Consider the following 72,089-nt stretch of genomic DNA (forward strand, 5'->3'; position numbering starts at 1 on the left):
TAGCACCATAACAATGCTTATTTAAACCAGTGGGTCTCTCTAGTTAGTTCCCTATGAAATTACCATTAACCACAATGAACCTTTACAGACCCCAGCACTCAGACAGAGCGAAAGTTCTGTCTGGCAGATGATGCTGGCTGCCGCATACTGTAACTGGAATTGAAAAGTTTGGCAGCGTTCACTCCCGAAGCAGTGATAAACATAGCAAACAATGACCTGCTCTGTAGAGTTAATAGAAACTGTCTGAGAGATGAGTGTGGTCAGTGAAGCAGTAAAGGATTAATTGAATATGATGAAATGTCAAATGAGAACAGGGACATATAAATAATGAGATAAGGGGGTACATTGCTTATGTTAAATTTGACCTACACTCAATTACCTACGTCTCAGTTCACAGCTGTTTATGGTTTACCGTAACTGTCAAAAATAATAAACGTGTCCCTTTTTTTAACCTTAATTTATTCAGGGAAGTTTTACTGAGAGTCCAGATCACACTCACATAGTTACCCCTATTCACATCTAGAAGGTGCCCGCCTACAACTTCACAGCAGTTGGAGGTTAAGTGCTTTGCTCAAGGGTAGAGTTGCAACTACTGATTATACCCATTAATTTGTTGATTAGTTTCTCAATTAATCATTTAGTGCATAAAATGTCAGGAAATACCCATCACAATTTCTTAAAACCCAAGGTGATGTTGTGAAACTGCTGGTTTTATCCAACAAACAGCCTAAAACCCAACAACCTCAGTTCCATCTTGCATAAAACAAAGAAAATCAGCAAATTTTCACAATAATGTTTCTGTACAAAAAATGAATGTTGGCAATTTTGGCTAAATCAAAGTAGTCTCAAAGTAAATTTTTTGTTTATCAACTACTCAATTGTTTCAGCTTTACTCAAGGGAATATCAGTGGTAAATGTCAGAAAAATGTAATGATAAGCCATCCAATAATTGGGTTAGGGTTAGGTGCTATTTCTTTCTGAATCACAAACATCAACCTCATGGTGGCGCTACAAGAACAGTCACGGGATCACGAATAATCCTTGTGATTCATCCTCTGGGGATCATGAATGTCTGTACCAAATTTCAGACCAATCCATTCAATAGTCACAGATATTTCAGTCTGGACCGAAGTGGTGGGAATCTAATGTGTTGAATAAAACATTGCCATAAACAGGAAAAACAGCTGATCCTTCTCCAACACCTATACCTCGATGTATAAAACTAGCAATAGGTCCCATTTCTTTCCCCCCTCCCATTACTTTTTCCATCTGAGTCATCACCTGAAGGCCACCTGTTCCCTCTCCAGGTTTTCCTGAGTGGGTCCTCTTCTGTCAGCATTTTAGCTGTGGTGACCTTCACAAGTCTCAGTCAAAGCGCCAGATAGTTTTTTTTAGATTGCAAACATCTGTGCAGTGGAGTGACAAACAGCTACTGTATGTCTGAGTGCACTTATATTATGGTACTTTCAGACTGAAAGATAAAAATCTAATATTTTAAAATTAATTTTTGCCTGAATTATATGGAATCATTTAGAAACTGTTAGTGTGTGGTACACTGATGTATGTACTGCCGGAAGGCTCAAAAAAGGCTGACAGTTCAGAGAGGATGATAACTAGACTGACAAATCTGGAAACAGCAGAAAGCTTGCAGGAGATAGAGTGTTTATTTTTCATGTATCCATTTTCCACATTACCTGGTGGTTTGAAGAATGAAAGCAATTTAAAACAAATGACCAATAAAGGTACACTTAATGACATATTAATTTATAAATCAAGATATCAGCTACAATTATTTCAATGTAATTTCTTGTAAATTTCAGAGTAAATTGCGTCAGTGCTTTGACATAAGAAAATTAGATTGCTAATCATTTTCTACAACTGGTGCAATTTACCAAAATTTTGTGTCATCTCGGGGGATACTATCTCTCCGTTTAGTCATCTTAAATTCTATTTTTAACAGACACATCCTTCTCCCACTGCTGTCTTTTCTTCACTTCCTCCTGTTATCTCATCTCATCTTAAAGCATAGAGCAGTGATCAACACGAAGAGATTGAAGAGAGTCTCCACTTCTGTCAAATTTACCTTTCTGCTGCCCACAACTCAAATCAAAAGTCAGATGTCAGCATCCTCTGCCTCCTCCTCTATAGAAGTACCATTTGTCCTGAGCTAAATGTGGCGGTTTCAGTGCAATTTGTTTGTACACGATCTTGGGAAATAGTGGTTGGAGAGGTGATGCTGGAACTAAATTGCCTCGTTGTAGTGATAAATGTGACACATGTAAGTCAGACTGTGGGAATGGAGGGTTGTATGATGGCTATAAGGTCACCCCCACGGTGCTCAATTTTGGTCATTTTTCATTCTGCCCTCACCTCTGGCTCTTTTTAGCAAGTTTCCGGACAATCCGCCACCCTTCATCGTTTTGTCCCTTTTTCGTCAATCCCTGTCGCTTTTTACCTGTTTTGGATAATCCTTCACGATTTTCACATAACACCCCCACGGTGCTTAATTTTGCTCGTTTTTCATTCAGCCTGCCTCCCTGGCTCCTTTTAGCAAGTTTTGGGACAATCCCCCACCCTTCGTTGTTTTGCCCCTTTTTCGTCAATGCCCGCCCTGTCGCTTTTTACCCATGGTGCTTAATTTAGCTAATTTAATAAACATTCATTTGAGTGTGCATCAGCTTCGAAAACATCCTAAGGATATATTATGGGTATCAAAGACAGTATAAAATAAATCAATTTAAAAAAGGCTTAAGAGTAAAAAAAAAAAAGAAACCAATGCCTGCTGTTCAGTTTTGCCTACAACTTGATAATAGCCAGATGGCTGGACCATTAGGAATTAATGTGAAGTTATTTCTGAAATGAATAATGATAAAGGAGAAGGATGGTTGGGAAAATAGTGTCTCATCCCTTCTGTCAGCGCCAATCTCAAAACACCAAGAGGGAGGCATGTTGAGAGGGCAGAAAGAACACACAATGAGAAAGTCCTTTACAAGAGCTCTTTAAGAAAAGGTCAGCTGCCCTGCTGCATGGGCTATTGTGAGTCATACCCAAGCAGTAACTACCACGGCTTGAAGCTGAAGTCAGTGCAGAAGTACCCTAAAGTGTAATGCCACTGACGCCAGATGCTGGCTCAAAAAAATCCCTGGCTCCAACTGACTCCGATTCAAAAAGCAAAAGTAATTGATCTAGAAATTTTTTCAACAAGTCATTAAGGTCTCGATTTCTAAGTTAAGGCTAGTGGTCTGCTTTGATATCAGCTGTGTGGGTGATGACAATTAGACAGTTCCCTCATCTGCTGCTCTCCCAAGCTCCAGGTATTACACTCTGTCTGACTATTATCACAACATTTTAATGAATTAAAGTAAGCCCAAGTGCAAACCAGCCACTGTTTCCAGTAAGCCACTGTTCACTTCAGGCGGAGGTTGCAGGGTTAATTTACAGAGCGTGAAAGGCAACATCCTGCACTCCTTATTTGAAAGGTCCTGGCTCCAAACAGAAAAGATGGCGCCAATCATAAGTTCAATCTCTGGGCTTTAAACTGGCTCCAATGTAAAAGATAGACGATCATACTTCTTATTGTCCATCCATCTTTATATACAGTCTATGGTTGTACATTACATACATTACCATTCACACATTAGTTTTAGTATTGCATTTGCAGTCAGTAAATGTGACTGAGGATCTTTTGTCACTAGCCCTACTAGGTGTCTCAAATTTATCATCATCCTTTCATAGAGCCTTGTGGCCATCAATCTAAAAAACCTTTAAAGATTAAAATGAGAAGGTAACGGACCAATCATTTCTGGTAACTCTGTCTTATTTTATTACCTGGGTCTCATGTTCCCAGGCTACAGATGTCCTGTGAGACTGAATGGGTTGGAATGTCAAACATGCGCAAATGTCAAATGCCTCTTCATTGTTTACTTTATGGGAGCAGAATTTAAAAAAAAAAAAAACAACATTTCGACATCAAGTTAACCCATGTCACTAAGTCAGGTGTCTCTAATCAAGGCAATCAATGGAATATAATATCTGTGACTTAATGCCACATTACAAACTAATTTCAAGCCAGTTTTGAGTGTGTCATGTTTTTAAGGTGGAAAATTGGCAGAATTGTTTGAGTGTGTAGAGATACTAACATCTTAAAAGCATTAAAAGTAATTGTGGATGGTGTTGAGACAGCTCAAGGAACATTTTGGAAGTCCAACGAAGAATGCATCACTGAAACTCACTGAAATTGTGCAGTTTAATAGCTTTCGGAGGAGAAAGCCATATGAAAAAAACAAATTAAAAAACGTAATCTTTCCAATCTTGTCTGAATTATACTGAAAGTGTACCTGCACTGGTACAGCTTTAAAACATATAAAGAGAAGTGAAGGAACACAGAAATCCCTTTCCAATTTGCATATCATCCATTCAAAAGTAATTAGCAGTTTTGTGAGCCACCAGCCCTTTGCTAATAACACTCTTAAGCCTCAGTGATGATAACAAGACCAAAACCCTACAAAACAATATGATTAAAAATGTCAATTTGTTAAGATGAAACAACTGCATGCACTGTGGTGTCTGAGCTAAAAACTATAGGGAAATATTCCATCCAACAGCCAAAACCAGCACATTTATTCTACTGGCATCACACCAAACCTGCGGCTCCATGTGAAGCAGATGCGCTATGAAACAGCTGACTTGACTTTAATTGCTGAACAAAACATTTAATATCTGCCCTGCAGAAAACCTCTTTCCATCAGTCGCTCACAACAAAAGAACCTTTGCATATCCAACTGTACCCATTTTGCTCTTGTTCCTCAACATCCATTACGATAAAGGAAAACATAGAGCTTGGATGCAGCATTGATATTCATAAAGTGTACAGTAAAAGACTGAGGTACTGAAAAGGTTAATAGAGTGCACATCATCTATTCTTCTCAAAAGATTGCAATTGAATTACCTTCCAAGCCTGGAGGAAAAGTTCAAAAGAACAAAAGGGAAAATTAAGGTGTACAGGTATTTGCACTGCTGTCACTCCGCACAAAAACTGCTGGAGCGAGTAAATACTTCACTTCCTCCTTTTAATTTCTACACCCCAAGCCTTTGCCATCAGTTAGGATTGACATTGCAATTTCAGCCCACCATCCGATGGCCTGCTACAGCACCCATGATACGTTTGCACTGTGGTTTCCCCTAATTCCATCGGCAAGCAAAAGAAAGAAGACAGCAACAAGCATAATCAGTCCCCCTGAGAAGCTTTTGCTGATAGGTTAAACAAGTGCCCTGGCTGCCAGCAGCCATTAGACACTGCAACTAGTGCCAGCTCTGACAGACCATGGAAATATTTAGGACTCAGAGATAATTTGAGAAAAGCCCTATAATTGGCTACAATCTGTCTGACAGCTTTGAGCGGAAGTCCTCGGGGCCTCTATATTGATGAATCTTCCTGATATGAGACTGAAACCTCACTGCTTTCTGCTGGCAGTATGCAGTGTATTTCAGAACTCTAATGGTCATTGCTGGGGGTTTCTTAATCCTCCAATCATTTAAACTCAGGAGATGCTGTATGTGAGGTGATCTGAAAAAGTTGAGGAGTGCAGTGGCGGTGCTTGTGGGCAATTCAACAGATACAGCTAGAGGAAATTATCAATAACTTACTGTGACACTGGACTGAGGCCAGGATAGAGACACAGTTCAACTACAGTACTAACACTTCTACTACAGTAATCACCATGACTGATCATGCCTGGAATCTGGATAAAAGCAGTTTGCAGTACATAGTTTGCCGTATCTCTTTGTTGCATGAAACCCAAATTAACCCTGGAATCTGGATCCAAACAACTTGTTGCAACCCCCCCCCCCCCCCCCCCCCCCCCCCTCCTCCTCATACTCAACTTGGAACGATCCCTGACCAACCAGCTTCTATAATGATACTCCTCCAAGTACTTGACAGTGGGTCTCAGCCTTGTACTGACACCCCTGCAAGCCAAGTTGTTCCCAGAATCCCACACCACCCGCCATTATTTCTTGGAATTATGTCCATATTTTACTCTAACCCTACAGTGCCGGATTTACATCCAATTTCAGGGTTAAGTATCATTGCAGGAAGGAGACTGCCCTTCCTGTAGAGACAAGGAAAGCAAGGGTGGGGAGGACAATGGTGGGGATGGGTTGCAATGGGTCTAACTTTTATCCTGGAGACTGGAGTTTGAATCTTGTCACCCATAAGTAATGTTAGCTTTTTTAAATGCTAAACAAGTGTTTTTGTTGCTCAAAGGGTTCACTATACTTCAAACAAACTAGCTCAGAGGAAATGTAATATAAGAGGCAACAGTATGTACAGTACCAGAAAAATGGTACAAATTAGGATAAAGGCACACTCTTTCATATTGTCTCTCCTCAAAGGTAATCATAGTGCTGGAAAGAAAAGTTGGAAAGCTACAAAAATTGTTCAACGCGGCACCCATCTGACACAACAACTATACCTCTACATACAAATACTACTTAGATCTCAGCAAGGAAGCCTTAAAGCTAGTGAGATACTCCAGCAGGACTCGCAAGACCAGAAACCAATGAGTGTCCCACAGAAGTAGGATCTTTCATGAGGTGAAATCTCCCGGGCAGAGCACAACAGATAAAAGCGTAACTGGATGTTCCATTACATGATAACAGAGACTCACCAGATGACGAAACACTCTTTCTAGACCATGCTTTACCCGGCCCTTTCCCTAAGACAGCTCCTGGCCAGCATAATAGGACCCCTGTGCAACTGACACCCTGAGTCACCACACAATAAAAATGTTACACTTCATTAACAGAATAACCATGATAAACAACACTCTGCTGGCCGTTTAATGACTTGATCAATGCTGTGACATACAGCCTGTCTTAGACTGCCAACAGGCAGCCTTTAATGCTACCTTTGGTCGTCTGCATTAAACGAATGAAAAAACGCACACACATACTATACTGCATGTAAGCACTGAAAAAGCCGCTCTTTTTCACCGCTGCAGCAGGATTTAAGGCATTAAAACTGAACCAAAGTATTAAGGAGTGTATCTGTAACTGAAGAACATTACTGTGCTTACTGTGCCTTAATGAGGCCGCACTCTTCCACTAAGGCCACACTAGTGCTTGATGATTGAAAGTTTTCTCTGTTGTGTGGTTGGATGTCTTTAAGAGCGCTCTCTCTCTCAGTCTCTTTTAATATCTACTTTCTTAAGCAACTGCTTTGTGCCTTTTTGTATTGTAAAGACCACAAACATCAGAAACTCCCATTAAAATGGAAGGTGGGGGACAGTGTGTGTATTTTAACTAAGCACAGTAGATAACAGACAGTATAGAAAGAGCCACAGCGAGTGTGTCCCTCTTATTTAGTCCTCTCTGGCTCCAACTAAGACAGAGGAGAGGACGGAGACATCAAATGGCAAGAAGAGAGATGATCACAATGCATGGCAGTGTGACATACACTGACATTAGTCAAAAGGTACAACACAAGTGGAGACATCAGCCCTGTCATAATGGACCTGGTCTTAGCCTCAAGTGCCACCTGTACTATTAGTCACTCAGTTCCCTCTATCACTCTGCCACAGACAGACAAACAGGGCCTTGAGAAAACAAATTAATCAATACAAAAAACAAAGAAGATCTTTCAAAGATTTCACAGCACCACAGGCTACAGAGCTACTCGCACTCCATCTGAGCACACAGAGGGTACGGTGTCCTCATTCATTTTGACTATGAGAAATGGCAGATAGAAGTCCTTCTTAAGTCTTTGTGAAAGGACATGGTACAGTGAGTTGGCCAGAAAAGTTCACAACAGTTATAAAATACTTTCCGTGGTCTTTAAAAAAAAAGTTGCATTAATTGATTGTCCTTCCAATAGAGGACAGAAGAAGTCTAAAACTAACAGACAGGACCTGACATATGGCTAACGCGCTAGCAAACAATTGCGTACCTCCACAACATTACCATCCCATTGGAATATTCAGTCCTGGTTGGTTCTCTTTTTTAGATCTCCACCAAGTATTGAGAACAAGATTTGGCTCCTTAGGTAAATGTTTGACAATCTTCACCAATGTGTTGCTTATGTTTGTCTGCTGCTTGGTGCTTAACAGGTAATATAGCCTATAGTGGGTTTATCTAAGCTAATCTACACTAACTGATAAACCTGCCCGCTTGTGCTGAAGGACTGGACAGCTTTGCTCTCAGTACATTAAAAAAAGTTCAACAACTGCCTTTGATTTTGTAGCAACGAATTCTAACATTCTGCATGATGGGCCATAAAGTTTACCATGGTACTCTACAGGTCTAATACACAAAACCCCAAAAACTTTACAAACTAAATTGTTGGCACCAGACACAGTAAATCCATTGATTTATGTTGTTTACACCAACTTCTCACACTGCCATTAAAACATCACAACAGAAACCAAAATTTGGACAAGGTGGCAATTTACTCAATTCTTCAAATATCCAATTGTGGTGACAGGACCATAACTGTGCCACTTTAGCTTCATATTCTTGTTTTTAGCTGACTCCCTTGTAACTCAGGACAGTATCATATAGCGTATCGCCCATCAATATTTGATTTTCTGAGATGCCTCTCTGTACATGATTGTCTCTTCAGCATGTCTTTCCTCAGTTATTATAGTCTTTAAAACATAAACCCTGCCCATTTATAACATTTAGTTGAACAGCGACTGAACATGTTGGCACTCTCTGCAGACTTATTAGAAGTAAAACAACTTTGAGCAGTAAGCTGTAAAATAAATGGAGCTCATAAAAATAAGAAATGTATAATGAGTGCTAAAACTTTGACCTCTACAAAATCAAACGAGTGAACAAACATATGCTAATTGCACTTTGCATGAAGCTATTGATTGCAATATTGACCTATGAAACAGGTTGTTATGTAGTTATGAATTGATTGCAGGTCCTAAGGAAGTAGCTCAAAGGCTTTAGAGGTTCAATAGATTACCTGCAGTGCATTCTGCACGACTGTGGAGGGTGACAGCTGAAATTGGCCTCCGAGCAAACGATTTAAGAATGTTGAGCAATAAGGTACATGGGTGATTTTTATTTATGTGTTTGTTTTCATTCTTCAACCATTTATTTTCCTTTTTGAATTCATCATATTTCTATTCAATTTCTGTCTTTATCTTTAGTGACCTGCACAGGCTTTGCCTGGGGCCAAAACAGGCCTCCATCTGCCTTAGCAAAAAACTTCAAAAGTGTATGAGTTATTTGGACAACAGGAACTTTTTAAAAATACCCTAATGCAGCACAGAAGCAGACAAATTACCAGACTGTCCCTGTGCTCAGCAACACACACTGCCATGGCTGGCAGCCACGCTGCATTCGACGTGCTCAGCCGTCATAACAGTACTAATAAATCCGCTTTTATTTCCAATTAAAATGTTCCTAATAGCATTGTGGTTGCATCGATTTCTCTGTAAATGGCTGTTCAGCTGAGAACATTTGCGCTGAGGCATCTTGTGGGATTTGGATCTGGCTCATCACACATTGGCTCGAAGTACAAACAAAGAGGGACTGATAAGTAAATAGCTAGTGAGAGATTTATGCTTATGCATGTGTATGTGTGCATGTCAGACCACAACTGTCTGGTTTTAAATGTTTGCCGCTGCCTTCTATTACTGCTCAATGGACTTTCATTATCAATGGATAATGATGTAAATCTCCAACCAAGTGTACTCTCCATCATCCTCATCTCTCTAATTAATGTTTTCCTGAGCTACAGAAATGAAGAACGAAGATGGATTGAGGAGGAAGAAGCCCATATCACTTCTTTAACTTGACAGCCTCAAAATGAAAGTGATTACTCTCGATTTGAAGACAACCCCTATTCTTTCCTTATCTAACAACCTCATTTTATTTCATTTATTCTTTGAGACATTATCTAGATACAAGAACCCAATGACACCTGCACTGCACTCCTTTCATCAACTTTACTTTACCATACAACTTTGCCAGTATTTTGATATTGACAAAATTCTCCAAAAACTGGGAAAAGAACGGTTTCACTGAGCTTTATCAGGCAGTTACAGCACACACGTGCATTATTCACAATAAAACCCTGCAATACAATATGATACCATGCATTCAGAAAAAGAACTGCTTGGCTCTCTCTTCTGCTGATCTATCATTTAAGGAGCCTTCACCATTGACCTGTATACCTAAGCCAGACTATTAAATATAAAAAAAGACAACTGGCTTATGTAGCCATGCAGGTTCACAGCCAATGTGTAGCTGCATACAGTGGGTGTCATACAGAGAATTTAGAGCAATTCTGAATACTTTTCTTGGCTTGCAGAGGGACCATACCAGGTATCTATAGAGTGTCTGTTTCTCCACTAAAAAAACATCCATAGAGTTTTGTATTGTTCTACAATGTTAGACTGCTGCTGTTTTTTTGGGGGAGGTTATCATAAACAACATATGGTAGCTTTGTAGTGCAATGAATAACTACCCTTAATGTAGTAAGTGAATAAAAGCAGATTTACTGTCTCATGATTTTTTTTAATTTGTTTTATTTATGCACAGACTAAAGCCCCGACATGTAATTTAGCTGATTTCCAATGTTATTATCTATAATTCTGGGGAAGCAGTGGACCACAGCTGGTTGCTAATTAATGAGGTAGTATTATCTGTTTTTTTCATTGAGAGCCAGTGTAAAAATGTTGTGAGGTACTTGCCACAGTTGTAGTTTTTTGTAAAGATTCATGCAGTTTTGAAAAAATACTGTCACATCTTTTTTCCAGCTGGTGATTGCATCAGACAATTTTGCAATAATATAAATTTTCCATTCATCAAAACTGATTTTGGCTTCAGCATGTAGTTCACCACAAAATGATCCAATGGTGATACTTCTGTGTAGAAATCATTTTCAGCAACAAGAAAAGCTGCTGATCAGAACAGATTAGACCCATGAAGAACACACATTGAACAGTAACATTTGTCATCACAGGAATTCTCTATTAAGGCTGTTGGATCCATCAAAAACAACTTAAAGTATGGGTGACAGATAACCCGATGAACCTTAAATGTCTGTTACAAAATGCCCCTACAGCTACACCAGTCTTTCTAAAACAGCACATAAAAATGACCCAATGCAAATGTTTTTAATCAAAATACACATTTGCCCAGTGATTTTCAATTTGTGGTACCCCTTTGATTTAATGGTTGATTTCATGGTTGACTTACCTTCAGGTCACATGACTGCTGAACTACAACTAGGGAAATAAGTTATAGATTCACTGAAAATCAGTCATAAGCTCAACTAATGCACAAGACAAGGAGTCAATAATAGATTACAGAAAGGGTGAGAGAGAGATACCCGAAGGCAATCATGAGTCCATATTAATTATGCTAATGATTTGGATTTGCTACTTCATTACACACCATTTTTGAGCTGCTTGATCACAATGGTAGCTCCGCATTAAAGTCTCTGTAGCAACTGTGTGGAAAAAAGGAAAAAATCCCAGATGAGACACACAGAGAGATTGTATGTGTTTGTATGCATGCATGCACATGCTCCATGTCTGTGGATACACATGCGCTAATTACTGCATCTGGTAATTACTGTAGAGATACTCAGCAATCAATTTGGTTGTTCTGAAATGTTCTGTGGGGGTATACTACTGTGTGCATTTTGACTGGCTCACAAATCATCATCAATAGCGTTTTTAATTATCTCTGGAGGTTTTTTGTGATTTAAATAAGAACAGTGGTTGCATAATTATTTGTGGGGGAAAATGCCTTTAGATTCAGGAGATAATTTCCCGCAGTTTTCTTTGGAAAACAGCAGGTGGGAGCAGAGTCCATTTGAAATTCCAGTATGTTTGACTTCCCATTACACTTAAGTCTGATGGAAGCCCTGTCAGATTGTGCGATTATATTTCTGAGAGTTATAGAATATTCCTCCGCATTTTGGTTATGTTAAAAGAAATACGAAAAAGGTTTGGGAACACAACCACTGTGCGACATACAACATGTTTGAGTACAAGACTGAAGTAATAACCTATAAGCAGAATCAGTGGTGTCATGAAAGTGCAGGAATTGCCCACGGAGCATGTTCAGTCAGAGAAAAAGCAATTCAAGGACTAAATGAAAATGTAGTGCTGATGATTCATTTCACATTTATCATCTGTCTGAATCACAGGCAGACATCAAGATTATTTGCTGGCTTGACAAAGTCAAAGAGAAAAATTGCGTCTTTTATATTCCACTGTCAGCCAAGAGCAGACCACAGGTTTACCCAGTCGCTCACTTTGAAAGTAATTTAAATGAGCAGAAATAAGATGGTACAGGGTTGAGATGTGGAGACAGGGGGACAAGGCTGTCAAAAGGTGAACAAGTAATTTTATCTTTACGTTTGCCCACTGCAATAACTGATTTGTCTCTCTTCTCAGGCGTAAGTATACAAACATGGCAACCCGGCCGAAAGAGGCATTTGTCTGTCTGATTAACAAAGCATTGCAGCACTCCCTGAGCACTTCCTTGACCTTGCTTGCTATGTCTCAGTCTGCAGCTTCCCTCTAGATGTGCTCATTTGACAGGACCTGATGCAACTCTTCACCACATACTACAGCTCAGTTACATGCTTCTATCGATTTTTTTTTTTTCTCCACCCGTTTCTACCCCATGGACTCTTTGGCAAGTCCATCATTATTTACATCATGTGGACAAGCCATGTTCAAATCGGTATAACTTCATTTTAAATTCTGGTCAATATCCCAAAGTTTCCAAAGATTCCCCAGGCTAAATTACAAGGAAATGTGCCTGAAGTGACTATCAAGAATAGTTATGTAGCTATAAAAATGTTATTGTGGATCTGAGTCCATGTAAGTGGGATAGCTTCAATAAAATGTGGATGTATGTGTGATAGTGCCAAACAGAGTTGAAAATTAAAACTTTGAAGTTAAAGGTTCATGTACAAAAACATATAGTAGTTGTAGAGGTGTGATTAATTGGCCTTTTGAGCATCTTTTGGGTATCATCTGGACTGTGGACTTGCTCAGCTAATACGAAAACAAAAACAAGCAAAATAATAAAATCTCCTGCGCTAATTTCCCACCAACCTGAGTAATGGCACATAAATACCAAGTGTTCTCATAGAGTGGGTAAAAACTAATTAACGAGCAGAGAAGTTAAAATGCATGGCTAATAACGGTGGTTAATGGTTGAAACATACAGCCTCTGCTACTCCAGGTGGTAGAATGAGCCCAGCCATTGTGTTCTGTGATGAATTATCATCAAACAATAACATTAAAGTCTTCCCTTGTGTCAACAGTAAAGGCGCACCTAAGCTCACACCCCTAAAGTCCTGATATGTGTTGAGGTCGGTGACAGACAAATAAGGTAGGGAAACACTTATCTACAGCACAAAAAAGATCTTTAGGATTTGAACCTAAACTTGTGGGAACTAATTGGAAGTAACAACCACATTTTTTCCTTTATCAATATCCAAAAGCCTTGAGTCAAAATATATTCTTGAGGTCTTTCGCTTCTCATCCGAAAGGCTTTATCTTGGTGGGGAGTCCCAGATATTTAACCTCTGTATGGTTGTTTACAGTTAATCAGCGACTCCCCAGCAGTACAGTAAATCAGAACTCAGGAGGCCTTTTGGGTGGCAGCTGAAAACTTTCAAGAAGCTACAAGTTCAGTTGCTCTTGACTCAGTGCGTTTGCATATACCATGAACTGGATGACTGAGATCTTAACAGATATATTTCTCCTTGATCAAAATGATTCGTGATTCACTATTATCATTGGCGAGTGATTGGTATGACTGTGAAGTTGCACAAAGATCATCAGGCAAGGTGATTGTTCTGCTACTGGATGGTCTATCTAGCAAATTGAATGTACAGGGAAGAACCACAGTATGGTTATGATTATTACAATAACAATAGTTCTTCTAGGTTTATTAAAGTTTGCAAAAGGATGTTGACCTGGTATGATCTTCACCAGTTTCAATTTTCAGGGTACATTGTGGGCTGAAAAATTCGGCAGACAACAGATACCAAATACACATTTGGAAATGAGCTCATGATAATTCAATTCCACTGGACCTTTTTTATGATTGTGAATATTTTGACAATGTAATTGTTCACAATGGTTCCACTTGTTATTATGAGACAGTTTAATTTGAGCAGTGGTCACACAAAATTAAATGACTAAAGTGACTGGGACAAAACTTTCTCTTTCTGCATAGGAACTGAATGTCCTATTATAATGTGAAACTTTAGAGTCCAGACATTCAGCAGAATCTAGTGGGAATCAAAGTGAGTCTGTGACTCATAATGGAGTAGCTCAAGGTGGTTGATTGGTATGACAACCAAGATTAGTCTTCAATTTTTCATGTTTGGGATAGAGTTGTTGGGCTTTTAAATACTGATTAGTGTGCTCAAGGCTATGAGAATACCATAGGTGCAATTTGTCAAACAGCATGATGTCCCTTGCATTAGAAAACTACCGTAGTTATTTGGTTATTCATCAGAGACCATGGTAGTTGGTAACCTGCCAGACTCAATTTCCATAAAACAGGTTCACTTTGTAACTTAAGACACTTTTGGCAAACTGACCCAAAGCAGCAGTTATATACTACGTTATCATGCCCCTAACCTGATCACAGCTGGCTGGAATGATCACAAAATGTTTTTGTCTTCATTTAAAGTCACATGACAAAGATCACATATAACAATGTTTTATTCAGTTAATTCAATAAATAACTGAATTCTCAATTTATCAGCAGACAACATTATGATGTGCAGTGTACATACCTCATGGCAGTGATACATCTGCAAACAATCAATTTAATTATAAGGGATCAAATTTTAAAGGTTTATTCAAATCTGTTTTCAATGAAAATAGTTTCAGATGACAGAAACATTTTATAGATATTTTTTATTTCTGTTTTTACAGACTTTTTGTCACAACAAAGTCAGCAAGAGCATTTTTTTTCCATTACAAGTAAGTCATTTGAAAGCAACCAAAAGAGGACAGCGACCATATCATAGCGTAAAAGCAGAGGCAGTTTTGACATGCAGCGAAACAGGCAGGGCTTCTAACCAAATCCAAGGCAAGGAGAACACCAACAGCCCCCACCCTCCGGTTTCAACTCAAACCCCCATTTACTCATCATTCAGAGAACCCGGAGTAAACCATTTGCAAAATAAACAGAGGCTGCAACAAAAAGGTCTGAAATTTTCAGTCTGAAATCTCACTCCTAGGGTGACAAAATGAACAAATTTCTAAAATTCCTTATTCTATTATGTGCTGTTATCATTGCTTCAAAAGGGTTTCAGTAACAGATTTCAAAATCACAACATTCAAGTCTTTCGAGTTAGCCAGCATGGAGATTGGTCAAAGAATACAGAAATCTTTTTATGCATCACTGACGTAAAATTTGTCCAAAACGCCATTTGATATGTAAGCGATACAGGGCCAAGTAGAAAAGGAAAATCTGACCTCTCCACCTTTCTCATTCAACATTAGTTTCAAAGTTTCAAAGATTGGATTGGAGGGACAGTTTAGTCTATTAAAAAAACTCAAGGTAGAGGAAGAGGCCACACATAATGAAAGGTTAATATAATGAAACTTTACAACCGTTCTTTTCACTCTATCTAGTATAGTACAGTGCAATTACTGTTCATTATGAGATTAAAGCCCTGGCCTTACAATACTTATATTGAAATCGTAAAAAATATTAACACGCTATTGATTTATCATCATTTCATTTCAGGTTTAAGAGACGACTGCAAAATGAGAGATGTGTATTTAAGTGCTAAGCTTCGCGTTTACGTTACAGAGTCTGAGTTTCTAGTCTGAGCAGTGTTTTAGGGTCCAGGTGCGAGAGCGCTCCCTCAGTGTTTGGTCCCTAAGGGAGAAAATAATTACCAAGTCCTTACATCAAGTGGCTACAAAGAGAGGCCAAAAAAAAAAAAAAAAGAATCCTATCCCAAAACCCTGGGGGTGGGGGAAAAACAAAACAAAACAAACAAAAAACAAACAGGGTAAAGGAAAATCACTAGACAGATAAAATGACCCTCCACAACAAACAGACAAAAGCAATGTTAAGACGGAGGTTGATCAGGGTAAAGGGGCGAGTCCATCTTCTGTCAGGGGACCACTGCATCCGTCTGTCTGTCCGTTCACCCACCTGTCCAGCCACCTCCCACACTGTGGTGGTTCACTTCAGCAGAGCCTTTATGGCATCGCTCTCGGCAGCTTCAAAGGCACTGATGTCGTCTGGTCCTTTTCTGTTTTTGTCAGCTCCCTGCGGGGGAGAGGGGACATGAATATTAAATATGCTTAGTAGGTGTATCAAGACTTCATCGCAGTATGACAGAATTCATCAGGACAGGGGTTAAGGGGAAGAGCAGAGACCTGAATTTAAAGCCCCTTTTTGAACAAACATAACTAAACTCAAGAACTAAAAATCACCTCTTTCCAATTTCCTCCACATCTGAAGGATTGTGAGCATTGAGTGAATTACGTTAATAATGGATTTAAAATCAACAGCATTGTTTGGGAGGTAATTTTAACACAAAAAAACAAGGAGTCATTATGTTGTTCTTTGTATTAAGTGGAGACACACTCCTCGCGACAATCAACAGTGTGTTATGGTTATTAAGCAAAACACAAAACCTCTCTGCAAACACTATAATTTCTAGGACATCGAGTACTACCACAGAGATCAGGAACTTTTTGGGTGCCAAGAACAATAGAGCCAAACTCAAAACCCTGAACTTTCTATTCCAAAAGGTAGAAAAACTTTAATCAAAATCACATTAACATTTGTAATAATGCCAATGACTAAAAAACCCTGGAACATAACATTACTTGGCAGATTGTTGTTTTTTTTTTTTTTTTTTTTTAAATTACTGTGTAGTATCCATGTTTACTCATTATTTCAGTTTTAGCAGGATTTAATGAAGACAATTTCAAATTTTCGGGGGGGGAGGACGTTGTAGACAGCAGAGATCACAACTAAAAAGTTCAGGAAAAGTGACAAAAGGGAAAGTTGATAGATATCACAGAAGAATCCCTATGGTAAAAAAGGGGCTTTATTGTGGTGGTCAACCATGTGCCATGGAGAGTCAATAGCACTAATCAGTTACTTGGGATAAAACTAGGGATGTGACGAGATCTCGAAAGATTTAAACGCGACTATATTTCTTGTTGCGGTGAATGCTGTCTTGTGAAGCAGTATTCAGGGGGCAGCACAGGATTTGTGCAATTAACTTTTATTTCTGTTTTCTTTTTTTTTTTTTAAATCAGCAATATGTTATAATTTGCGGTAATTTGATTCCTTATTTCATTTATATTTATATACTAGAATTGTTTCATAATTCATTTTTGGTATTCATGGGAATAACAACCATAAATACCAAAAATATCTATCTATATGGTGGGGTGGAGGAAGTGCATATGATAATTCATACTTAGAAAGTAGAACTGAAGTGACATTCATTAAAAGATGACATTTTTGGATTGTTTTGCATTTTGTGACATATAATCTTTTATTTTTCTAGTCATATATTTCGTCATTTATGTTTTCTTAAAAATAGTGTTAAAATCTCATTCTCGTTACTCAATATTGTGTATCGTCTTGTCTCGTGAGTTGAGTGTACTATACACCCCCCCAGATATAACCCAGACCCATATTGAGCAGCTACAATGGTATGCTACTGAAATCAATAGTGGCAAAATATCTATCACTTTTACTGTGACTGTCACTGTCTAAATCCAAACAACACAAACCCAGTTGAACTCTGATGGATAAGAAGGAGGGACAGAAGGACTGTGAAATAGAGTGGATGCAATGATACGGATTACTGATGACAAAAAATGTCTGTAAAACAAGAAAGGCGATGAGATAAGCAACACGTTAGATGCACATGTAGTGACAACAGATTTAATGGGCGACAGAGGAGTAGAGGGGCATGTAGTGGAGAGACACTGCTTTGTTTGGCCTGCCAACTTTAGCCTCTTAGCGAAAGGCTTACAGAGCCACGGCAGAGAGAGTCTATTGTTGCGTGGAGAAGCAGGGCATCAAAAAAAACAATGTGACCCAGTTTGAGCGCCCAGAAGTGTGAGGATGGTTGTCTGGGAGCAAATTCCATGTCACAGGAGCAACAGAGCACATCCCGAGCGAGAGATTTACCAGAGCTGAGCCGGTAACCCATCAGATCTACATCTCTAATTGGTAAGGAGACGAAAAACAAAAGTAAGAAAGGTTTTTGAAAAATGTGTAACACACTTCATATTTCTTGGAAGTATGCATCTGTCAATACTCGGATTACGTCAGTCCAGTTTTAACTATGGCATTTGCTGGCCCCCAAAGTCCCTTTGAGCAATTGCCATATTTTACAACCAAAAGCAGTAGTTTACCCCAGGGTTGGGTTGGTTTCTGGTTTTGCTGGTCTAGTCCAAGGTACAAGCTTAAACCCGTTTCAGCATTTGTCATTAAGAGATCTGACACAGAGGCTCCGACACGACAGGATTGGCTACTGCTGTCCCCCCAGCTGGATGTCAAAAAAAAGCTGGAGGAGGTAGACTGACCCGGGGCTAACAGGCAAAGATCTCACCGATAACCTGGATAAAGCTGTTCCCCTAGCAGTGGGTGCTGTGGAAACAACCCACAGATACAAAAAGGGACGCGATGGATCATTTTTACCAGCCTCATTCATGGGCTCTCATTGCTTGTCCAGTCATTGGATTACTATTAAACCAGTTTGAACACTTTTACATCGCCACAGCCCTAGTTTACACAAAAAAAGACAACATTTAACACATGATAATACCTTTATACACGTATGATGGCTTTGGTGTCCTGGTGTAACAAGACCATCAATTTCCCCTCATTTTATCTGTAAATACACAGAGCATTCCTTCAGTGTCATTCAGGGGAAACCAGAACCCTTCTGCTCTAAAAAATGTTCCTGGTATTTAGACGGTTGTTTTAATCCATCTGTAAAATCATAAATGAACCAAAGCAAAAAAAAAAAAAAATTAGTAATAAAGTTTTTGTGGTTTCAGTTGAAGTTTTCCAATAGCTGCTGACTCATTCATATCAGGTACTTGGTAGCCAATCATTGTGCTCTCTCCACTCTAGCAAGTTCGGGGGGGAGGGTGAAAGGGTGGACTAGGAGGAATCTCTCTTCCCCCCCTCCCTTCTTTCTTCAGCTCTGGGGAAGTCATTAGTAGCTGGTTCAAGACCATACCTCATAGCTGACTCTACAGGCCTCATTTAGATGGTAGGAAACTGCATTAGACCTTGACCTAATGCACTTTCACCACCAATACCATGTTTGTTTGGGCACAAACAAGGTGTCTCTCTGACAAACACAATTATATAACTTTTTGTAGACCAACATATTTGAGGTAAAAACAATCTCATAATGAGCATTCCCCTCTGGTCCCCACACGTATGGTCCCCCGAACATTAGAGGGTCTGCCACAGATTGATACACCCCGTGGGTATTTACAGTGGAGTTACAATAATAGCTCTGGCCTATACTCCTCACAGTTAGGGTCTCTCAAGATACACCGTGACATCCCAAACGGCCAACCAAGCACAGTGTCATACTCCTGACACCACTTACAGTAATGAGCTTTCCCCCCCAACTTGAAAAATGGCCCATCATGAACACCTCACTGTCTAAACATTATCCATTCAAAGAGAAGCCAGTGGCACAAAGAGACACCGGCCTAATGAGTAAGAATAGACTCCCAGGGTATCTCCAGTCAAACTGAGATGCATCATCGTCCTGGATTATGAAGCCATACGAAGCAGCACTGGGTCAGTAACGTAATGCCACTGACCTACCAAAGTGTCCATTAAGTTTTCATTGTGCCACTAGAGAATGAATTTGAAAGGTCTACCACACACAAATTGTCAAATAATGCTTACTCCTCTGTCTTAACACTGCTTACATCAGACTATTGACCTGCTGGCACCGGTCACACATTACCAACCTGGGAGAGGGGAGATTTTATTATGGGAACAGGGGAAAAATCAATAACTGTATTGGAGCAGGTTGTCTCTGATAGGTTCTGCCTGAAGTAAAGATTTTAGGGATGGTTGAAAGAGTTGTTCAAAAAGTTTAAAAGAAAAATAAAGTTATTGGAATGAGTTATGAAGTTTAGAGCTGCACAACAGAGCATTGATGGCAACTATGTTGATAATAAATTAATAATTGTAGTAGTTCAAGTAAAAAGGTAATGTGTTTGCTGATTCTAGCTTCTATAAAAGGTAAGGGCTTTGTCATGCTGATAAATTGAGTATATTTTTATTAGTTTCAGACTGATAAAATGACATTTTCTGACACCACAGACTGAGGAAATACAGCTCGCAGAATCGGTAACTTCTTTTAATTCACTTCTTAAAGCTTATTTCTACAGACTAGCTTTGATGTGATGTCGTTTGTTCGTTTGTCTGTTTATCGCTACTGTCTTTTATTTCATTTTATTTTACACTATCACATTTATTGTACTGCTTTTGCTTTGTATTGTCAGTCAAAGCACTTTGTAAACTTTGTTTTTAAAGGTGCTATATAAATAGAGTTATTATTATTATTATTATTACTGATTAATCAAGACACAGAAGATAATCTCCAGGATCATGAAAATAATAGCTACAAAATGTAATCTTTGTGCAAAAATCAACTAAAGTGTGTGAAGCACAAAATGCCTTCTATACTGAGAGCAGAGCTGGAATCTAAGTTTACTCATCATTAGTGAATCTTTTATTACCTTACATCATACTTACCTGGGTAGCATTGCCATGAAAAGACAGTTATCTATAGAGGCAAAACAAACACGTTTACTTTTTATTCTATTTTTTGAATTTCGAGAACTACAATGTGTACAGAAATATAAATAGATGGTCTCATGACACCTTCTAGGGTCAACTTTAAAGAGCAAGGCCATAATAGGAACTAACTTGATAAAATAGTGCTGCATTTCTTCCTTGTCAATGGTTACAGTTCCTCACAGAAGAAATTATGTGTGTATATTCATGTGTGTACGCCTGTGTGTGTGTGTGTGTGTGTCCCTTCACTGTTGGTGTAAATTAACTGGCCGGCCTCTCCAGGCTGTAGTCAGCACTTTCCGGCAGGATCTTACGGCTGGGTCACCTATTGGGGTTAAAATGGTCTTTCATAATTTTTTGCTAACAACAGCCCAACATGCAGTCATGGGGGCAGGGGTCAGCTCCCATGATGCACCAGGGAACCAAGCCATTTTGTATGCCAACACAAGAATGTCTGACAGTCCAATTGTCACAATTCAGTATTCTCAAAAGGCTCCTTTTTTCTGCTGCAGGACGGTGGCTGTGGTGCTACAGGTGCTGCCAGACAGAGTGGATATGAAGCCGCACAGTCAACGATGTGGCTCTGGGACAATCTATTCATCTCATGTTAAGACACATGGTGAGCTTTCAGAGCTGCCAGGGGTAGATGTATTGAGATCTGGTCCCTGTGGTGACTGATGACCTTTTGGCAGCATCTCTGCGTTAATCCTTGTTGGTGCTTAGTGGAGATGAGTACAGAGCTGTGAGAGGAGCAAACCTGTGGGTTCATATCTTCGCCTTCCACTGTAATCCCTGTTCAGATGAGCTACGGCTGACACACAGGTCTGTCTCATCTCACACAATACGACAGACAAAGGCTTCATTAAAAAAAAAAGTGATGGTCCACCCAAGGGGCTTTCGTTTCCAATGCAGATGTAGTACTTGCAGCCTATTTCAGATATAGAAATGCTTCTGGCTAGATCTACTGAGGCTGTGGATATGTGACTGGTAGCAGGGGAAATAAAGAAAAATAGCTGCAGTTGAAAAAACAGTCTATTTTTTAAAAAAAGGTACCATATGCTGTTATAGCTGAATCCTATCATTCTGATGTGGAGGTGATGTGTGACATAAAATGTGTCGTCTAGCAGGCCGTCCACATTTTGGAAGACCTGCTTCTAAAAAGGAAGATCTCTAAAAATGAGAAAAATCATTCTACCAACTTATCATCTTAATAATAGTAGAAATAAAACACAGCTTGTGTAACTCATAACTGATAAAGCCTATGGTAGAAAATGCGACAATAATACATTCAATTATTTGGGATAAGACATTCAGGGCTGATAGTTCATGTGAAAAAGAGTCAGAACAATGAACCTGCCCAGAATAGCTTGCCAACGTTACATTGGCTACTTTGACAGAGAACAACTTATGGGGTAGTAAACTGTTTTTTCTCTTCCTGTTGGCATTGGCTGCCTCATTCGTTTAATCTTTGAGCCAACAGCACTGACGGCCAGCAGACAGCAGTAGTCAGCTGCCTGCCAGCTGCTGGCCAACTGCTTGCAAGACTGCTGGGTTGCTGATGCGAGGGATAGAGGGTGTTTATGAAAATGGATGATGAATACAGACGATGCCAACAGGAATAAGTAAGCAGTAGAGTACCATGCAAGTGTCTCTCCAACCTGACACTACTGTTTCCTGCACATAGATTACAGTTTCCTCTTCTTTCAAATGTCTGCCTCAAAGTGCAGCTAAAACTGGACTGATAAAAAAAAAGTCTGCGTGAATGGTGCATGTGCAATTGTATCGAGTGTAAAAAAACTACTCCTTTTATCGGTAGTATGAGTTTACTTGTGAATACCCCCCTCCCTGTTTCCCATTACTTTCGTTGAGCCAAGATGATTCTACCGCGAAACAACTCTGTAGAGGAGCTTTCATTTACCCTGCCTCATTTAGCCTGGCTGGGAACAGACAGCTGCTCACTCACCCTGAGCCTCCTGAATATCTATCTCTTCCTGACAGTTTGACGGTTTGAAACACACTTGCATGCAAGCCATCTACACGACAGCATGCAGTCCTCGAGGTTGTACGCTCCTCTCCCACAGTGATGCTCAGTTTGTGCTACTAACAGAAGACACTGGCTTTCAAAAATAAAGCTCTGTCTCTGCTCCATCTGAATTAAAATGTGCTCACCTTTGTCTTTTATTTGTCTTATCTCTCTCTGTTTATTTCTTTAAACCAGAAAATTCACATGCCAATTACAATTTTGCCCTGAATTTGATAATACGAAGAATATCTCCAAGTAGTGCTATACACATTGTTCTACTTTTAAGTTCAATGTGGATGCTATGTAAGCATTTTCTAATTATGTGGAAGGTTTAAACTCATTTAGCTGGGAGGAAAAGTTAATGTGTGACTCTCCAGTTACTATTTAAGAACTTATAGATGCCATGAATCATCTAAAGAAGTGATAAGTCACCTCATAATGATTCAATCACCTCTGAATTTTAAAAGCTTTTTTCTGTTGTTGCTAGCCCCATACCTTATGGATGTATTTTCAGAGAGCAATTCTAAATCTACAGTTCCTACCAGCATGACAAATTACACAGGATGTCATTCATCAAATACCTGAACCGAAAAAGGACTTGCTTATAATTGACAACTGGAGGCCCATTAGTTTGCTCAATAATGATTATGAGTTGTTAGTTATTGTATTTTCCAAGAGATTTAAAAGCGTTCTAGACTCAATTAAAGATGAAAATCAATCTGGATTTATGAGTAGCAGACATGTTTTTAATAATATAAAATTTATTTTTGATCAAAATCATTATTCTGAACTGATCACTGAGGATAGTTTTATATATTTTTTCAAAGCCTTTGACACAATTTAGTACCCTTTCATTTTTAATTATCATGAAACATTTCAAACATACTTTTGCTTATGCAGTGAAAACCCTGTATGCAAATGGGTTATTTTTAAATGTTGCATCCTCTATAGTAATTGATAAAAAAAAAACTGTGGAAAAATAGTATACACTGCATTAGAAATATCTGTAATTATCACCTGATTTTTTATATTTCTCCACCTTGAACAACATGTTCAAGATTAACTGGTTAAAGCATTTTTTGAAAAAGGACTAATATTATTACTGCAGTTTTGCATGTATTTTGACCAAGTGGTGTTGCCATACCTAGCCCTCCAAGATGATGGACCTGCTTGTGAAAGCATTACTCAGATTAGACTGTTATTAAGATTGAGCAGTAACAAGCTCCTCCACCTACAAATGAGGCAATCTTTTCAACTGTGAGGCAATGGCACAAATCTGTTGTCTTCAGCTTGGTGACGTTTGTTTGAATGGGCATGAATATGGTACGCTTGTTATTGAGTTGCATTACTACAGTCTATGTCAGCTGTGTCACAGTATTGTCTCTCTCCTCACGGCTCTGACTGTGAGTGCATGTGTGCACATGCCTGCATGTATCTGAGGTAGCATTGAAGATCGTTCCACAGCTGAACAACTAAGGGAGGCTGAGGTGAAGGATCGGGCAGAGATTTAGGTGGAGCTAACGTTTGTGCACCCATGAATGAAACTGCTTTAAAAACACACACACACACACAAAACAAGTGAACAGCAGCAATACTGTGATGCTCTATGAACATTCCAGCACAGCCTCCACAGGACTGTGTTAAAGGCCCTTTGTCCAGTGAGTTACCTCATCAGCAATCATGACTCACATGGAGCCTCTGACACATCAACATGCACTGGTGGGTGAAGGACACCAGGGCACTTCTGTGTGCAGATGCATGTATATGCATGCATGAATGCATGCTCAAATCAGAATACCAACCTTTTCTAGCAGGACCTTGACACAGGAGAGGTGACCCTCAAAACAGGCAGAGATCAGTGGAGTGAGCCCATGTTTGTCTGGAGCCTGAAGCGGGAGCAAGTGGTGAAGGCATGTGTGGGAGAAAGACAAAAAAACAACAACACATCAGCAAATCATAGGCATATCCCTCTGTTTATTAAAATAAATGAGAAAAAAAACTACTTTAAGATAAGTTTTACTCTTTATAGAACACTACTGATTTTCAAATAACTGAATTGTTTCTCCAAGGTTGGTTTTAAACTTATCACCATGACCAGAAGTACACTGGGGTTCAAAAATTCATGCTGCTTTGCTCATGCAATTCTGCAACTTATTGAACAGGCATCTGAGACCTTTAGAAAACGCTGCAAGTTACAAAAGAGCTGCAACCAAATTACAGATGTCAATAAACGTTGGATGGGTAAGTGCTGTTAAGTGGATACGGATCAATGTCCTACCACGACACCATAAGAGACTGAAACTCTGGGGGCCGATCAGGCTAAATGTGAAGTTTGATAAGCCTTATTGTTTAGAGAGACAAAAGGGACGTTGGCTATATGAAAAGCATATGATGAACTATTTTAAAGACACATACTGCTTTTGTTTAAACAAACTGATAACGCTTATGTAAACTCAAGCAGGCAAAGAACAGGCTTAGACAATGAAGGGAGGTAGACATATGCACTGCTATTTTTTGTGGGCAGTAGGCAAATAAATGCAAAAAGACGGCGATGTGAAGTGGTTGTTGTGGTTCTTACATTGACATCTGCTCCTATAGAAATGAGGAACTCTACCACATCCGTCTGACCAAAGTCTGCAGCGTAGTGCAGAGGCTTCCTCCCACCATCCAGGGTCCGGTTGGCATCCTCGGCCTGGAAAAAAAGAGAGAGTACATCAACAGGACTGAGCAGATACACTCAATGTTGCCAAAAGCTAGCAATATGCATTAAAAGGAGATCTGAGGAACCTTTTGTTAGTTGAAACAGGAACACTCACTGTTAATATAAGCTCACACTGAACTTCGGTGACAATTACATGCACAACATCCTCTCCTCTTTATTTCCCCCTTGTGGTGCTATTAGACCACAGACCGTCAACTTAGCAGCAGCAAGGAGAAGGGACTAATTCACCGCCCTTCCTCATCCACATCACACCATACTAAGCACACACAGAGCTTTGTGTGGACCAGGTAGCCTTTCAGTGACAATACCTAATGGAAGACATATCAATCACAGCTGTGACTGTTAGTGCTTTCAAAATTGTATATGATTACCTTTTTGTCTGCATATGGATGAAGGCAAAAGAGGCTAAAAGCATTCATCAGCTCAGAAAATGAGCCTCCATTACAGGATGTATGATTATTAGAGGCCTTGGGAGGTAGAGGTTTATCTTGTTACACAAGACCCTCATATGAAAACACCTGATCTGGGGATGACAGAAGTAGCTTGACTATCTGGTTCCCCCAAGGCATCTAAAAGGAAATCTAATAAAGCTGAGATGCCAGTCAAAAAGGGGGAATGGGCAAATAGCAGAACTGTATTTTTACTATTATAGTGACAGGAGATTAGATACTGTCTAGGAATCTGGTTATCAAAATGTAATGATCCAGCAAAAATAGTCCTTTCCTGACCCACATAACTTCATTACAGTTTTGATATACAAAATATCTGAACTTGTATAGTTTGACTTAGAGAAATCAATACTCAATTTATCTATCTACTACAGATCTAATCGATCGTTACCATCAAAATATAATGAGATCAATTTTCAAGTTCAAAAAGCTGCTTGCACAATACACTTGGGCTTAGATAAAGCAAAAATTGTGTGTTGTATCACAAAATGTCTTAGTTGCACCTTAATACTGCTTTAACTGCTCTGTGTTTAGGCAGCAAACAGGAAACAGTGAAAGGGGAAGAATTAAACATATTTTTGTCTGCAGGAAGATTGTCGGCTGTAAGTTGAGTTTGCATTGATCAGTAATGTAAAAAGTTTAGTCCTGGAGCACTGGGTAGAAAACATACAGGAGCTGGCTGTGGCTGCTATCACTCAGTTGAACCGAGTCTGTAACTGTGACCCTGAAATCATTCAGCAACAATATCATAATCCACACTATACCACTCCCTGCCTGTGACTCCCGCACTTCACCTCCATCACAAACTCTGCTGAAGGTCAAGTACAACACACTGAAGACTATTCTTCCTTTCACACCCATCCCACTGAATCCAATGATGGATATCAAACCTCAACCTCTTTTAACCCTTACATACTGTTCAGGGTCTAATTTGACCGAATATTATATTTGAGACAAGAAAACACAACCCTAAAAAACTTTTTCTTTTAGCCAGAAATGTGATGATTTTGCCTTATATGACCTAGAATACACAAAAAGTTGTTTAGTGTTTGACTCATATTTATTCAAAAATACTGTTTATTCACATTTAATTGAAATTGTTATGTAAGGTGGGATTGTAAATGCCTTTTCTCCATCAAAAAAAGTGTACAAACTCAAGAATACACTCTCTCTGCTCTATTGTGTATAGAGATATGAGGATATACTGTGAAATGCCAGAATATGAGCAGTATGTAAGGGTTAATAGTTTTAAATGTTACCGTCAATGACTGTCGCTCCAGTGGCTGATAAAATCGAAATGGTTTTGTTTCCACCACAGAAAAGCGGTAAAGCACTGCAGATGTTTGTAATCAGACTTTTGTGGACAATGAAATGGCTACGAGTTTCAAGAGGACCGTCAAAACGAGAAAAACACTCCTTGTAGAAAACTCCCAACTGCCTAATTCTGCGATCATAACTTCAGAATAATAATTAGTAACAGTGGGTTATACACCTGATAAAGCCACAGCTTTCCAATTAAGCTAACTCTAATATGCAAATATGTCCTGTACTGTATCTTATAATGTACATTTACATCTTTTTCTACAATATCTCTAGCTTTCATGTGACTTTGAAGTTTCAGCCATCTTATGGCTTTAAAAAGGAACTATGAACCTATGAAAAACAACATTTGAATTTAAAGTGAAATGCACAAATACACATTTAAGTGGAGTGCTGTGCTACATCAGATTTGGAATCCATTGTAAATACCATTAATTCCACCTGAATATAGCCTTTTAACCAGGATAATTTTACAGACACCTCTCAAGTCTGCAGGGTGAGTGTTTGATGTTCAAGAGACACATTTTGGATATCAAAACAGGCTATTAATAGTCAAACTTACACTGCAAAACTTTCTGCCTCCAGACACGTATTACGACATATAAAAAGGCTCTGCTTTGAACAATATTGTGTATCTGACATCGTTTAGCCCCCAAACATATATTACTACCATATCAAAATCCTTAAAATTACAGTAACTCCTTCTAACTCATTAATAATTCTATTCTATGAATAAAGTTAATAATAATAAAGTTAATAAATTATCAGTTGATATGCACCAATATTTTTTAACGTTATATAGGCAGCGTTTTATGTGTATGTGATTCTTTTTCTTATCTCAAGTTAAATATATTCGTACCTGTTTTTTTTTAAAATTATTTGTATTTATTTAATTAATCGACCATTTTTGTATATTTTTCATTTACTTTATCTATTATTTATCTTATTTATTATTTTATTGCACTGTGTTTATAGTCATACTGCTGTATGTATAAGATTATTGGTCGATATATTGATATTGGATTTTTAAAAATTCCCCAACATCGGTATCGGTATCATCCCCAAAAATCCAGTATTGGCTGGAGGCTTTAAGTTTCCCCATCGCAATTGTATAACTTGAACACTGGACCGGGACTGGCTCCAAACTATTTGCGATATCACTTAAAAAATTGATTATGAACAAACTAAGATAAACTTTCCACTATCAGCTTTTAAAGTTTTTATGGCGTTTAATAATTATTTTAGCACTCCTTGCAGTCTTTATATCCTGTTTGCAATTCACAGAAACTGTTTCATCTATTTATAGTCATTCTTTCTGTAGGCCTATGTGTTGTTATTATGTGTAATTGCAATGAGAGCAACTAAACTAAACCGGAATCATGGTCCTTGTATGTGTAAACAAACCATGCCAATCAAGATCCTGAAACTGATTTAAAAAACCCACATTCATATTTAATCACTATAAACAAGCTCTACAGGAGCCCCCCTTTTAAGCTGTGTAGTGAAATCAGTGTGGCCCAAATTGGGAACCCGAACTTAAAAGCTTGGACGTTTCCATGAGTCTGTTCCAAAGAAAGAGATTATGTTGGTGGAGCATGGATGGTGCTGAGGGATTTGCGGTATCAGAGTCTCCATCTCCTCGGTTTACAGCTGAGACCCCCGCCCACCAGGAGCCCGGGCCCGTGTGGTCGGTTTAGCCTCGCTAGTAGCAAAATTAGCTCAAACTTACCTGACAGTGCGTCCACAGACAACCCTTTCTACTGACTATAATACACACTGTTCAGTAACACAGGTGTGGTTAACCAGCTATTGTCTACACTACAATGGAGACAGCTGTTAGCAGTCTGCCCACAATGTGTAAAATCACGTACCAGCTGATGCTATTGTTGGTTAGCCTGCCAACAGGTTGCTCTCTGCAGGGGGAAAGTGGTAACGATAGCTGTCTGCTAGCATAACTAAACATGATCTGCAGTCAAATTCAAAACACACTAGATTATAATGTGCATGTTAATTAACGTGAATGACAACGCTGGTGGTTTAAGGCGAGACAGTAAGGTTACCCCTCCTCCATGTATGAATGACAAATGTATGTCGCCAACAATGCTAGCTAACTTCAGACTTAGTCCTTGCTCAAATAAAACGTCAACCCTAAATTATTCCGAGTTCAACTCAAGCTGTGTTGAATCTCCACACACTACACTTACCATTACTAATGTTAATAACCTTACTTAACATTGCACAACTGCGGGTAATGTTAGCTAGCTTGCTACCTAGCTTACTAACTCGTCAGAAAATTGTTGGACACAAATGAGCCTCAATAGCCATTATCCCCCGCTTATCTTACCGTAACCACTTTAGCTTTGACCTCGTCCATATCCCCGGTCTTCAATGCCCACATCAATTCTTTATCTCCCATTCTTCCTGGATTTTCAAAAGTACAATTCACACCGCAGTTTTGCAGGGCAAGTTGTCAAGTTGAATGCTGGAGAGCGACAAAAGTTAGCTAAGCTGTGTGTGAGCAGATGAGGGGGGGGCTCGGCAAGGACGGTCGGTACAACTCGATTAAATGTCGATTTAAAAAAAGATTTGAGAGAGGGATGAAGTTAGGAGTGGACCGTAACTGGAAGCTGCCGAGAAGGAACAAATAAAAAAAAGGAGGGTTCAAAGAAGTTGTGAAAGGTAAGTAGCAGTGAGGGATCCGCCTTTCTGTAAGCCAGAAGTATTTCCGATGCTGTTACCCGGAAGTTAATATTTAAAGGCACAGCTATATGTTCCACTGCTGCTTTCACCGCCTGTGTAGAAGCGTGGATGTACACTCACTGGCCTCTTTAGTAGGTGTACACCCAGTGGCGATTTTATACCCTTTTCAAGCAAACATAAATCATTGGCCCAGCTATGATTTTCTAACTTATTTTTCTACATAAAACTCTCCTTTTGTCTTTTTTGTAATTTACTGTAAGTCTTGTTTGTGCAGGATCTTGTTCCAGATTTATTTTTGCTGTTCTGTCTCTTTGCACGGATGATTTGAATGAACATGCTCTACAGTTAAATTTACCACAAAAAAAAGCTTCAAGTTGCGTTTAGGTGATCGTGTTGAAAGCATTGATGGAGCTGTTTGAACAATTTTTTATAGCAAAGCACATACCATATGGTCTAAATATTGTTCTTTCTTGCTGTTGATGATAATTATTAATTATGTTTATGATTTTCAGCCTTAAAACATATGCAGTCAGTAGATGAAGACAGCTTCCTCATTACCACTGAAGTACAAAAGTGGAATTTCCTACCCTCATGTGGGTCACTCATAACCACAGTAGGCTAATAATAAATTGACACCAGTCCTCCAGTTGTGCTTGCTTGACGTACACCCAGAGGCCCTATGTTGACTGCATGAACAAAAAGTTAATAAGATAAGTTAATAATTTAAATCCATTAAAGCATATTCTTGATTACATTACTGGAAAATCCATTATTTCGACATTTTGTTGATGTCAAGTCAATCTAGAAGTATGCAATAGCTGCTAAATGAGCAAAACAAGTGAGAGAATACTTGAGTCAGTGTAATGATTATTTCATGTGTTGGGAGCTGCATGTTGGCCTATGTTGGATAGGTCATATCTTCTTTTCAGTTGATCTGGATGTAAGCCCATGTGACAGTCCAACCTTCTCTTAAACTCTTGAACAAGACACTGAACGTCTTCAGGTCCTGAAGCTGAACCTGAACTTTGACCTCCCGGTATGAGATCAATGAAATACCTGTTCAGATGTATATGTATGAGAGAGTGGGAGATGGCCTCAAAGAGCCAGTGGCCCTGATGAGTGATGTTATAGCTGAGCACAGGTATAGTGCATCATTATTTTCAAGGCACTCAAGGCAGCAAAAGCATTTGGTGCAGTACCCCTTGAAAGCAATCTGCACTTTCAGGGCCATCTCTATGTTTGCCATTTGAAGAACTGCTCAATCAGTCCCTGATAAATAGAGAATCAGCTGCAGAAAGACAACACATTAAGTGGGAGGTAGAAAAAACTGTCATTACTTTACCTTGACCTGTACAAGATCAAGGTCAGAACAGCAAGTTCAAAGGCAAATGCCTTTTGCCATAGCATCACCACTAGATTCTCCAAAATTGCTCCCTCTCTTCATTTCCTTCCCCTAATCTCATTCTCCCAATGAAGCCAACTGTATACATCCCCCGAGCCTGCCCCTGTGAATTATAGGGGATGACAAAAGTTTTGTCACGCTATCATTATATGAAATCTGCAGCCCCTTGGAAAAACCAATCTGTCCAGAGCATGAAGAGGACAATAAAAGACACAGTTTTACAGAAAATTCAATATGGCAGAAGAGAATAAAAATGTCACTAATGAGATTCAACCTTTTCCCTATCCTCCTCCCCATGTAGCTCCCCTTTACAACATGCCTCCCCAAGACACCTCTCACCTTTCTCACACGCACATACACACATTACAGACTGAGCAGCTGAAACACAGGTATTAAAATCATTTTATGTGATGGTAATAAACTGTCCTACTAGTGTGTGCTGCAGATTTTACACTGAAATAGTAATAAGGACGCAGATGATTACTGCCCAGGTTTCTCCCGCTTGTGATGCTAATGTGACATCTATGACTGAAATTAATCTCAGAATCGCAGGTTCATATGTGGTTTAAATCAATTGCAGTCAAACTATTCAAGCCAATGATAATGATATCTGCATACTAATGTTCTTTTACTGCTTTGGTGTCTCATTACATATCTTAAAACGTACTTCTATGACCATATAATATACCTCCATCACTTGATTTGAAACTTAATTATTGATTTTATAATCAGCAAACAATACTCACGACTGGATATATATTTCACTATGTGTAGTGAATGTTTTAAATACACATTTGCAATCAATATATTACAGCTGTAACCATGGCAAAAGTAAGTAGCTCTTACATAAAGAAATGGCACAGAGATGCCAGAGAAAAAAAATTTCTGCCTGACAGAAATGTAATCTTTCAATAGGCATGACAGCATGGCAGCTCCATTTTTCAGTCTATTAGCAACGCTCAGGCAACAAAATGACAGTATGCAACTTTGTTCATTAAAAAGTCCAGAGGGGGCTTGACTACAACATACTTTCACCACCCTGGATATTCAAGATATTTCAGATGACAGTACTAAATTGACAGTGCAGATGTAGCTCTCTGTAACTACAAGAGCATTCAGTCCTCATGGGTGATTTTGCATTGATATAATTAATAGACATAACCTCTGCAGTACATTTTTTTTTTCACTGATCAAATAAAACCTTTTTATGAGTATTGGGGCAGTCTGTTCCTGTCACTGGAAGATTATAAATGATTCTTTAAAGATGAAATGGTACATTTACTGTTACTAATTGTTCATGAATGAGTAGGACACATTGAATGTTATCCAGCAGAGGTTTTGAGATATTTATGAGGGTAGTACTCTCCCTGTTGCTTTGCCACATTAAACTGATCTGACAGCTGTAATGACTAATTACTTTGATTATCATCTGACATGCAAAACACATGATGAACTCATAAAACTTGATGTGTTTTTAGATTTTAATAGACAGTAGAATATTGAGTAGTCAGAGATACAGCATTTACAGCTTTAAACCTTCACCTTATGGACCTTCATTTGGTAAAACTGTTTATATGACATCATTACATGCATAATATGTTTGTCTGTCTATCAATACTTTTCAATTTCTCTTCCCTGTCAAAGGACATAATCTGGGTCATAAATGTATTGTTTCATTTTTAACAAAGGCTTAATCATTTCTAAAATCAGCAGGACAATGAAGTTTGTAGTAAACGTTACTCAAACAAAAATAAACGGTGCATCTGTTGAGGACTATTTTAATCAGTGGATGAATACACATTTATGAGTAGGTCTTATAATGGAAACAGGATAGTGTATGTGGCATTGACTCATACTACAGTGACCATGCTTATCTTGATGAAGGATCTTGTAACCCAATGCAACACTATGGCTCATTGATGTGTTTTACTAGATAATATGAAATAATACGCTATATCAGGCTTTGTCTATACAGCCAGAACTAGTTAGGACGATTCATTGATAGCTTGGCTCTGCACATGAGATTTGTTAACAATAAGAAAAACTACAGAATACAGCAGTCTTATCATTTCAGTGCAATTACTGGTCATTAGGGGCAGGTGGGGCATAGCCCACCAGAAGAAAGAACCACCAGAGAGAACTGTGCAAACAAATTATGTTATCATTTAAAAAAAAAACTTTCTATAATGTATCTTTGAATATATCATGTTAAATTGCAATATGTTGTTAGATTTAGGTTGAAATTTGCAGTTGGCAAAAAGAGGGGAGGCTTTATTAATTATCGCGAGCAAATGAACAAAGTGGATTTCATACTCGACCACGGGTTTGAAACCCTTTATTTGGAGGACAAACTGGACTTAAATCGCCTTGGAGAGCAGGGAAACATGAGAGCAGCGGAAGTCACCTGGAAAATGCTGTGCTTAGGTGAGAAATTAAACGCTACTGCCCTCATTGGGACTAGTGCATACAGGTACTGAGCTGATTCGCATAACAAACAGGTGTTCAGCCGGATTATCACATGTATTAAAATGTGTGGAAAATGTGAAATGGCACGGCAAATAAACACACTCTCAATCCGGGAATATTCAGGTGCATTTCGAGACAAGGTCATCTCTCAGGTGGACCAGCGGTTTTCACCCTGTCACTCCCTCCATCTGAGCTGGACTGTGCTGTAAAAGTATTGCCTGGAGGAAACAAGGAAAGGTTGATGTCTGAGCTTACCACTCTGTACCGCCACCACACTGAACATCATACTTGTAAGACGGCCCTGTCTCTGTTAACATCCACGAGGACAATTTAGGAGGCTGACTTTGACAGGAACTTTTACACCTTGGAGACAGGATAACTTTTATGTGCAAAACCATGGGACAACCCCGACTCAACTTATCGGCAACGCTGTCCATCAAAAGCCAGCTGATTCTTGCAGGACTTCACCCCCATTCATCCAAAAGTTTTCCCAGAGAAAGCTTTGATAAGTGAAAGCATATTTTTTATTATCCTGGCTTCCTGGTGCTGGTCCGTGCACTGGCCCTATTGTTGTGCAGGATAGATTGATAAAGATGGTGTCTGTGTGTCCATGCTTATCTAATAAGGTTCTTGTCACAGGTTGGATTGGTGTCCCTAAGTAGTTGTCTGTGCGCTTCATTGTGGCCCTCAGTGATGTTGAGCTCTTTGCTGCTCCCTTGGGGCCCTGTAGGCTAATTTCTGTACTTGGTTGTGTTGGCTTATAACAATGGAATATTTAATTCTTAATTTAAGTTTGTAACAGTGGTAATGTAATGGCTCTCTCTCTGTCTCTTCCTGTGTTTGTATAGTCTACATTACCTGCTAGAAGCCACTTTGTTGTTTTAAGTGTTTTGTGGAGCCATGCATGGATCCATGATGTGTTTAAAAAAACCATCAGTAGGCCTACTGTAGATTTCCTGGTATGTAGTGTATGTTGAAGTAAATAATAGTACGCCATAAATTCAGTGTCATTTTCATATGTAAATGACACTGAATTTATGGCATACTATTATTTTTTTTACATTCTTACATAGTTATAGGAGTCAATCAATATAATACAGTATGAAAGAGGAGCTCTGAAAAATGCTGATGTGCCAAATAATAATCTGGAGGCTGTACAGAGTCAGATACATGAGTCTGACAGATTGGAGGTTGTTTGTTTTATTTTTCAGCCCACACAATTAATAATTAACAATAAACAAAAAAATCTGCACATGTTCGAAAAAAACAAAAAACATTTTCATATCTCCACAACCAGTGTTCTGCATTTTATCCCACAACGGTATTTCTTGAGACCATCCTCATCAAGTTGATGAGTGTACTGTCGGATAATCCATACTCACTCAAATGGTTTAATCCATCTATCTCAGTTGTACATAGCCTTGTCTTTGTCACGGCCAAATATAATGTGATTAGTGAAGCCTGCTGTGACTGTGGCAAGACACCCAAGGTATCCTGACTCTACAGCCTCAGCACAATCCTGGGAACTTACTTAGACTTTCCTAAATGTCAGGTCTTTTTGCTAAGACAGCAATTACTAAGCCACCTGCTTCACCAAGATTGTCAGGACTTTGGAACATATACAGACACGACTCATGGAAGTCAGACTTAAATATTTTGGAGCTGTCCAGAAACTCTCCGATATGTTTCTTTACCATATAGGAAAAACATGCATACTGAATATTGGGGTGCATTTCTCTTTCTGAAAAGAAAAAGTAGAAAAAGTAGTAACTCACAAAACTCACACATACCCACTAACAAATATGCAATTAAATACAAATATACCTTGTGCATATAGATACATATTGTATATATATATTTTTTAAATACACGAGTAGACACAACATTGGCATATAATCACCATTTAAAGTTGTTATGGTGATGTTAACAAACCGCTGCCTTCTTACACATCCAGCAGACATGAAGCAACATTAGCATTCATTTGGAGATGTGTTTGTGACTATAATGAATGTGCCCAATATTTGTGGAAAATATGTCTCTCACAACAGGCCTTACCTTGTCCTATTCTTACCTCAGATTGCATTTTGTTACTCTCATCCAATTTAAGGTATTCTCTGATCTCGATTATATAATAATTAGTTATATAGTATTATATAGTTAAGCAGTTATATTCTCTGAATTATGTTATATAGTATTATATATTTAAGTTGTTACACCCTCTGAATTATATTATATACTAATGATCAATTATATAGTATTATATAGTTCAGTAGTTACATTTTCTCTTAACTATATAGTTAAGGTATTCAGCGTTATAAGTGCTAGATTTGCAAGAATTGATTACACTATGTGCATCCCACACTGAAATTCAGGCCCTGCAATACAAGTGGCTCCTTCTACATTACACATGGTCATATAATGCCTTGTTAATATAACTATATTGATTAGTGCAGCTATAAGATATTCTCAAAATAGTGTTAAAGAACCCCTCAAAAACTAAGCAAAAAATGCAAATTTTCAATATGTTTGAGTACTTCAAAAAGACTGTTTCTAATCTAAATAAGTTTAATTTTATTCTCTTTTTACTGGTGGTGAACTTGTTGCTAAGATCTGTGTTCCTTCTGAGGTATAAAGAGAAAGTACCATCACATACTTAGAAATGAAAGCAATTTCTGTGACTCAGAGTTACACGCCACATATGATTGATTTAAACCTCCGACCTCTCAATCACAGCTGGCCTCGTCGTACTCGGATATTGCACACGGAGAAAATTTGGTCTCTAAACTGGCAATGTGTTATGAAAGAGAGCGTGAGCATCATCTGGTTTTTCAAATTCACTATTTGAAAACTTTTGATAAAGGGACTGCAACCACAACTCGTTTTGATGAATTTATAGGGCAGGAATAAAAAAATAAAAAAATAAAAAAAGCAGTTTGAAAAAGTAATAAAAACTGATAACTGCAGGAGGGTGTGTTGTATTCTGAAAGCAGAGGAAACATAAGTTGTGAATAATTTCCCATCCAATAGACCCATAAGCTATGGAGTGTTTAATCTCAAGAGAAATTAAATCTCTGTCGATGCCTGCAATGAAGAGATAAAGAAAATATTACTTCATGAGGCAATGGATGGTCATGCAAGATAGTTGATAGCATGGTTACTGTAGGTTATATTGTTGAGAAGAGCACCTGTAGAAGCACCTGCTAATTAAAGGTGGCATGGAAAAGCAACACTCAGACACTGCTGTCACTGCTTTTCTGTAAAAGGTTGCCACAGAAAATAAACAAGCTGTGACTGAATGATCTTAAAAAGGACCTCAGCCTTTTAAGAACCTAACGCCCTCTGGGTCTTATATTCAACAAATGGATGCCACAAATAGCTGATTCTCTAAGTGTCTTGTTTGGCAGGCATGGTGTTGTCAACAATGTGAGACTGATTGGTCTTAGTTAAAGGGAACAGTCTGTGTGGCCTCTGCTGCTTCCTGTGACACCACACGCTGCCTCCCTCTAGAGGTCAGGCTGTAGATACTGCCTCCTATAATGGGAGCGTGGGCAAGAGGAAATAAGTGAGGCACAGGACAGGACCTGTCTTCAAGCAGAGGCTCACTGATGTGAACCACATTCACACCCACCTTACAGTCACTGTGAGCGGGGGTTTTTTGAGGCAAAGACTTTGCAAGGAATGTTCTCTGTCGCTCCAAGAAAGTGGACGTAGTCTAATGAAGTTGCTACCAAGAGACCGGCATCATCAACTGTAATTCTTGGATGCTTACGACCCCTATTAAATCAAGCGGAAACACCAATGGCTGTCAATTGTTCACCTGTATCACCCTCCATCAGGCAGCACTCTATCTATCCCATCATCCATCACTTGGATATATTGTCCACTACCGGCTGCCCCTGATCACCCCTGACTAGTCTTGACTGGGGGGGCCTGTGCTTTCTGTAGTAGATGCGAGTCCTGATAGGATGTGACAACTTTATTAGGCACAAATCAGGCGGCCATGGTTTCATTCTCTGCTGGATGTGTGAGCGATGTGTGCCCCGAGCTGCGGTTTTCATCATGGGTGGGATTCTCTCTCTCTCTCTCTCTCTCTCTCTCTCTCTCTCTCTCTCTCTCTCTCTCTCTCTCTCTCTCTCTCTCTCTCTCTCTCTCTCTCTATCCATCTCTTTTTATTCAAAGCCTCTGGGCTTTTGCTAGACACTATCAGTGTCCCCCCACCCCTAGACCATCTACCAAAGGAGCCTTTAGGGGATGTAGCTTGGATTGTTGGTCCTGTCTTTACTGAATAGTGTCAATCCCATATAAGAGGCCACACACGTCACTTCTGACCATCATTAGCTGACATTCCACATGACATAGCTCATCAGTTTGTCCAAACTGTAGTGTACATATAACGGCAGCTGTGTGTAAAATGTTTTGTGTTCAATGTTTTGAGTGCCAGAGATCGGGACAGAACGCTGGCACTGAAAATGTGATTAGCTTTAGTGGTAATAAATAGATACAAGGATAAATAATAATTTTCTGTAAATTCCTTTCATGTCAGGTGAGAATATTTATTTAAACAAAACAGAGAAAAAGAGAAACCCCCTCATCAGCAGAGTGCTGGGTTAAACAGAGGGAATCCTGAGGAGATTAACACGGGCATGTTTTCCAGAGCTCTTCACTCAACAGCAAAAATGGAAATCATCCAATTTCACAAAGAGTAAAGTTTAGGCATTTGAATTGAACAGCATTACGGACAGAGAGGGAAGACGGAGGATTTGGCACATAAACATTTTCTCTGCACTTGAGTAGCATTCACTCCGGCTTTGTTACCACTTCACCCCCCGGGGGGAGATCAGAAAAAAAAAGAGAGTACAGAAAGGCATGGACAATTTCCATAAGTCTCTTCTTCTTTTTCGCATATATTCAAGTGAAAGTGTATTGTCTGGAAACTGGCAAAGTGATAAGTCCTTTTTACAGTAACAGGGCTGCAATGTTGCTATTTTTAGGTTTTGATAGATAGACGTTAGCTTAGCTTGTTGATCTCATCTCAAGTTAAAAAAAGAAGAGGAAGAAAGGAAAACAACAGTAACCCCGTTCTGATGGGTAAATTCATTGCCAAAGAATTTCAATAAACACCAAGTCTCCAGTGAATCTCCTAAGCGAGATTTACCACATACCTCTAGGATTTGTGGCTCTGCAGCGGAGGACAAAGCACATCTGATCCCTACTGTTCGATTAAAGCGATGGATCTTGTCACTTGTTTTCCATAGAGCCGCACATAAAGACATCTGGCTTCATTTAAATTAAGTGATACATGCATTGTGACTGCAACCAAGCATTGCATATTTTGCCATCTTTTTAGAAGTACTATCAAGTTGGGGTTTTGGTAATAGCGTATTTGCAGAAGTAAACTATTCCATCATTACTTTGCTCGTCAGGAGCTAAGATTTCCCGCTTTTCTGTTTCCCAAAGCAGCCACATTTGTATGAGTAAACAGTCACTGCTGCTTCTTGCAGGCACAAATGAAAGAAAATTGTGTTTTCAATCTCTATAAATGTGATGTGTTACTGTTCTTGTGGAAATGAGTTGGAAGTTATGAAAATACTGAGCACCCATTTTATTTTAAAGTGATGCAGTCACAGTCTCTGTTTCTTCCTCTCTCCCTTCCTCTCTTGGTTTTCAAAGAAGCATCTCCAATTTAATGATGTCAGACATTGTATTGGCTGCATGGCTTCTTGTTTGGCGAAAGACTAATACAATATATAATCTCAAATCTTGACTAAACCGAACAATTTTTATCATTTTCTCCAATCTGGTCAGAAATGCTGAAGTTGAGAATATTGTAGATTCACACACTGACCTTCACTTTGTCATTCAGCTCAGTTGTCATTTTTCGAGGTGATTCGTATTGAATCCTCCTTTGCTGATTTGGCAGTGATTCACTAATCCACCCAGATGCTGAAGGCACAATGAAAGTGATAAGGAAGATGATCGATAGATAAGGATCATTACTTTTGAAGACCCTGCGTAAGACAGACATTATTAAAAATAAAACACCCTTCTTAACATCTTTGCTTTTCTTGTAGCTCTGCTGAGATAACCAAACACAAGCAGATTACACAGTAGTTCATTAATGAATTACAAGTGTGAGATCCCTTGATGATGTTTGCTCTCGTACAGTACACGTGAACATCTGTGTGTTGTGTTTTTTGGGGGGAGGGTCTTGTTGATGAATATCTGAGTGTGAAAATCAATGTTCTTGCATTCACGAGGAAATGCAAGGGTGTAAAATGTGAGATTGGAGTGTGATGCTGCATGTGTGTGTGTATGTGTGTATGTGTGTATGTGTGTGTGGAGTGCATGCAGGTAAGGCGGGACACCACTACAGCATACCGTGGAGCTGTGCACAGGTTAAACACCCTGCAGCATGGAGCAGCGGCTTTAGCCAGGCAGACGGAGCTGCAGCTCCATGGAAGAGCCCACGCTCTAAATGAAATTAACAGGAGATGGACTCATTAGCACTCGGCTGGTTACTCAGGCAGGCTGCCAGCATGTATATGCTATAGGCAATACAGGCAAGGCAGTGGGAAAGCAGTATTGTCAACTGCTGGGCAGATCATGTAGATTGGACTGTAAGCTCAAGGCTATATAGTAAAAACCTGTCTAACCCAAAGCTTTCGGGTATAGATTCATATTTATAATGAGTAAAAAAAATTATCGGGCCACATTTTTGAAAATATACAAAATAATGCAGGCTCATTTGGATTTGCTCCATTTATTGAATTCATGCAATAATTAAAAAAACAACTCTTATTAATAGAGGCTTGCCTCTTACCTGAGGATTTAAATAAATATATACAGAGTTATTAAACTGAAGCTTCACAAGTTAATTTCCATTACTCCCCCTTTTCACAGACGGGATGTAAACTTGTCATAGTAGAAAAAGCACAGGTGTGAGCAATGATATTAACAATGGCTTTGTTCTATTGAAGTGTCACAGTAAGCCGTGACAGTGTGTGCCAACATGCTTAGTATCAGGACCCTGAGACTGAAGACACTTGAAGACATCATGATTATTTACACCTGTGCTTTCTACTGTGCAGTGTCAAAGTGTCTTCTGTGAAAAGGGCCTGTTGTAGTTCTTTTGGGGGAAGGCGATATAGGTAGGCAATAGGGCTGTCACTTTATTTATAATTAGAACTATAGTTAGAACGTGGGAAAAAATGTAATTATGAATCAACGATCTGTTTCAATGTAAAAATATCAGTGTTTTTTACTGTTTTCTACTCCAGTGTTCGTCTGAAACATGGCACACTCAGCTGCACTTCAGTAAACAATGCTTTAGCCTGAATCGCCATGACAACAACAGTCACTTCCCGGTAGACGACTGGTGATAGATTTGAATTGCAGAGATAAATGAGAAAACTTGTTTATTTCTGTTTAAAGTTTAAAGATATATCGTTAAACACGGTGGTCTGACCTAGTTAATGTTTCTGCTGTGTTTATTTCATGTACTGTGTTCCTTTGCTAGCGTCTTTGATAAACCAAATCTACCCAGCGGCGGCATCTCATGGCCAGTTGGATTAACTCATAGATTTGGTTTTCTTTAGTCTGTGAGCCAACAGATAAATTAGGTTACAAAAGTAATGTTGGTAAAGTTTTGTTATTAATGATATGAAAGCATAAGACTTTGCAAATAACATCATGAAAAAGAAAAAAATCATGATGTTGCTGCCAGATGTTGAATTAATTTAATCAATAAAAAAATCATTGTCATGTAAGGCTGTAAGGAAAAGTGACACAGACTCAACCCAGGAGAGAAAGAGAAAGGGGCACAGGATCCAAAGGAGGAGTGAGAAGATGGACAAAGACTAAACAGAACAGAAGAGAAAGAACGTGATGATGTAGGATGTGACAGGCTGGTAGACAAATCAGAGGAGAGGACCGCAGTTAAAAGGAGGGCTGTGTGATATGTGATATGAGTGGACAGGCATGTCAGCTGTCCAATTATGCTGTCAGTCTTAGTGCAACAGATTATGACTGATATTTACAAAAATTGAAGCTCCTTTTGGGTGACAATATTATTAATCTTCCTGACCCCAACAATCTAAGTTATGGGTGGCACACTGACCCTGATAAGCTGTCCCACTTTTCCACTACATGGACATTTATAGCCACCTTACACATTCTCCAGGTCCCTTTTATAATGGAGAAGCATTGTGCGTCACTGGATGCATATAATTAGTATCTTTCTGGCCATGTGAACAATAGGAAGCAGCATCTCAACATTAGCACAGTTACATTCATCACTGCAACTGTCATCCCTGGGCAGTCAGTGAGTAATTGACCCACCTTATCACTTCTGGCTGTGTTTAGACAGTAAACATGGTTATGTTGGAGCTAGTCATTGCACATGTGCGGCAGGGTTAGGAGAGGCCTGCACCCACATTGCTGCTCTTATGTTTACCTTTTGAAGCCACATATGGTGCATAAAAGGTAATCTCTTGCACAGATGTATAATGTGTGACGGGTATTCCTAGTTGTCCAGCAGACACTTAGACTTATCGCATCCCAAACATGGTACATCTGTTACCATTTTATATATATTTTATAACAAAAGTAATTGAAAAGGCCACCAGCTATCAGGTGAAGACAATGAGAAAGCTCTTGCTGAACTTTAAAAACATTCTTTCTTCAGCAGCAGCTTTAATAAGGAATGACGGTGATACTGACACTGCAGCAGAGACATTTACCCACCACCACCTCACAGACTAGTAAAAATAGAGAATGCAAGCAGTTATGGGCAGGATATTGTACAGGATATTGTTTTTAGATGCAGTCCCCAGCAGCCAGCAGGTGACCAACCTTTTCCAAGCTACTGTTGGTTAGTCAAAGCTCCACACTGTGGAATAAGCACAGGAAAGGATGAGTGACGGCAAGTAACATTCACAAAGTGTTAAGTGGTAATGGTGCTACTGCTGTTAAGGCCATCCTACAGTATGAGTCATACAACATTTGCCAGCTGTAAAGTGGTGGATAGAACATGAAGATACTCTACAAGAGGAATTTAAAAAAGCATCTGCAGTCTAACTTTGTCTTGAAAATTGTAGGGATCTCAACCTGTGATTGCAATGGAGATGTTGTGGTAGAGATTAAGGGACATATTTTATGGAGGCACAACTGCTATTTTTTTGATCGTGACCTTTAAGTTCTGACGATGAAGATGAAAAAAATGGTTAACTGTTAGGTCTAAAGTGTCAAAAGCTGATGAGAGATTGTGATTGCACAAGATGTTCAATAAAATAAATTAACTGAATAATTCACCATATAATCCATGTTTTGACATTATGGCAGTGATATACAGTTTAAAGCATGTACATGTGCAGCATGTACCTTTTGGACCAAAAGTATGTCAAAGACAATCAAAACATCACAGGCTACTATGATTAGACTTCAGAATTGCACATATTTTTGATTCACTCTATTGCTCTCTCGACTTGTATGTGCATGGTAGATGACTCACGAGCCCTCTCAACTGTCCTGGAGGAATGGTGGCATGACTATGTTAGAATATGTTGTCACAATTAGCTTTAACTCTCAGTGGTGAAGCAAAAAGTGCAAAAACCTTTAATTTTAACAAGTTTATTAACAATTCTAAGTAAAATCATCCTCACATGTACGAAAATTATTCACATATAATTGTTCAGATGGCTTATATTGGCCATAAAGCTCTTCACAAGCCTTTTTTTTGTGTGTGTGAAAGCGATCAATCCTATGTACGACTACAATGATATTTAATGTAAGTTTCAGCAGGTATAAAAATAATAACCTTGAAGTTTACACCCTCTGCATGGTCTTTGGATAGTCAGTTCAGAGCATAGATTAGGCCAAATAAGTTTTTGGCTGATCTCGCAGAATATTGACCACAATCCGCCCCTCCAGAACTTATTGTTCTTTCACTTTCAAAGTTTAGGGAGTTCAGAGTTGGTCTGGTTATTATTCTGGGATGACTGTGAGCACTGTAACTACAACTTGGCTGAAGTCAGCATCTGCATCTTCAGCCTAAAAGAAAAGAAAAAAAGGTGGAAAAATCTATTATGTATCCTTAATGCACCTGGTCACCACTCTGAGCACACTACTGTAACTTTTAAATATTCATTGGACTGATCATGGATGTGTTTTGGCCTCCGCTTACGGAGCTTACAGCTGTTCACACAAGCAACTCTTAGCAGTAAGAGTTAGTAGAGTTAATGGTTTCACAACAGAAATGTAAACACTAGATCCCACAGTACAAAGCAGAATACAATTACACAGACAGCGGACTATAAAACATGCTTTGTTATGGGATCTAATGTTTTATTTTCTCCTGTGAAAACCTAAACTCTACAAAACTCCTATTGCCAAGGGGCACCAGCGTTAACAGGTGTAAGCTTATTTACCTGTAATCAAAGGCTGTCAAGCTGATGAAGCCCACACTATTCTCCACCAATAAAGGCACCAATCATACATTTCCCATGAAGAGAAAACATAGTATGAGAAGAGTATATCAACTACTGCTGAAGCACAAGGACAGCTATGGTGCAGGTCCCAGGGGCAGGAGAGGTTAAGGTTTAGTCGGCTTCAGGACAAGGTAACTACTGTAAAGCAATACCTACAACCTTGGGCTACACGATTGTGGATGAAATGAGATCACGATTCTCTCACAATTCTTAAGCATAACCAGTATAATACACATTCTGCACACACTGACTACAAGCATAGCCTTCATTACGAGTCTTAGGAAATGTATTTTTTGGTTGTCATTTTATGTGTATGAAAATGGGTCAGATAGATACGTTGGAAAACTCAGAGTAAGTCAACCCTGAGATGAAGGAAACTCTGTGTTATCCGTTCCAGAAAGAGAGGTAACTGAAAATCTGAGTCAGTCACCATGGTAACTGACTCTGTGAACATAACCTGGTCGCTGGCAGGTTTTCTTTAAGAAACCCTGAGTTTCTACCTGTCTCCTCCTACCTGAAGCAAGCTGCCAGACATGGGTTGTCTGTTTTTCCGCAATCCGATAGATATAGAGGCAGAATTAATTCGCAATGCCTTACGTCGGGAGATGATTTTCAGGGCTCAATTGGATATGCTTTCATTCCGACAAGAATATCTGTTAGAACATACACACATACAGTATATGTATGTATGTATATATATATATATATGGAGAATGTTAAGAAATGATAGAGTGTAATGAACAGTGATACCGTTGGTACCGTGGTGGCCCTCCACCCGTTTTGCAGTCTTCTGCCTTCTTGTTAATCTTATTTTTAGGAAGTATTTTATTGAGTATTCATGTACACATCGTCACAATTTAGTAAAAAAATCAAGATCTCCTTATGTATAAAATAAATACAATTGTTTTCAATAAAAGTGTTTAAATTGTGTAAAATGTTAATCTACTAAGAAGGATATTAGACGAGAGGACATATGTGTTAAAACAGCTTTCTGTTGGAGGTTTAAATGTTGAAATAGCCACTAAATTAATATTTACTTTGTTTAATAGCCTACGTCAACTATGAATAAAATCAAAGCGAGGTACAATCATAGCCCAGCAAAATGTGCCTTACTTTTCTGAATTATGTTTTTTTACTTAATTTCTAGCTGCTTCCAATTACGTTACACAACTTTTTCACCTGTATGCTACAATTTTAAGTGAGGAATATTAAGTCAATGGAGTGCTACATTCAAACTTAAGCATTGACTTGGGCAGACGTATGCCATATGATGCCGTCTGGTGATGCCCCTTACAAACATAGGAAACATTGCACTGCAGTGTTTCCAACCGACCACACACAGGGACAATGAGATAATGCGACAGTGAGTTTCGTTGTGATACTGTCTAGTTTCATTATATATTTTAAAAATAATCATGGTACGTAATTACTCAGCATAAGTCAGAAATGAAGAACTGAAACCTATAACAGATATAAATAAACATAAAGTATTAGGTCAGCTTGATTTGCAAGATCATGTGATTATGTGAGAATCCTCAGGGAACGCTGGCCGAAGCACATAACTAACTCTAGCTGCCTTGCAAGGTAATTTGTGATACTTACAGTAAGATCATGTTTGTGCTCTTGCCCTAAGGTTATATGGTTTCTCTATAAAGAATTCTGTGCAGTCAATAATCACACCATGGGTCTTGAATCTTTTCTTAAATACCACAGGCATGTTTCTATGAAGTATGTGTGGAGATAAAAACGATATAAGAAAATGCAGGGGCTCAGCAAGCACAGGCGTTTGTGTTTCACTGAAAACAGCTGAAACACAATACTCCACAATACTCCAGAACAGAAGCTCAAATATGTGTTGCTCGATGTCTTATTTTATGCACAATTATGAAAAGCTGGTTATCTTTGAAAACCACCCTTCTCTTTGTGATGAATGGGGAACATATGTTAAAAACAAATTATTTTTTGTGGATAATAACTCTTTCTCTTAAGAAAGTATTTGTGCTATTTCAGAGGTGAATAGGTGGTATAGGTATATTGCACATCATTATTTTAGATAGAGAGCTCAGATGCCAGGCTGTGATTGGTCTACTTCAGCAAATGTCTGTATGTATGTATGTCCTTTGTGTATCTCAAAAAACGTTCTTTCGATCAACTCCACCCTTGGTCGGTGTATGGCTGGGGATGCAAGGGAGTGAATTTTATGCAATTTGGACATGCAATACATTTGATATTGATAAACTTTGAATAAACACGCGATCAGCGAGTTTCAAAGCTCTGCAGACTACAGCATGTTAGAGAGTGACCAGAGCCAACGTCTGACCAAGTCAGAGGAAAGAAAATGGAAAGGAAGACATATGCATACCTTATTTTAAGGCTACTTGAAATGAGAAAAAAACTGTTAGAATCCTTATTAATTGCATCATATGTGTATCTGTGTATCATAGAATATTAGTTTTTTTCATGTTGTTGGTACTCATTCACACCTCACATCAACTGTATTATTTCTGTGCGCTGAAGTAGCGAACGGAGGCGAAGCAATCGGCCATTCATAACAGGCAGGTTTTGAACGGGCACTGCACAAAAACTCTATAATGACTGTACTACACAAAAAAAGACTTGCATTGTGACTGAATGTTGTGTTCAGCATGTTCTGTCTTTAAACTCCACACTCCATTGTGCTCTGCGGTGCCACAGCAACACACCTCATTGCAACTATCTTTTCCCCACTAATGAATTAGAGAGACCACCATTGTTTCATCACCTGAGCCTCACAAGTTTCAGGTCCAAAACTCATCACCTCTTCCTGGCTTTCTCTTTTTCCCTCCTAATCTTCACTCCCACCACTCAAGCCCTTGCTAAAGCAATCTAGTGGTCTGACGCGGGAACAACAGCGAGGAGATTGCAGGACATTCAGTGAGTGATTTCTGGGAAAGACTCATGATTTCACCCTAAACATCCGATTGTACTGGCTGCCCGTATTGTTTATTGCAATGAAACGGTGATTAATCCGTCTTATTGGATACATTAGCATAATAATGCCCATGTACCTGCTTTTCTGAATGTATTTAAATGTACAGGTGAACCAGCCAGAGGATTTCAGTTTGCATACGTGGCATTGCTTTTGTTCCAGAGCCTGACGATGTGCCTTATTTGCATAATTGTAATTACCTGTGTGGGCAGAAGCCTCATTGCTGCCCCAGGTATCTATCAGATGAGCCCGTTTTCCTCCTCTCTTCCTTGTTCCACCTTGAATCACTTAAATTGCCAAGTCTAAACACCTTGCACAATCTGGGCGAGTAACAACTTTAGAGTCCCTGCTTTCCTTAATGACACATTTTGCTGCCTGAACTGGTATTTGAGGAAAGAATGAAGGGGGAAAAAATCGTCAACGTTTTATTCACGCTGACCAAACACTTTTGCTGACTTGATGCATTACTTCTGGTTTTCCCACAGTCTGCTCTGCTGTCAGTTTCCACTGAACATCCTTATTACTGGTATGTGGGTCAATGACGTATAAGGATTTTCAACAACTCAATTTTAAATAATAAAAACAAGCATATCTAATGCAGGAGTTCAAACATTCAGAATGTTGGGTACCTGACAATTCATATTACAATTTGAAAGTGATTTTAGTGGGTTTTTCAAGATTAATTGGCACTGGCCTGAAAAAAAAGTCATTTGGTGCGACCATGATTCATCTTGAAATGTCTTATATAAATAAAAGACCATCATTTACAAAGATTTAAAAAAAAATGCAAATACTTTGTTTCCAAACACTCTATATTACTGAAAACTTGTAAAAAAAGATATGAAGCGTGTTAAGTAAATTAATTTATTTCAAGATGAATCGTGGTCGCACCACATGACTCTTTTTAAAGGCCAGTGCCAATTAATCTTGAAAAACCCACTAAAATCACTTAATTTCAAATGTATAATATGGAGCTTCAGGTACACAACATTCTGAATGTTTGAACTACTGCATTAGATATGCTTGTTTTTATTATTCTACAATTGAGTTGTTCTAAATCCTTATACGTCATTGACCCATGTACCAAGATGATCTCACACCAGGGCTTGTCCACTTTCAGCCATGGTGGCTAATGAGCTAAATATTTTTCCAAAAGATAAATCATAGTCACAAACAGTGGTTTCAAGTTTTGTTACTTTTCTGGGATTTTATCACCTGAAGACAAAAAAAAAGAACAATAGCAAATTGTGTTTTTTGGCCAAAGCATAACTTTCCAAAACCTTATATTGTTTATTCAAGCTCTGAAACACTGATGAGCCAACCAGGCTTAACAAGCTTGTCTCATTTGTGCCTTTCCTCCTGATGACTTAGTGCATATAAAAGAGAATTTACTTCACTTTTATGTGAAATGTGTTGATTAGAAAAATCACCTGCTGTATGTGGTAATAACAACGCAGCGTACTTTAACTACCAAAAACTGCCAGGGCTTCAAAAAAATCACAGCTCTTTCATTTCATCGAACCTCTACAGGCGATGATAAAAACAAACTATTCAGCAGATTCATCATAGCTCAAAGCGAAAATCATATAAGGCCAGAGTTATCCTCTGGAATGCAAATCAGGAACTTTTGACGTGAATTAATTTGTTAGAGCACCACAGAGCGAGGGTGCTCATCATTCAGTGGTGCTCTGAAAATGGAGATAAACACTGTCATTTTTTTTCCCTCCAGAATTTGCCCACCCACTCTGAAAATGAGACTTGATTCATTGGCAGGGAGGGATCTCAAATATTTACTATGCTCTGCGGTGTAACCGATACCTGGAGATGGGAAAAGATGAGATGATGAGAGAAAGAGAGACAGAGACTAATGGATGTATAAATATGCAGGTACATTTTTCTCTTGAGGCTCAGAGAAAGTCTTATCTTGGAAATTGCCTGAACTTAACCACAAGCTTTTACATAACAGCTTCAAACATTTTACTGGGAGGTGCTGTTTCCCTGCTTTAATTTATTCACCTTACCAACCCTGTCACTAAACGATGTGAAGTATCTGGAGAGGACATTGCTTTTTCAGCAACTGATACCAATTAGACTTTAAATATGTGATGAAAGCAAGCCCCCCTCTCTGTTTTTGGTTGCGTGGTCAGATGTCTTTGACTTTGTCTGTTGAAGCTGTGTATGTTCACGTGTGTCCGTACAGTAGCTGCACAGGATTTGAAAGCATACCTGCGTTTCATGGCATCTCCGCTAGGAGGTTGTCATCATGGGTGTTGCTGCTTCGCCTGCTAAATTTAGCAGGACGAGAACACCCAGTATCTCTTCTCTCCACATACAGTACATATGCTGCTTTTCTGTGGGGATAGAGCACTCTACTCCCAAGCAATCAATATTGGATGCACCTACAGGGACTAACCAAGCAAATGGCTCCAGGCTAGACGTAGTCCCTTCCCACCCATTTTCTATATATAAAACTGGCCTGGCATATAATGAAAAACATTACCTGCCACCAGGGCACATAACTCTACCAGCAGCAGACGGAGGAGTTATAGAGTGCGGGCCAAAGAATGATCCAATTACACAAATAGTATTTTTACACCAGAGGATCATTTATCATGGCACTCTATGGAGATAAATCATTGCAGCGCTTTGGTTTGTTAAAATTCCCAGAAATCACTTGATAATAGGAGATAAAGAGCCCATTGCGAAATAAGTGAACCTGGCCTCATCAAAGTGGATTTGGTGTGTGTGTGTGTGTGTGTGTGTGTGTGTGTGTGTGTGTGTGTGTGTGTGTGTGTGTGTGTGTGTGTGTGTGTGTGTGTGTTCTACAATGCAGCCTCAACAATATGTTCAGGTATGAGGTCTGTATAATACAACAACAGACCCTCTTCCCCCCCTTGAGACAGAGAGTAGGTTTCCGCTCAGTCACTCTCTGGAGAATGCTATCTCTCTCCCGTGGTGCTGCCTTGTTGCAGATAAACAAACAAATATGACAGATGTCAACACGTTGCCAACCAGCCCTGCCGTATTTCTGCTTCTCCCTGACACCCTGCTCATATGCAGGCGTTGCAGACCGGCCATCTCCATACATAACAACATAAGCCCTCACAGTCAGTGGGGAGATATAGTGCCCAGAAACCAGCGAGCCAGGGATTGAAATTTTGGTAAATAAATCTGGTTTATTTCGGTCTTATTTTTGTAGTTCTGGTCGTCATTCCTATCTATCATTGGATTCTTTGAGATCTGGGAAGAGAAGCGTTGTTTTAAAAGGGTTCAACAGGGCAAGGAACACACTACCAGTCAGAAGATCAGGTAGGTTTTTGAACAAACCCCCAGGTTAGCCAAACTTATTTTGAAGAGAAAACAAAGGTGTATAAAAAAAAATATTTCTGTTTTCCTGTGAAATGGGGAATTAAAACATTTCAGGTGGGTTCACTTTGATTTTACTTGAAAATAAATAGTAAATAATTTAAACTATTGTGTGTTTCAAACATGTCTGATTGGCAGCTCATATATTTCTCACCCTAAACAGACTGTGTTTCAAAATCTTTGTAAATCATTTAGTAAATCCACTGCTACAACCAGTAAAAATGAAAACGATAAAAATAAGATCTAAATTGTCATAAACAAGAATTCAAAATCTACATCTAACTGTGTATTAGATTTATTATTCATCAAAGTGGCATTAACATTTTCTGTAAACATTTGGAAATTACGCTGAGATATAAAATCAAACCATATGTCACTAGAGGAGGCAATAACTGCAACCATATTACTCTCTGTTAATGGATGATGAGGTATGTCTAATGGACACGTCTCAGCCATATTCATGGCTCTAATGCACTGGAGGCAAATCGAGAGACCTTTGACCACTGAATGCATAAGAAATAAAGCTGTCGTGGCACACTCATCAATACTGACTGAATACATTGGAAGTTATAGACAACCGTTTTTATAAAATTCTGGGAAAATATGCAGTCTTAACATATGTGTAATTTAAAGGGCTGAATAGAACATTTTAGTGGAGGTATGCTCTTATAGAAGTGTTTTATCTTCCTCAGCTATCAACATTTCAGTCAAAGCCACATCTCTCATTTTTCCATCTTCAGGGCAGCAGTGCCTTCACTGGATCAGCACCTTTTCGCCTTTGCGAGTGCTGCTCTCTCAGCATGTAGCTAGCCCCCTTTGCTGAGTTATGATCATACCTCTATAATGAGCAGGAACTCAAATCCTGTTGAACACACATCATTCCCCAGCAATGGAGGGGCGGTGGAGGAGGAGGGACAAGGAAAGGGGGCTTAAATATTCTACATCACGGTCCGATCTTGCCAGGCTTCAGAGAGTAATGAAGCAGCTCCAGAGATCCGCCACATACACCCCTATCTCTGCCTAATGAACGAATGAGCCACACCCAGGTGAAAAATGAGCTGGCTCAACGCAGCCCCTTAAGAGGAAAAAAATGGGATTCCATTGCTTCGCAAAACAGCCCACATCCCCACCTACTACTGCTAACCTCCTCCCCTCCTCCAAGCTCAGATTTCAATGGAGATGATGGATTAAACTCAAAACAGCCGCCGCCCCCCAAACCCCAATCCTCCCCACTGCTGCATCTCTAACTAATTTGGTTTGTGCTGTTGCAGGGGTTGGTGTTTACAGCCTTGTGATTTCACCTACAGAGACATTTATGCAACCCGCTACAACACAGCAGATCAGGTATTCACCAGTGAAATTAAGGTCTAATGACATTAGGGCACAGTCAAAGGTTAATTTTTCACTGTCAGCTGACTCAGTATATTTGGAATAGATCACATACTGAGTCAACAAAATGTGCCGGCGCTTTTCGCCAAACATTGTCCAGTGCCATTGAGCTCAGTGCAGTCTGATCAACATTATGTTAAACAAGCCTGAAGGGAAAATATTTGAAGCGGTAAACAGAGAAAAAGAGAAAATTCAGCATTAATCCAAGCGCAGCCCTGAGTCAATGAATGCTGTGCTTAAGAGCCCTGAGGCTCAGACAATACCGAGATGCAGATCACGGGGCGTAAGCGTGCCCTCTTGGTGTCCCGTTGAGGTCATCCAGCTGGTGCGATGCATCTGATGCAACCTGGCACGCGTCTTCATGCAAAACACTGCTGTCTGGAGACGACTTGTATTGCTTTTGGCACTAGAAGCGGGCGACAGTTACCTCAACCCTCAGAAATGAAAAAAACAAACAAACCAGTCAACCTGAAAATGGTCTTTAACTCTCATATCAGCGTTGATATCTGGAGCTCAGGTTGGCTCCTTCCCTGGAAGCACATCAACCTCCTTCCTTTTGATTCCCTCACACGGTTTCAGTCATAATGTTAGCTGACTCACAGTAATGTTCTTATGCAGGATGAAGCCGCTGATCACCTGAGGGGCCGCTGGGTAAGTAAAAAAAAAAAAAAACTGTGCCAACTGGATGGAAAAATCAGAAGCTTGTCTCCCATGACCAGAATGAATATGTTTTTAAACGAGGTGAAAGCTGCTGTAATACAGTTTAATGCAAATGTAATGGAATCTAGTATCTTAAAGTGTAAGAAATGGGAAAAAGGCTTTGGAGCAATCAAACTGATCTGATTGTCCTGAGAGTCCAAGGCTTCTTCATACTGAGACAACTCAAACTTTTTAACAGCTTTTGCCAACTGAAATGAAATTTGCACCACATTAACATTTTCACTTCTTGACAAAATGGAGTGTTAATGTAGTTTGTTTTTTGATCAGTGGCCTCATTTACGGCTCAATCCAATACAACTCATCTTCATACTATTCATATGTGTTACACACTGCATATACTACACTGATATTCTGGTGTGAGCAGTATATTGCGAATAACTGAGCTTTCTGGGCTTTCTGATCAGCTCTAACACAGAATAATTACATATGTGACATTAGCTGCATCATTTATTACAGAACTGACATATTGATTAAAAGAACAAACCCTTCAGGTCTACCTCTGGGGGTCAACTAACTGAGGACTTGGACAATCACATGTTCACCTCAAAAGGTTAACACACAGCCTTCAAGGAGTTCATTGGAAACTTTGGATCACCCCTTGTTTCATTGAACTGCGCTGGTCAAACATACTACAAGAAGAAACTACTCAGGGATATGAAAATCAAGCCTCTGGGCTTTACTGTAAATGCATACTGTAAGAGCGGATGTTCACATATTCTCACTTAATCGTATTGGATGTGGACTATTAGCCAGGCTTTGTATTGTTGGTATCACCACAATAAAAGAGAGTAATTGCTATCACGATGTATCTACTCAAACAAGTCACTTTATGTTGAAAATGAATTGGAAACCTTCAATGGGCCAATAAAGGTCCACTGGACTATAACTGCGCCTTTTATAACAAGTATCTTCTCCTCACTGTCTCTGTCTCTGTCTCTCCAGTGCAGAGGGCAGATGATGGGATGTTTCTGTAAATTAGTTCAGGGAGTGAGTGCAGGTCACAAGTGAGGAAGATAAGGCAGCTAGCAGATGAGACCATTTTTCACCTGAATGAGGGCGAACCTCAGGCCTTTTTTTAGGATGTGCTACACAATGTGGGCTCGTTATCACAGCTGCTACTTTTGACACATTTAGATGCCATATTTGATCAATTCTTTGGACATGATGGATTGGTTTAGAGAGACACAGTGACCTGTGACGCCTACTTCTTTTCTAGACTTGATAAATTAGATTACATTTTGTATTTTTAAAAAAAAAAATCTCCCACAGTTTGATAATGAATAAATACCCATCACATCTCACATATAAAGTACTGAAGATATTATCAAGTCATTGGTGGTGACGGTCTTTAATGGATGGTAAATAAGCAAAGTTATGATCGAATTGAAAAGCTAAATTAGAAAAGAAACACAATATGTTGTTGTAAAAGTTAAGTAACCCTGTGGTCCTCTAAATAAAGAAGAAATAATAAAAGAAAAGTAAATTCTCTGGCTGTAAGCTTATAAAACTTTGTATGCAGGCTGAGGACTACCTTGCGGGAAGGACGCTGATGTCTAATATCCAAATACCCAATCATAACCTGCAGCTGTATGGTTGATACATTTATATGACAGCCATATTCGTCATTGTATACTATAATATAAGCGTCTATAAGGGTCTTGGACTCTAGCCTTAGCTGAGAGGATGTACTACTGACATGCTTATCTGTGCCCTGGCAGCCCTTCTCAGCAACACAATCACACTCCAATACACCCTGAATTACTTTGAACAAAACAAATGGGCATTTACCATTCCAGGAGATAAGCAAAGGGGGCAAGTGTGATATAGACAAACAAACAAAAGGGAGAGTTAGAGGCAGCAGTAGAGTTAATCTTGGTCCGGGGCCGGATTAACGGCAATGCTTGCATTTTCTCGGAGAATAATCGAAGAGGTCCTGGTCCTATGAATAACTATCCAAAAAGGAGGCACTTCTGGCTATGAAAGCTGTAGAGAGTCAATGAAGAGAGAAATGACTGGGAATAAAGAAGATAGGCTTTGACTGGTTGAGTCCACATTTTCATTTCATGGCCTGTGGGGGAAGCTGCAGACTTCTGAAATCAACTTGGGACATAATACAGAGACTGATTTTATTATTGGGACTGCTTAGGCACGTCAATAGCTTTCTTTCTGTCATTCACATGAAAGTACATATCTATTTCCATTCCATTTAATTTCAAAGATGCATGCCAGGAACACTATTTTGCGATTATGAGTTCTTTAAAACAGTCGAACTTGGTTAAGATTTAGCAGCCTGTCATCACCAGCTTATTTACAGCTTGCCTTCCTCACATTGCCTCCCATATTGTGAGAAGACGTCTATGACTTAGGTCTTTCAGAAAACACTGCAGAAACTCAAAATGGTGACATCCAATCATCGCCAGTCGAGGCAGCCCATTTGTTTTTGAGTACATCTACAGGAGGCACACTGATTAAGACCAGGAGAATGACAGGAGAGCAGTGCTGGACCTTTCAGTCCCTCTAACCAAAAAAGATCTCAAGTGCAGGGTGAGAGTGCCTGCTCAAAGACAAGTGTGGATGTCAGAGGAGAGTGTGAGGAGCAAGTACACCTGTCTGACATTAGCTGCTCTGTTATTCTTGCTGGCTTTTCATCAATGGAGCCAATTCTGTTCAAATCAATTTTATTTATATTGCGCCAAATCACAACAGAAGTTGTCTCGAGGCACTTAGGCACGCAGAGCAGGTATAAACCGTACTCTTAATTTACAGAGACCCAGCATTCCCCCATGAGCAAGCACTTGGCGACAGCGGCAAGGAAAAACTCCCCCTTAACGGGAAGACATCTCAAGCAGAACCGGCTCTAGGTGGGCGGCCATCTGCCTTTAGCGGTTGGGTTGAGAAAGAAAGAAGACGGGAGGGAGAGAAAAGAGACACAGGGAAGCACAATAACAGCAATAACAACGATAATAAAAATAGAAGTATGAGCTATAATAATAATAATTGTAGGCGTCAGTGTCCCTGCAGCCACAGTCAATGAAAGCCAGTTTTCAGTCATAAAAAGCAAAAGATATATGGATTAACTTAGTTTAAAAACTGTAATCAATTTGAATAAAGGCTTAACTGTAGTTTAAAAACTTATAAAAGATCTGCAATTAAGATGTTTGATGCTCATTTTTGTGAGGTAAAATACAGAATTAAATACACTTGAAATTCCTGTTCATTTTGACACTTTTATGTGTGCTAAAAAGGTTTAAGGAAAAGACTGCAATAGACTTTGTTACAAAATCTTAAAGTTGCATTCATCAATATTTATATTAACAGTGAATTAAGAGAATTGTCCCTCGACACTCACATTGTAGCATTGCTCAGCTCATTGTTTCCAGTTGGAGTAGGCAGCTGTTGTTTTCCGCAAAATTGTTTTATTGGCAAATTAATACATTTGCTAGCTTAGCATTAGCTCATGCTATGCATCCTTCTACACAGGTTGGCCTAGCTAGCTCTTTCCTAGTAATGATTGATGTGTGATGTTATTTACTTCATAAAACCAAGGAGAAAGACAAGAAGAAAGTAGGAGATATGTTTCAGTTCAATGATAGCAAACCGACACAAATATGGTGTTATGAAAAACTATGTAAGAATAAAGTTAACAATTTAACTAGTAATCCTCAGAGGATGGATGTATCATCGTTCCAAAATATTATCTCTTTTTCAACTGCACTGTGGAACTTTCTTAAGCAGTTTCTTCATTAGCAAACACACTTGCTGGACCATATCCTATTGCAGTTTTATCCCCCTGCATGTAACGAATGCAGGAGAAATTAATCAAGCGATGAACCATCCACTCACCTCCTATTCCTTTCTAGATGATGGTAAACAGAAGTAAAACAGTTTAGTGTCTTCCCTTAGCTGGTGCCATAAATCAAAACATGTGCCATGGAGAGCAGCTGTCAGACTGGTCCAGTGTGGTAATTAACACACTCATCGTTGTATTCATACACACCATTCCTCTTGTGTGGACACACTCGGTTTCTGACTGGAGCGTACTCAAATTTCAATTGCTGAAACTGCGTTCAGCATAATAAACGTTTTAAAAGGATGTTTCAACACAGATGTGTGATTAATTACCACGCAACCATATTATTTAGCTCTGCATGATTAATGGTGATTTAAATAATATACTTGTTTTCATTGTTTCATTGTCCAGTTGCATTCTTTTCTCCCTGAGTGCCCAGTTTGTAATACAAGATAATAAGTCGAATGAAAAATGCCTCAAATTAAAAAGCCACTCCGACTATGAATATGGGCGTTGTGTTTTTGTGAGGAATGGAAAGTCATGAGGAAAAAAGCACGGCACAGGAAATCAGAGGTGAACAGTGTTGACATCTGAACATTTGCTTGCCTGCTAATGACTGTGATTCCAGTTCCCTGGAGAATGTTGTTTAGTGTTGTGTTGAGACACCAAGCACCACTGATACACTGGCGTTCTTGCATGCAGCATTTTTATTGATGATGTGATCTTTTCCATGGTAAGTAATCTGACCTGAGCTGACCTTGGTGGTGGCAACAACACGCCTTTTCTTCACACATTCTCATTTTAAAAAGCTTTAACACCCATCAGTCTGATTGATGAAGTCAATATCAGACCTCACTGCCTGCACAGCAGTATGCCCACAACACTGAATGAGAGCTGATGCTTTCTAACCTGCCATGCCATAATCGTCCTAATGCCACTAATTATGAATATTGTCGACTAATGAGTAGATGAAATCAGACTTACAGTTCATCACTAATGAGTTCACATAATTAGGCCATTAATTAACTCCAGAAGAGGTACATTGTGGGAGGGGGAACTTTGCTGTATATGCAGTTTAATGATGAGAGCCAGAAAAGGGTCAGACAGACATGTGGGTTGGGGGGGCACACAAAAATATGTTTACTCGTCTTGGCCCTCTCTCCATCAGACAGTCCAATCATTTTCTTTTAGATTAGATTGTGTGTAAGCAATATGCAAAGAGGTTGATGATATTGTCCTTTAATTTCTCATTTTCACTCACAGTTAACTAGTATTTAAGATTAGTGTGCTTGCACTTGATTACCAAATTTCAAGGATAATGCAAAGAGGCATTCAAAAGAATGTACCTCAAATAAACCTGATCCATGATTTGTATTTCCAACTGAAAACAGCTGAGCACTTTTCACGAATATCATATAAGCTAAGCAAGATCCCATGTTCTTTCTGTGCAGACGCATAAAAACTGCAAGAGTTTCACAGTAGAATAGTTAAAGAAATAATGGCACCTTTCAGCTGTCTACCTGTCAGTTAGGAAACAGGGTATGAAATTGAAAATGGATGTCATAGGCAAGTTTGACACATAATTTATACAACTCAGTCAAAAAGGTAATTATTCATGAAGCTGTGATTCCATTCAAGTGATTAAATCACAATCACTACTAACTCAATTCATATGAACATTATTTCCATGCAGCTGTATTGCCGACATACAGAACTGTTCCATAAAGAGCTCCCATAATAGTCCTTTGGCCCCTCACAGTTCTAGTGGAAGGCCAGATAATTGTCAAGGGAATGTGGATTGCCTCAAGGGTCAATGCTGTTCCACACTTTGTACACCATTACGCTCCCTTTAATTGAATTGCAGAAAGTGCAGTTAATTAAGCGATTAATGCCAAGAACATGGGAGCTATCAGAGAACAAAGAGACCCCCTGATGGTGGACAGCGCAGCCACTGACCTTCTCGTTCTTGTTTCTGCCTCCAAAAGAGTGAGGATGCTACTGCTGTTCACATAAAAGTGACTTCTTTTTTTTTTGTCAAATAGCAAAAGCTAGGACATGTGTGTGTGTGTGTGTGTGTGTGTGTGTGTGTGTGTGTGTGTGTATATACTGTATATATATGTGTATATATATATATATATACATATACATATACATATACATATATATATATATATATATATATATATATATATATATATGTATATATAGAGCTAATATATATATATATATATATACATATATACACATATATATAGATATATAGAGGACATTAAAGTACTGTGCAGCTAATAAACTACGCTAGCTTCCCCCTGTTTTCCATCTCCATTCCCTCAAAGGTCAGCCATATAAGCTGATGAACACCACAAATTCGGCAGGAACCTTTTCAAGTGTAGGCATGTTTACTTCACTCCCCAGGAGTAAATCAAGTGACTGTGAAGATTACATTGAGATCTTTTGATTTTTGAGCCATATTTTAGATGCTGGTGTGACTGGGCCTAATGAAAATTGGCCTTTTTTACATCTGCAACTAATAAACGTGTCTAATTTCAGGGCAGCAAGGATATTTGAACATGTAATTGTGCTGGATTACACCAGGTTGTACAGCCTTTACCGCCTAGATCCAATCAAATTTTAGACGACAACATTTTACTCGTATCTGGAATTAGTCCTCTGCATTTAGATTATTCAGCAATCTGACACTCAGTGAATAACTCCTTATCCTAGACCAGTACCATAGTGATGCGTATGTCTTTTGATGTGGAAGGAAACTGGTGCACCCAGAGGAAGAACATGCAAACCTACTCAGAAACATCCCAGCGGGGTTTGAACCCTGGTCTTTCCTGCTGTGAGTTACGGTGGTCACCGCTGAGCCCTCTCGAGCCGATGTACCATAATACGCCCCAAAACCTGAATATTTAATATAAACTGTCTCCTGAACAGCAGTGAGGGAAGCTCCTGAGGAATTTGGATTGACAATGGATGGTTTTAGATTTGCTTTAGTACACCAGTCAGTTCAGTTCACTGTCACATTGGACAAGTTTTTCACAGTTAAAAAGTTTTGTCTTCCTTCCATTCAACTCCACCAATGAGTTAAACTAAACTACAAACATCACATTTCTTTCATTTTTTTAACCGGATTTCTTTTACACCTTGTTTAATTAAAACACTTGACGTTAAACTCACTGACAATTATTTTTGACAGTATGTCTGACTGCTATGTGCTTGATTTGCCGTGTCTTCTGATTGACTATAAAATATTTGAATGGAGAAATTAAGCTCTTACTTTGAGTTAAATCAAGAAGATCATCCCTATCTCTGACTTTGAGAGCCAGACAACACACTTGTCATCTACTCAGGAACGATTTTGGCTGTCAGATTGTATTTAAATTCCACTCGGTGATTAATATCCTTTCTGTCATTTTATTGCGTGTGCTGCTTACATCCTCCAACACTTCACCATCACAGTGTTAAGACCCTGTCTATTGCTCCCCAAGGGGGTATCATCTTAAGTTGATTAATTTATAGGGTTTTACTCCCTATAAATTATTCCTGCAGCGGGATCAACACCATAGCTCTTGTCTTATATATTTTAATAGGCATCTGATTTTGTGCTCCACTCTCCCCTGACCGCAGTCTGTCTCCCCTGACAGAGTACATTTACACTTTGTTGTTCATATGACCGAATATTTTTGGCAGTACCTCCAGAGAGGAAGTACTCATGAGATCTTCAACGCCTCGTGGGTACATCTACATCAACACTTTCTCTGTTTTCTATGATGAATTTTAATACTAGTTGAAAGGAGGGTTACTGAGTAAAAAGAGCAAAGTGGGTTGCTGCTGGACAAGCACACACACACACACACACACACACACACACACACACACACACACACACACACACACACACACACACACACACACACACACACACACACAGAGAGAGACACTGTGCCTGTTGGCCTGATGTCTGTCATTATAATGAAGTATCTAGAGATAGGCCATGCTACTATTAGACAGACAGATGTGAGGGATGGAGGGAACGACACAGGGTGAGAATGAGACTGGTTTGTGAATATGGGAGTGAGATAGGCAATACGGCTGCAGTCTGCCACCAGTGTAGGAGCAACTAGTATGTCAGAGTTGAAAGATTACATCTGCATTCACTGTCAGCTATGCAACTTCCTTGGATGAGTGTGGGAGGGTGCAAGAGATGTCATCATGTGGTAAGTAGCTGTAATCCTGCTGAAAAACAACTGTCTTCTTTGTGTACAGGGCTTCAATGAATGATGAAATCAGCTGAATATTTTTCCATTAATCAACTTACTGTCTTAAGTCTGTATAATGTAGTAAAATATTGATGACTAAATCTTTAATCAAAATAATTTTCTATCAATTTCAGCACTACCTGTAAATGCATCCTTTCCTCTTGAGAAATGGCAACTACATGCAAAATAGTCCCTTTATAGAAGAAAATATTAAAAAGCATAGTAATCTTTCATAAGGAAAAAAGTGAGCTTTTTCCTTCAAACGAAAATGAGTCTTGATGTAGAAAATGAGAAAATTCCAACCCTTTTGTAACTGTCAAGAAGAGAAATGCAATTGTGGTGCAACTATGCTGACTGTATTATAAGATGGGAATTCCCATTTTTCAAGACTCCTTCCACCTCTCCTCTCAAATGATGACTAATATGACTCGTCCCTCGTCCAGCCGCAATTTCAGAGATGACAAATGTGCGTTTTACTTTCCATGTACTTGCCTCCGCCTTCCTTACAGCCATGTCACAGTGTGACAGCGACTCATGCTCACTGACTTGGCTACGATTTGCTAGCTTTGAGTGACGCCTGTATCATTCAGCAGAAAATCCAGTTTAAAATAAGGCCTGGTTTACATGTATAATTAATTAGCCTCGTCTCCCTACCGAGGCATGACAGGTAATCATTATTGGCAACTGCTAGTCTGGAGCGTAGGTGTTGACAGATGAGTGACTTTGCGCATCATGGGCCGGTAGTGTGAAAAATAAATGGATGGCTTTGGCAGAGAGAAGGTCTTACGTAGATAATAAGGTGAGTTTTTGAAAGGAGAGTGAGCTGGAAAACGTCCAGACTTTCATGATGTACAATGGCTCTTTTGAGGCTCTTCTTTGGAGTCATTCTCAACCCAAACCTCTCACATGACTGGCTTTTGTAGATTAGACTCTTTAAATGGGGCTTTCAGGGTGGCTTTGCCTCTTCAGCCAAGGTGTTTCAGTGTGCTAGAAATACATGTGATGGGGCCTGCCTAATTAAAGAAAGGACATCCTATTCATGTTGACTCTAAGCTGGAGTGCTCGGGCCTCGGCCTCCTGTGATCAGGGTAATTTGTCTGTGTGCCCTGACATCTACCCTATGACTGCATAAGACGAGGTGCTAGATGTCTTGCCAAACTGCCGGAGTGTTGATGTGCACGGAAGCTACAGGTCTGCTGACAGATAGCGAAAAACCTCAAGGTCAGCACATTAACACATTAACCTTTAGCCCATGGTCATGCCTCAAGATTGGCGTAATGAAACATAATTTGCCCAAACACAATCCCAAGACAGAGTGAGTGTGCGTCTGGGATTTTCGGATGTTTTGAGACCAAGAGTCAGCTTTAACAGTTTACTGGTTTAGCTCTGCATAAAAATTTCAGACCATCTTTTCCCTTAGCCTTAGGCTGCTTTGGATGAATGCAATGCTGGGTTTGTGATGTGTGCAGGATATCATCCAAGTGGGAAATGTTTGTTATGCCCTATGTTGATAGTGGATGTAAACTAATATTATAGAGGGTAAGCACCATCCACACATTGCAGAGCAGTTGACACAGAACAGCCTCACTGTCGACAAACTGCTAATATTAAAGGAGCCCAGAGGTCTCCAGAGGGCTGTGCAGGCTGCTAGCACATTACAGTCCATTGATATAATTGGTATTGAACAATAAAATAGAACACTAAAAAATCACACAATCCTCAGTCCATTTATTGTAACTAATATCACTTTCATATTTTTTATCGTGGTGTGAGAAATGTTTGGTCTGTATTTCAGTGAGTAAAACAGATATAATTGTTTTTCTGTAAATTGTAAGAGGTGCACAGTGATGTTGTAGTACGGAGCACGAGGCTGAGGACTGAGGAAGGAGAAGCTGTTGTACTGTAGGTCACTGCCCAGGGCTCCAAATGCTCCCTGATGTTCCTGAATAAGAGAATCTGGGTGAACATCACCCACTGATAACCCGTGGCAGTGTTAAGTATGGAAAACCTGTGGATTTTCGGATGATATCCTTACATATATAGATGGATGACAAACCTTAATAAACAAGTGGAAAGACATAAATGTAAATCCTTTCAAAGTGTGATGTATATAATGGTGATGTATAAAATATGCAATGGCTCTTACAGTCACCAGATCTCAATCCAAATAAAACCTGTTAGAGATTTGGTCTGACCATCATCAAAACACCAAATGAGGAAATATCTTTCTGAAAAATGGTGGTTATCCCTCCAGTAGAGTTTCAGACTTGGATAATCTTTTTTCTGTAGTGACTCAACACATTACTAAGACGATCAATGTTGTTTTTTTTCCCTTTACAGTGTAATTTATGTGTATGTCTTCTGTATATAAAGTAGCAAAAGGGGGTCGTGGGTTGATGATTGTCTTCATTGACCAATGAAGAAGACTTAGGGACGTTAATTTAACGCATCAAGATCAGTTCACTTATCATGCGGACTAATACTTAGCCTTTGAAAGCAGTTGTATAATGTCTTCTGTGGCTCTGTGGGGATCTTGAAGTCTGAACTTTAAACTCTCAGAGGATACTCATAGTGTTGCCATCAGGGTTTTCTCAGCTGGGGTTTGGAACCTACACATTTTTAATGGAAAGCCTGGATTACAAATTTGGGGCGTTTAAAAGATGTGGATGTTCACCATCCAAGGTGGGTCCAACAATGTTATTGAGTTGCATTATGTAAAATACAGCATTTTTGGAGCTAACAAAAATTTGTGAAATCTTTTCTGCTGCTGCTTTAATTTTGACTGCTTCAATTATTTTTTAAATATGTCTACTCCTGTTCTCCTAACTAAAACTCCACTTTAGTACTCTTTCTAACCTTAACCATTATTATTTGAGTGGGATGTACTATTAAATAAGGAAATCTAATTTGACAAGATAGTCTACAATAACAAAATGTAGGATTACAAAATTCAGGCAAAAGCTAATACGTGTAGCAAAGGTGTTTTATTACAACCTGCAACGTTTGCTGAGCACACCTTTTAGACCTCCATGATTTATTACAATATAAAAATGCAGCTGTAATGAAGTGTAATGAAATGAAGGATACAACACACCCTCTGTAGAGATGCCACCACATAAGTGGAGATATACGGAAGCTAAGGGCAATATTCTATATGAGTTTCTTCTTCCTTTGTTTTGAGCTATAAATTAATTTCTTTGAAAACAAGGTTTGTTCAAGGTTACGTTTGCTTCTTTCATGAATAACAGACAAGTTATTAAATGGCTGCTTTGCCTGTGCCACAGAAAAACAGCCTACTCATAAAGGGATCGTTTGAAGTTACATTGTGATGCTCTCTCATTGTTATTTAATGAACTCAGTTCATTTTTCCTCCAGCAAAATCCATTAATATCAATCATTTTTTTCTTCCTTCTTTTCCTCTATTTTCTTCTCTTGCAAACCAAACTTTAGTGTGGGAGATGTAAGAAAAATCTCCAAGGCTGAGACAAAGTAAATCAACTAATCTAACTGCAGCCTTCATTCAGATCCAATTCATTATTTGGGCATATTGAGTTGAGGGAACAGTACGTACCCAAGCAAGTCAGCCAATCCACTCAACACCCACTAATAAACACCAGCGCATGTGTAATCGGAGGATATATTGAAAGAGGTCGCATTCAGATCACAGCTGCCCCCTACCTTTGTTGTGGATGGCAAACGCCATTTAGATAAATGCTTGACACACGTTGCTGTTTTAACCCAAATTACCCCTGTGCCTTAGATCTCTCAATTGCCTAATTAACAGGGGTAGAGTTTGAAGCCTTTCAAGTTCTGCACTTAAAACAAAGCCGGTAAGCAATGCAGTGAGTCTGTTCTTCATTTGTGCACCTGGAGGGAGAAATCAATGATGACATAAGGAGGGGAAGGGCTATCGGATTGAAGGAGACCCCCCCTGCTGTTCCCTATTTCTATTGCTCAGTATATGTAGTTTAATGATATGTGAGGCTGGAGAATCCCTAAGGCTTCTTGATAGGGGTTCAAGGCAGGACCAGTAAAATGAGGCAGAGCTTGTTTGAACGTAGGACACAGAGCGAGCAATAGGAGTAAGAACAAATGATGTGCACGCCTCTCCTCCATTATTTCCCCTCCTACAATGTATGAAAAAACAGTTTGACATAATTTAGAAAGCAACCTGTGGGATTTCATGGTTTTGCATCTATGTGCGTGATAGAAAAGGCTTCACAGACATTTCTCACTGCTTGCCTTCTTGTCCAGGCGAATGAAGATGAAAAGTGGGAAATATAAGTGAACAAAGAAAAGAGAGAATAAAGAAGATAAAAAAAATTGTGTTGGGTTTAGAAGGTACAAAGGTCTTTGATGTTCTTTTTTTTGAGTGTTTTTTGATTATTCATACATCTTTTCTCACTAACCAGACTTTTAAAAAAAAAAATTTTTTAAAGCTGTTGGTATAGTTACACCTAGATATTTTATAGACTTGGCCTGTTTTATCTGACAAGGTATAGTGAAGCTTTGCCTCAGAGACACAGAGAAAGAACAGAGAACCCGAAAAAGAATTAAAGTAACACAACTAAAATCAGCCAAGCACTGAAAGCAACAATCTGAGAAATGTCAGAAATCAATACAGCATTTCAACGTATCCCCCCCTCAAGGATGTTGGGAAGAAAGGAAGGCTGAGAGGCAGCAGGAGTCTGGACATGGAAGAGCAATCAGATAACTGAAGGGAAAAGAGCTCAGCATCTAATTCTATTATCAGATCATCCCCAACTCCCCGTTGCACATGGTGTTGTGCAAACAGTATCAAGGAGAGCTGGAGGTGATGGAGGGAAACACTTCTACATGTAGGTGTTTTCAAATCATCACAGGAACACATGAGATGCATTACCAACAAAAAATATTAGGTGACCTTCCATGATCTTGCTAAATTTAGAGAAAAGTTTTGGTTAGCTTGACTGCTTTATGTTGGCCGAATGGGCTAATATCAACCCTAATCACTTTGATATTACAGAACATTTGGACCTGATCAAACTACCAATTGAAGTCCTATATTTTACAAGTCAGGTAGAGTCAAGTTTTGTTTTATTTCCCAGGTATCCATTCAGAATAATGTGTTACAAACAAAGTCACATTAGCTTCTAGTGCCACTATCGCCAGTTTCAGGTTGGATACATTCGGTTGACGTCTAATTTTTTGGGTGGGCTACATTATTAAGTAAATCACTATCAATATCCTCATTCCTATGTTAAGACGTAATGAATTATATCCAGCTAAAAAAAAAAGAAAGCCTGAAAATCTAGGTCTGCTAGAACCTAAGTACAGAGAGTCGTTGCTATGGAGATGATACACAATCTCGTCTAGTTCCATTGGTGTAAACTGGCAGGTTTGCAAGTAGTTAAATCTAATAACGCCAAAGTAGAGGGGTATGCCAGTGCATCGTTGCTATGGAAACGGCTATCTGTGTCTGTGTGCGTTGCGTTGCTTTGAATTGAACAGTCCAGTTTTGGAAAGCTTACAATCACACATCAGGGATTTTTTTGCAAGTTGCATCCAGTCTCGTTGCGAATAATTGATCTGAATTGGACTTAAAGGCATAAAGTTCAGTATCTGAAAACCTTTTTACTATCTAAATAGACAATGACAATGACAATTTTACTTGTCTAAATAGACAATGATACATGGATCCCACCAAAGAACACTGAAATGAACCGGCTGGAAGAACACATAATACTCAATAATTTAAGAGATGCTGCACATAAAAATTGTACACATTGTTACTCTCCTGGAAAAACTACCTTTGTCTGAATATGGTGATTTAATGTTACTGGTAAACTGAAGCTTTACATGTTTCCTACAGCGATACCTTGGGGTCGCTGGAGGAAATCTTATATAAATAATTTATTCTTCATTTGCCGTCTTTTTCTAAAAAAGAGCAACCTGACTTCTGTCCTCTCCCTGTCTAATTCCTTATTCTTTTCTCTCCTCATTACCAACAGGGTCAGCAGTGTGACCCACAGTGGTGAGGCATATATTTGACAACTGTTGTTTTATTAGGACAGAGCGACTGTATCTCGGAGTGGAGATGGATCCATCATACATGCATAGACACATCAATATATGTATTCCTGCAGTAACCTGTGCAGTCCACATCCACACAGCTGCACGTTTTACACATGCACACAAGGGCTTATACTGTATGCATTATAATGTTTATGTACACATATAGTTTTACCATCTAGAATTTCAATTGCGGCCCCTACCTGCCTGCCTGCCCCATGTTGGGGATGAAATGCCAGGCGATGTGACAGGAGCAGGTGGATATTATGCTTGTGGAGCAAATGTGGCAAGCAAGGCCTGCGGGAGAGAAAGACAGAGAGGGGGGTGGGAAAATATTAACGGGGGAATAAAATGATGGTGACAGCAGAAAATGGCAGCGCGCTCCAACACGGTGCTTATGGATTTATTTGCCTTGTGTGGAAGAGAGAGACGAAATAGAGAGATGGTCTGTCACCGCGAGTCCCTGTATGACATTTTGTCACCACTTTGTCATCACCGGCTCTGGTTGAGTCTCACTCACATGAGACCTACTTTTTGTAACAATATAATGATCCCTACTTTATGCAACAAGCCTGCTACCTGTCAAGATAGTACTCTGACACATGATTTTTTATATCACTATGGGTCATTTTTTTTATTACATTTACACACTTGAGTCAAGTAATTTCTTGCAGTTTGCAAAAGGAATCAAAAGTCAAGCAGCTTGGATATTAACTTGTTTTTATTTCTTTAAATTTCCTTAGAGTAAAATATCCCCCCTCTCTAAAACAACCCAACAGATTTATCTTCTCTTATCAGTTTTAATTATTACTCCTTATCAGCTTATTTGTGGATGCAGTGGCACATGTTGCACACAGCTGGGGCCGCAGCACAAGCAATCAGACAGGTTGTAAACAAATGCCAACTTTAAATTGACTCTCTTAACAAAGTTATTTGGAACTAAAAGCAAGACTTTGCAAAATTGCCGGCAGAATGAAACCATTAGTGGGAAATTCACCACAGCTTCCAAGCCCCAGCAGTTTATTCCACATTGTCCCCATGCTTCCAATTTTACACACTTTCCTTTATGAGTTGTCAAACATGTTCAGGGCCAACAATCAATATATTACAAAAGACAAAATGCATGTTTTTCCTACATAAAAACGTTATTTAAAACGTTTACACACAGAGCAACCCAAGCAATATTGGAATCATAAATCAAATTGAACATATTGTGACAAATGAAAAACATATAGTAAACATGCAGCTGTATTAATGTTTTTTGCACCGCACATGTGACCGTAGGAATACACACTGATGTGTTTCTGCATGTATGATGGATCCATTTCCGCTCCACGATACAATCACTCTGTCCTGATAAAACAACAGTTGACAAATATATGCCTCACCACTGTAGGTCACACTGCTGACCCTGCTTGTAATGAGGAGAGAGAAGAATAAGGGATGACACAGGGAAAGGACAGAAGTCAGGCTGCTCTTTTCTAAGAGCTCAGATATTCCCTGAGGTGTCACTGTAGGAAATATTTAGTCCAGTTGAATTTGTGTGTGTTTGTGCGTGTGTGTGTGTGTTTGTGTGTTTGTGTGTGTGTGTGTGTGTGTGTGTGTGTGTGTGTGTGTGTGTGTGTGTGTGTGTGTGTGTGTGTGTGTGTATAGCAAAAAAAGGAAGTCATAAATGGAAGAAATGTGCAATTGTTAGTAAAGTCACAGACAATATTTTACTCTAACACAGATTTATAGTTTAGAGTTCCTGGCAGGCTGAAACTGTAGAGCTGGTAAAGACAATATTGCACATTAAAGCAGCACTAATAAATACTTTTACATGATGATGGATTAATTGACTACATGAAATGTAATAAAGGGTCGCTTGTAGTGACAGACCCACAAATAATTATGTCCTGACCCTACAGTTCCCCTCAGTTTTACGTAGCTTTTAAGTGTCTTTCAGCTCATTGTTTTGGTTCACTCTCACCACTCTCACAACCTTGTTTTCAGAGAGCAGTAGACAGCTGTTGTCAATAAAAAAAGGTTTAATAAACCTACTGCTCGGCCCAGCACGGACTGTATAGCAAACATTTGCTATTCAGTAGGTCCCTCAAACAGATCAATCTGGCCGTTGGCACAGAATACAGAGTTTAACTCTGTTTCATAAATCAAAATGAGCAAATGCAGTAAACAAAAGTTTAATTTCAGTTCCAGTGGAGAGGATTTCCCCTTTTAAACAATCTCTCCTAATGCTTTTCCAACTGAAACAACCCTGACAACAAAACAACAACTGAAAACTCTTAAAAAGAAATTCAATAATTTATTCTTCATTCTCCTTGCATAGAAACCCACAAGTTTAAAGGAGAATGAGTCCAAAATGTACCCTTGACACAGTTACGCTTGCTAATGAAAATGAATTTATTTTGCAGTAAATTTTTATTTATTCTCATTTATTTATGTACAATATGTGTTCCTATTATATGTTATGATGAAACTTGTATTTCCTGTTAATGAGTATTTGTAAAATACTTATGTTGAGAAAGACCTGTTTGTACCTGGAGCATAATCTTTTATACCTTTTGCCTGATACTAAAAAAGAAGAAAGGACACCCGCACACTCTCTTCACTTGCTCAATGACGATCCTTTAATACATAAAATGTTTTGGTCAAAGACCTTCAGGTATGTGCTGACAAATGAAATTAAACATCTTTATATACAGAGGACACAAACATCATACAGTATACCTTTTGCCTGATAAAATCAGTGAGGAAGATTTTCATAGTTTCTGAATACCGAAGCTATAATGAAAAAAAAACACAACCTATTACAAGAAGGGAAAAGGATATAGGATTGGCTTGAGTCAACTTTATGATTGATAACCACCATTATTTCTAGATCATGTCACTGTAAGGCACTACTGCCCCAACTGGCCCCCGTTCTCTTTAACAGTCTCTCTGCAGATGGGGTGACACCTTTAAGCTTGAGATCCTCTTACACAGACATGGAGCTTGTGACGCTGTTAAAAGCGCGAGCCGTCTTCTAAAAGCATCGGGACCTGACCTTGAAGCCATTAATGCACTAATTTTACTGATAAGAGCTCCCCCAGAGACGTTATCGTCCCCTAATCCTTATCGTCCTGCGTCCACCTGATTGTTTCGCAGCGGCTGGTTACGCTCTGCGATGGAAGGGAAGAGCAGGAGCAGGAGGAGTGACGTAGATGAATGGAGATTCTTAAAATAGGAATACAGCTGCAGTTTCCTTCATGCAGGCTGGTCCTATAAGATACACCTTCCTCACCATATTAGGTGGGAGTAATGATCACCACTTGGGTGCACTTGTTCCTGATTCAAAACCGAGGTGTGTGAAGCTCTTAACGAGTTTGGCCGGGGGAACCTGTGGCTGAGGAGTCGCTATATCGGGACAGAAATGGCTGTGTTATCTTGTCTGTGTGTGTGTGTGTGTGGGTGTGTGAGTGTGTGTGTGTGTGTGTGTGTGTGTGTGTGTGTGTGTGTGTGTGTGTGTGTGTGTGTGTGTGTGTGTGTGTGTGTGTGTGTGTGTGTGTGTGTGTGTGTGTGTGTGTGGATGTGTAGGTGGAAGTCTGTGAGTGTGACGATGTGAAGCACAGTAGAGCCTGGAAGACTCTAATTGAACCGGGAAAAAAAAAGAGGAGGAGGAGCAAAGGGACAAGAGATGCCACTTCCTACACTCAAATACATCTGAGATTGTTTCTGCTGATCAACAGAGGGGGTATCAGGGTTGGGGGTTGTGGGTGGAGAGATAGCAGGTTTGCAGCTGATATAGCAGCACACAATAAAAAAGAGTCCTTTTTTTGCCTCAAATGAAATATCTCTCTCTCTTTCTCCTTCTTTCTCCCGGGATGTGGGGGAGCGGTAATTGGTGTTAAAAATAGTCCATTCTATAGTAGGTCACTGTATCACACACTGCTGCCTTAAATAATGCATAAATAAACCCTAAAAAGGACTTCTAAACACTATGTTATGGGTCAGAGTGTGACAGTGTGTTGGCCTCAATACTGTAATTCTCTCATCAGCTTCAGTTAGCCTGCCTGCAAATTAATTAATATTACATTAATTCAGAACTCAAATCACTTTGTGTCGCACACATAATGAGGCAATCTGATATTTTACACAACAGTGAGGCCATTCAGTTAGAAAGCTGGTGTCATATACGTTAATATATCTATGAAAAGACACACAGAAAGTCACCATTAGTTTTTTCCATTGTATTCTTGTAGATTTCCCTTTTTAAAGGTGGAAAAAAGAACTGAGCTACTGCAGAATGTTATGCGTTACAAAAAAGAAAAAGAAGTTTTTATATGACATGCAGTGTTGCCTTTACCATTATGCAACAGAATCTGGTGAACACAGAGTCCTATACATTAAGTCCACTACGCAATATACAGGAAGGTTAAAGGTCAGAATAGAAAATCGCTTGCAGGGGTGGCTGTATGTCAACTTCACTCTCATGCCTGGGTGAGAACGGCCGCCCTAAATCGAGGGTCATGACTTGAAAACAATAACCATTACCAGTCAGGAGCTGCCTACAGAGCAAGGTCAAACCGCGCTGCATTAACAATCGTAAGCCCCGATATTATAGAGAGCTTTCCTTGAATCAAGGTCACTGAAAATACAGAAATACAGAGCAGCAAGGAGTAAATTATGAGAATACCTTCTGGCCTGAGCAGCCGTGGCCCAGAGCTAACAAGTCATTATTGTAACCTGGGTAAAGATGAAAGTATTTCACATTTTGAGCAGTACACATTAAAAATAAATGAAGGATCAAGCAACACCTTACTCCATCTTTCTAATTAGCTTTTCCTTTTTCTACAAAATATTTTTCCTCTACCCTTGTAGTCTGACCTCTTCATCAAATAGCTTATTTAATGCAGGAGTATGCAAAAATCTTTTTTTTTTCTTTTTACCTTATTACATCCTTTCATTTGATTCCAATTGACCAGTGGAAGCAGCTTTGATTGAATCCGAGCCTTCCTCTTTTGAAGTGTGTGTGCTCAATTTCCATTTTCCATTCTTGCTCCCTCGTCCAGCACTGACGCCACCTCTGCAGCTCTCTTGACACTCTGTTCTATTCAGGATTTATCAGGCCAGTGAAGAAGCTCAACTCTCAAGTGGCCCTCGTCGTGCGCTCGC

The 72,089-nt window shown here is 39.2% G+C and overlaps 1 protein-coding gene across 1 annotated transcript; it reads right to left on the reverse strand.

Annotated features, from left to right (window-relative positions):
* Positions 1 to 14,897: 14,897 nt before the first annotated feature.
* mtpn (myotrophin) lies at positions 14,898 to 30,059 on the reverse strand. Its single transcript, XM_062444034.1, has 4 exons — positions 29,682 to 30,059; positions 25,425 to 25,538; positions 24,649 to 24,732; positions 14,898 to 16,284 (listed from the first exon to the last, which is right to left on the reverse strand). Exons 1-4 carry the CDS (start codon positions 29,751 to 29,753, stop codon positions 16,198 to 16,200), a joined length of 357 nt encoding a protein of 118 aa, XP_062300018.1. The 5' UTR covers positions 29,754 to 30,059; the 3' UTR covers positions 14,898 to 16,197.
* Between the last annotated feature and the right edge of the window lie 42,030 nt (positions 30,060 to 72,089).

This window comes from Scomber scombrus, chromosome 22, assembly GCF_963691925.1.
Source record: "Scomber scombrus chromosome 22, fScoSco1.1, whole genome shotgun sequence".
NCBI lineage: Eukaryota > Metazoa > Chordata > Actinopteri > Scombriformes > Scombridae > Scomber > Scomber scombrus.

Bases quoted from the DNA above. Each gene is read 5' to 3' on its own strand.
- mtpn (XM_062444034.1), bottom strand. From the start codon at position 29,753: ATGGGAGATAAAGAATTGATGTGGGCATTGAAGACCGGGGATATGGAC. The intron at 24,733-25,424 runs GTAAGAACCACA...CTCCCGCTTCAG, and splicing joins CTATAGGAGCAGATGTCAAT to GCTCCAGACAAACATGGGCT. The intron at 16,285-24,648 runs GTTGGTATTCTG...TCTCCCCCGCAG, and splicing joins TCAAGGTCCTGCTAGAAAAG to GGAGCTGACAAAAACAGAAA.